At 31.8% G+C, this 72,089-nt stretch overlaps 3 protein-coding genes across 3 annotated transcripts; 1 reads left to right on the top strand and 2 right to left on the bottom strand.

The window, feature by feature from the left end:
- Positions 1–1,158: 1,158 nt before the first annotated feature.
- LOC146531742 (spermine oxidase-like) lies at positions 1,159–15,004 on the bottom strand. Its single transcript, XM_085198623.1, has 8 exons — positions 14,848–15,004; positions 8,698–8,880; positions 8,302–8,511; positions 5,698–5,914; positions 2,637–2,815; positions 2,128–2,389; positions 1,671–1,774; positions 1,159–1,415 (listed from the first exon to the last, which is right to left on the bottom strand). The coding sequence occupies exons 1-8, from the start codon at positions 14,931–14,933 to the stop codon at positions 1,178–1,180; spliced, it is 1,479 nt and encodes a 492-aa protein (XP_085054749.1). The 5' UTR covers positions 14,934–15,004; the 3' UTR covers positions 1,159–1,177.
- An 11,776-nt stretch (positions 15,005–26,780) lies between these two features.
- Positions 26,781–29,896, top strand: LOC146531741 (uncharacterized). Its single transcript, XM_085198446.1, has 4 exons — positions 26,781–27,509; positions 27,619–27,969; positions 28,566–29,046; positions 29,157–29,896. Exons 2-4 carry the CDS (start codon positions 27,721–27,723, stop codon positions 29,522–29,524), a joined length of 1,098 nt encoding a protein of 365 aa, XP_085054572.1. The 5' UTR covers positions 26,781–27,509; positions 27,619–27,720; the 3' UTR covers positions 29,525–29,896.
- Positions 29,897–38,488: 8,592 nt separating this feature from the next.
- On the bottom strand, positions 38,489–60,228 carry LOC146531740 (uncharacterized). The gene is made up of 6 exons (XM_085198624.1): positions 59,892–60,228; positions 47,670–47,836; positions 44,849–45,032; positions 42,424–42,563; positions 39,804–40,023; positions 38,489–39,130 (listed from the first exon to the last, which is right to left on the bottom strand). Exons 1-6 carry the CDS (start codon positions 59,947–59,949, stop codon positions 39,051–39,053), a joined length of 849 nt encoding a protein of 282 aa, XP_085054750.1. The 5' UTR covers positions 59,950–60,228; the 3' UTR covers positions 38,489–39,050.
- Between the last annotated feature and the right edge of the window lie 11,861 nt (positions 60,229–72,089).

Below are 72,089 nucleotides of genomic sequence, written 5' to 3'. Positions count from 1 at the left end.
GGTATGAGTTGATAGTTTAGATTTAAAAGAAAAATTCTATTTTCTCCTTTTTAGAGAATTTAATTAAAAGCTTTTTCCAAAAAAGATTGTTTTGCTTTTAATTTATTTGAAAATATCTCGCAGAGAATCACTCATATTCTTCGGATATTTTATCAAAATGGTTTCCACATACATAACGTCTTCATCGTTGGTATTTGATTTGATTTTAGTCAGGGTGTAGGGAACATTACTTATTCTAAATTAATATTAATATATTTACTAGAATCATCCGCACGCAGCGCATTGGAACAACTCAAACCTGTTCCGAGTTTTTTGTTATGCGTGCCGTAGACTGCTAGCCAGCATCGCCACGTTTAAGGAGTCGGCTAGAATCGCTTGCGACAATCACTTGTGTATCCATTGCTCTCTTAGCTTGCATTCAATTTTCAACCTTAACTTCTTGCTATTACGTGCTAGTTTAGCTTGTATTTTCTATTGGTATTTATTAAAATTTCTTTATTTCCTTCTGTGATCATTTTCTCTTCACGTATCTGTGAGTTAAATAAATTTGGACAATTTCTCCACAAAATTTGGATTTTTAATTTTACTCATTTAGTGTGATATAAATAAGATCATATTAAATAGTGTAGTTAAATAGTATCACATCTTCAACCGCTATAAGGGTATAATCTATATATATAAAAGGACTTGTCCTCACTGACTGAGGTAAGACGCACGCACAGCCGTAACTGCTGATGGTAGAAATTTGAAATTTGGACAAATGTTTACTTTCGTAATCTGGACATCCACTAAGAAGGGATTTTGAAAAATTTTAACCCTAAAGGGGTCAAATAGGGGTTCAAAGTTTGTATGGAAAAAAAATTAAATCTTCACCGATTTTTATAAAATTTGAAATTTAGATTTTTAAAAAGTATTTAATTGAACACGTGTTTCATCGTTTTCTAGAATTCTCCCCCTAAGGGTGCAAATAAGGGGTTGAAAGTTTGTATGGCAAAATTCTTAAATCGCCACCGATTTTTATAAAATTTGAAATTTAGACTTTTAAAAATATTTCATTGAACACACGTTTCATGGGTTATTAGAATTCACCCCTAAATACGCAAGCGAAGCTGCGCGCGTCCGCTAGTAGATTAATAAAATTAAAAAAAAAAATTTTACAACTCAATATTTATATTTTCTAAGCTTTACTCGAATTTAATATTCTCATAGCTTCTCTGTAGCCCGTGTCACTTGCTCCGTGAACTGTTGCAAAGTGTATCACATCCGTCGCTTCTCCAGCAAATAGAACTTTGGGATTCCCCTTAGCGTCTACAAGGGGTTTTCCGAGTACAGCTCTCGCGTCCGGATACTCGTGTACAATTAAACCATCAAAAGTATACGTTCCACGAGTAAATGGATTCGAGTACCATGTGGATCTGAAAATGTTATATTACAATTTAAAAACAAAAATAAAAAAGTCCGTCGTGGCGCAGCGGCACAAGGGTGTGACTGCAACGCGACGGTTGTGGGTTCGATCCCCACTCGAGGAAGTGAAATATTTATTTACGTTTATATTTCCATTGCTTCGCTTTAGTGTCGAGGCAAAGCTTTTCACGACTAAAAATTAACAAAGATACCAAATAGTGTACTTATTTCATGAGCACAGTTTAATAATAGTAATATTTGCCTACCGTATCATCCCAGTTGGCTCTGGTATGATCATATCTTTGCCCAAAAATTGATGCAAAAGTTCCATAGATTTATTCTTAACAACGTCTTCTGGTAATGATTCTACCTGTAATGGATATGCCATTTCTTATGTAGGATTAATTTTTGTTTTGTTTTTATACAGAACAGTCTTATTTTGTCTATATCCTTATCTTTTATAGTATTTTTTGTGATTTAAATTTTACTGTAACAATATAATATTAATTTTATATAAAAATATAAGATTTGGGATAATAAAATATTTAAAATTTGCATTTTCCCCTTCTGGTAATGGAAGTGTTTTAATATGATTATGTACCATAGTACAGTCATAACTGTCACACAATTCTTATTCTATCTTAGGAATATATATATATATATATATTGAAATAGTGCTTAAGCACTATACGCGGTCTATAGTGCTCAAAGAATAAAACTAACGAATTTAGTATTTTCCCCACAAGTCCACAGCGTCACCGTATTGGAGGAACCGGCTGGAGTTGTTATATCTCGTATTTTCGTCACCCAGGTGTCATTGCCAAATTTTTCCTTATCACCAGGTAAATAGAACAACTTGTAACTCTCTTCACGCACCCATCTTTCTGGGAATGACAATATAATTTTTCCTATAAGTCCAAAATTCACTTTGTCTATGGCTTGTATTTTTTCCTGTGGCAGCGATGGTGAAAACAGTGAAGCGTATCTGAAAATGTTATTATTATAATCAATTTAATGTTTATTAATATATTTATTATTTTTTGTTATCTCGCTCCTATTTTTACATGTACAGATACGTCGATCGATCGATCGTCGTATTATGAATATTTTATGAATAAAAAAGTACCATACAAATTTATTTTCTGATTTAATTTTATTTATTCACTGATTTTAATTAACAAGTAGGTTCTTATAAAGAAATATAGAAAAAGGTATATTACCAAGTCACCAACCTTTCTTTCAATAATCCAAGAGAAACGGTAACAATAACGTTATCAGCTGTATACACGTCGCCATCTTTACATATAACCTCTACACTTCCGGTAGAGTTCCGCGGCCATTTTATCTCAATTACCTCTTTGTGTAGTTTTATATCTAAATTTGGGTAACCAGGGCCGTTGTTGAATGTATTCTGTGTGAGGGGAAATAAAATTATTTATTACAATAAATAGGTAACGTATTTTTCGTTTTTCTAGAATAAAGACTACTACTAGTAGCAAAGGCTAGTCTTCACAAGTATCCTTGTTTTATATATATATTGTATTTCATAAAATAATCAGCAAAATATATATCTTTTTGCTTCCCAATTTTCTATGCAATAAAAATAAAAATAAAATTAGTGTCCCACACGCGGCTTCGCCTGTTTAACCCATTTAGACCCATACTCAAACTAACAGTAAATAAAAGGTTTTATAGGTATTAATTGATAGATATCGATGTAAGAAAATAAAAAACGTAAAAAAAATAATATATTTTTTATATTATTTTTTATTTAAATATAAAAAAGGCCGTCCTTAAATGGGGCCAATGGGCACATGTAGTATGTAAATTTTTAAAACTATTTTTGCGACACGAAATGTTTTATAACACTTTTTACACTATCAACGCGTTTTTTTTATGGCAGATTGCACGTCTCAGTTGCTAGCAAAATTTTTTGGAGTAGTGGTCTACCCCGTGGTGCTGCAGACTTGGTACTGCAGAAGCTGCTGGTCACATAAATACGTTAAAGTTTTCGTCTCTTAAATCGTGACGAGCGATGTAACGAAAAAATCAAGCTAATCTATCCTGTTTATATTGGTTAGCAAGTGCAGGTGCCGCGAATTTGCAACATCAAGATCCTATATATGTGTGGATAAAACCCACCACCATTTTTTGCCACGTACATCATTGCTATATAGGTAAAAAGATTGATCAGCCTGATCAACCCCGCCCATACCACACTGTAAAACCTTCGCACCAATAAAATTTGGTTAACCTGGTAAAAGCAGTAATCAAAATCGGCTCGCTTTTCTTTTCGTATTCTTTACTGCTGAGTTTCATCTTTTAACAATTCTTAAATTTCTCAAGACAGCCTTGTATATTAGTCGTAGTTGGATCAATTTTCCACCAACGGAGTTGCTCAAGATTACGGTTCCTCTACGTCTCTTAGCAAAAGGCTGATAATTGCTTCTATTAGTAAGCAGGCAGATTAGCAGTACTTTGTATATCTACATCTTCTTCTTCGTCGATTACCACACCTGGTTCTAGAGGCAACGCAACTAAATATACCTCTCCGAAGTCTTTTTCTTCAATAATTACAACTGCAATTGCTTCTTGAAGACCCTTATATTTATTGCGACCGCTAAATATCCTAAGAGTCATTATGAATTTTGGATGGACATGACATGGACATGCGTATAAAAACATAAAAATTTACCTCTGATGTGCCCATTGGCCCCAATTGGGGACAGCATCGTAAAAGTTGAATTTGTCCTATTACGACTCTTCTTTTCTAATCAAATGTAATTATATTACATAGAATACTAAGTACTTAAGTATGTTTTGTACCAAAACAAATGTATTTAGAAGAAAAAGTTAAAAATAAAAATACTTACATTTTGCCTTCACAGATTTCGTGAAACAGCTTTACAAAAGGCACGAAATGAACGATTGTAAAAAAATTTTTAATTGGATTTTACGGCTACAACATAAGGATATACTACTTATCTTTATTCTATTAATTCTATTATCTACTAATTCTAGACATAAACTGCATAAAAATAAAAATATAAAAAATCAAGGGTACTATTGTAGGTGTACCCATTTGGGCACGGCGGGTCTATATGGGTTAATTTTATCGTTATAAACAAATTATACAAAATTGTTGCAATTAGATGACAGTTGTGGCACAGAGGCACAAAATTCGGCGGAAAGTGGGGAACGGAATATCTTAACACTAGGTTCCCTTTGTTTACCCTGCTCTGTGCGTGAAGCTGATTTTATTGTAATTATTGTAAAGTTTTTAAGTAATCTAAATCGATTCAGTAGATTTTGCATCATAATGGAACAAAATCGGAAATTGAAATTTGAGGAGTCCGGGAAAAGATATTTCTAAATAAAGCAGTAAATAACATGTTCGATTTTAGATGCTAAAGTGTACGCAACTGGGAGCACAATAGAAAGTTGAACCCACACCTTGTAGCGTTTACAGTCACACTCTTGTGCTTGCGCTACAACTGACTTCAAATATATTATATTTCCAACGGAATAGATTTAACACACCTTTCACTTTTTAACAAACAATCACCTCTCTCACATTTAATTTTACAGTGTCAGACCATTTAGTGCTTCCCTAGCTGATATTTGAGAGCGAGTCCAATAGTGAATGCTGCGTCACCTTGCTGCTACAAACTACATAATAAGTAGCTTTTATGCTGTTTTTACGTATTGCTTCCTTTGATAGGATCGCTTCCTTTTTACTATTTCTGCTATTGAGACTATTTTCGTGAGATTAAATTATTAAGCTAATAAAAAAAATATTTTAAGCAGGGTCTGATAATAAAACTGGAAAGTAATATAATTTAATCGAATTTGTGCTTTTATGATTCATCTTAGCAAATACTTTGGCGCTAGATCATAACCAAGGTCTGGTGACGGAGCTGGAAAATGTCCTGAAGAATTCGGTAACTAACCGACATAATTCCTTTGAATTTCGGCTTGTATCAATCATCTTAACTTTGGTACTAGATGGGAGAGTGGTAAAAAAACTTAAAGGAAAATACCAGATAGGTTTGATTACGGGGTAAGTTTTATACAAAATTCAGCAAAATCGATGCATTATTATTACATATTGACTCAGAAGCTTGATTTATTGTATCCCCTTAGACCTGATATGTTATAACTGTGTGTTATAACTGTGTAACTTGTACAAGCGTTTTTCAGGTAATATTTCATTTGTCTCTATACTTACCTTCTTTTACCAAATAAAGATTATTATTATTATATAAATAATCGATAATTCAATACTAAACTCACCAATAAAATATCAAAGAAGGTCTTGTAACCATTTCGATGCCATGTTGTGGCTAGATTCCCATCAATTTCTCTAAAATGCGATTGTGCACTTATATCATTCCAATCGTTGGACGCGATATCATTACTTATAAACTTATTTAACAGTTCCAACGTTTCATTCAGAAACGCCTCATCGTTCTGTACTTCCGCATGATTGTCTTTAATATGGTTGAGTAGGCTAAAATATACATAAAAAAAAACAAATGAATTAAAAACAAAACAAACGATTCTATAAAAAGTAGCAATGATGCCATGAAGACAAATTCAATAACATATTTTTCATCATAATCAGTTCACTGGCTTAAGGAGGTACAAGGGAACGAAGAAACGGATATAAAAACATACGCGCTTAAAACATAGCATTATAAATATGAACGTAGCTTAAGAAAACAATAATGGGTCATAATCAGAAAAGTGGACATTTTCGAATTCGTAACGTAACTGATAAGTAACAACACTGATAATGTTTGTTACGAAACTGATGTCATAAGGCATTATACACAACAAAATAAGGATATTATATGAATAAAATATTGTTTTTTTTATTTAATGAGACACAGATTAAAATTTTAAAGATTCAATCGTTGAATTAACAGATTATAAATGTAAGAAGAAAACATAACAAACTGACAATATGAACAATATAATAATGCTAGTTAGTAACGTAATAAACTTATATTTCTAGTTAGACATCACAAAGTTAATGATAAAATTAAATCCACTTTAAAATATATCAAAATTTGAGTCGTTATCACTGGAATTAAGTTTAATTCTTTGTAAGTGTTTATTCCGCATATCTTCATATTTAATAGGATTGGTCTTTTTAAGACGTTCTCTATATCTTTTATGTATTTCAGCACTTGACATAGGAGCCATGACGCTTACTGAAAATACAAAAATATTTATCAAAAAATAATAATCACAAAATCACAACTAATTTCAGGCAGAATAAAAAATATTTTTAACTAAATCGGTTCAGCTGTTTCTGAGATCTTTCAGAGAGCAAAAAACTTAAAAATCATTATTTTTGGTTACTTTACTTTATAAAAAGTCACTAATAGTTTTTTTCATATGCCAGCAATTTTTTTTTTATATACATATCTTCCATATACAAGCACCGGTTCGATACAATTTTATTATAAACATATATAAGAAAACATTGGTACCGTAATTGTGAACTAGGCTTCATATTTTCTCAATTTCGTTACGTAACGAAATATAACGAAATTGAGAATGAAATCTGAGAAATTCTAACCCTTTTAAATATTTGCTCATAAGCCACGTGTTGCATCTGCAAGCACTGAAGTTCTTTTTTGAGATTTTGCAAAAAGAAGCAAATAACATAAACAAGAAAACGAAATTATAGAATACTTACCAAAATAAAAGCCGTTTATAACCCTGAGATGTAATTTCACGCATTCCCTCTAAAACATTTGAACCCCTCAACTGCTGCGAGTACATTACTGGTTGTAGCTACGACAGCATTGACTTTTAGAATTATGGTGCCACAATAAAAAACAATATTAAACACCATCCAAAATAATTGCGTTCATAATTTAATTGTACGTTACTAGCCCTGAGTAACAAAAAGACAATATTTTGGGACAAATTTACTTAACTAATATATATTGTTTATTAAATAATGTATCAATAAAAGTAGTTCTATTTAATATTATGCATAAAGTAAAGTAATATAAACATATCTGAAATCAAATAAAACCATAAACATTCGTAACAAATCAATTCTTAAAAAGTAAAGTGGTGAATGGGACACGAAAAATTGTATAGAAGCATTTTGAAAGGTTTTTTGCAACTAACAACAAATACTATTATTTGCTATAATACATTTAAAATATTACAGAATTTCTTTAAGTTAATAAATAAATTTATCGTAAATGGCAAAATATTTAAATTATCTTTAAAATTGTATTTTTAAAACGCATTCAAAGTAGCGGGACAAGAAAAGACACAAAAAGGACACTTTTTCTGATTATGACCCTAATATAACATTTAACATGTGATAAATATAACAAACAATAATGCCATTTTAATTTTTTTTGTTTGGTGATTGATACCTTAGGGTCCGATTTTCAGTATAATTTCGTAAAAAATTAAACAATCGAAAATTACTTAAAATTACGACAACTATTGGATGGAAATGAATAAATTTTGATATAGTTATAGTCCAAAGCCAAAATAGAAACTTATAGGACAGTTTTCATCATGGAGTATAAAGAAATTTGGTAAGGAAAAATAAAAATCTGACACAATCAAATTACGCCGATTACTCGGAAGTGAAGCTAAATCATAAAATTTCTAATAAATCACTTATCTTACTATTTTATTTAACCATAATTACAAGGGAACGAGGGAACCTAGTGTTAAGACACTCCGTTGCCCATTTCCTAGTTAGTTAGTTCCTAGTAAATATTTTATTGATTGAAGAATTCCTTGCAGGTCCCGACTGTTAATCCTAATAAACTATTTACTATTACACCCGCATGCTTGTGCACCTGACCTCTTTCTATCAAATCTTAAATCTGTAAATAATCTGTTAAAACTTACCTTCTAGTTATATAATTCCCCAAGGCTTCAGGTTTTTCCGCTGGAACATTTTCAATAGAACCGGAATATTCAAACAAGTCAGATATCAAACTGGTGTTCCCTGGAGTGCCGTCGGAGTTGTACACTACGAACCTCTGAGTCTGTGATGATAGTGATATATTGTGAGTAACCGCACTCTCGTATATTCTGCTGTAGTTCGTGCCGTGGATCCTAAAATTGGTTGCGTTTATTAACTTTGGTGGATACGATTCCCACTTGAAGGAAGTAATTATATTAATTTTCTCGCCATCATAATGGGCACAGAGTTAAATTCTGCAATACGCCCAAAAAAAGTGCCTTTACACTAGGCACCCTCTACCTCCTTAAGGCAAAAAAAAAAAAAACAAGTCAACTTACCATTCCGCGCCTTCTTCTACTACACCATCTCCAAATGGAACAGTTTTCACTCGACCACCGATTCTGTCCTGAGCTTCTAAAACCAAGACTCTCTTCCCAGTTTTAGCTAGAGTGGACGCCGCAGTCGCACCTGCTGCCCCAAGACCCACTACTATCGTATCATACGATGTAGGTACGGGCGACCTGTTGGAAAAATTAGAAAAAATATTTTCATTTTCTTTCTGTTTTGGTAAAAAAAACACAGAAATAAAATAGGCAATGTATGGTAAATGGGTTGGTTCGTGGGAAATGGAATATCTTATCACTGGGTTAGCTGCTTACCTTGTAATATATGGGGAAGGGTGTAAAACTAAACTGGCAAAAAGTGTATAAACTGTCACAACACTTGATAATAATGTTTAACATTATTAAAGTGTTATTCTTAATAAGTACTTGACAATTACATACGAGTAAAGCTTATGCGAAGTCAGTCAAGTGCGGGTCGAATTCACGCACGAAACGTAATATTCGGCAGCGGGCTCATGGTAGCGTCCTTAAATATTTATTGTATTGTAATTTAATTATTTATTTTTAATATAAATAACTAAATATTCTGTGAATATTTCAAGCGTTTCGGTTATTGATATTGAGCGAAAAAAGCAAAAAAATCATGTTTGTTATAATAGAAGCACCCTTAAATATTAATCTGTTTATGTTGTTTAGTATTTCTTGTTATATCATCTATGAAAATTTCAACTAACTGTCTAACTAATATGATTCAAGATCAAGAGATATAGTCTAGTGACAGACAAACATATAGCGGAATCTTAATAAAAGGCGGGACCTTTTCCACCTTTTTGTCCACAAAAACAAAAAACAACTAGATAAACAATTTATTGGCATTGAATTCAATGTATCTGTTATCATATTACATAATATTAGAGACCTTTTAATGCTTATCAGTCACCTATGAACTGCAGATTTGTATATATTAGTGAGTATCATTTGAAGATAAAAAATAATAAATAATATTTTATAACTGATCCAGAACCTTTGGCATTGATAATTACCAAAACAATTATAGTTGTTTTGCCTAACAAATATTTTTATAACTTTAAAAATACAGATTTATGCTTTTCCCCACAGCGTAGGCAAACTGTATATGATATAAATAAAAATAAAATAAATAAATAAGTCTTTTATTCGGATATAACAGAATATACAATTAACTAGTCGTTTCACTACTACAATATAAATACTAATACAATATAATATTTATTAAAACTATTCGTATATTTGATCCTTTTTCATTTTCTGTAAGTCCGTTTGCCAGTTAGCAAAGGCCTCCTCCAACCTACTCCATTCTATTCTATCTTTAGCTACTCTGCTCCATATTGTGCCTGCGACCTGCCTAATATCATCGTCCCATCTTTTATGTTGTTTACCTCTCTTTCTTTTGCCGTCCCTTGGGTACCATTGTGTTACTGTTTTAGTCCACTTTTCGTTTCCTCTAATTATATGTCCCGACCACTTCCATTTTAATCTTTTTATTTTTAATGTTACGTCTTGTACCTTTGACTTACTCCTAATGTTTATGTTCCTTATTCTGTCTTTCCTCTTTACTCCAAGCATGCTTCTTTCCATTGCTCTTTGGCAATTAGCAACTTTGTTGATTACGTTTCTTGTTATAGCCCACGTTTGGCTTCCATATGTCAATATTGGCAAGATACAGACATTGAATAATTTGCTTTTTGTTGCTATATGAAAATTTTTGTCCTTCATTACTTCCTTTAGGCCCCAGTACCTTCGCCAACTGTTTGCTATCCTTCTTTCGATTTCTTTATTTATGTTTTCTGTGGGTGATATCAGCTGTTCAAGGTATATATATTCCTCAACATAACTAATTTGTGACTCTTCTACATTTATGCTGCTTTTGTATCCATTAGTCATTGCTTTTGTTTTTTCAGAATTCAATTTTAATCCTACTTTCTCACTCTCAGATGCTTAATCATTTAACATTCTGTTTAGTTCTTCTGGTGTTTTCGCGAATAACACAATATCATCGGCAAATCTTAAGTGTGTTAGATTGCGGCCATCTATGTTTAGGCCTAGATTGTCCCACTCAAGTTTCCTAAAGATCATTTCCAAAACAGCGGAGAAAAGCTTTGGAGAGAGAGGATCTCCTTGCCTTACTCCTTTTTGTATCTGAAACAAATCTCCTTTCTTTTCTATTAAAATACACGCAGAGCTATTTTTGTATACATTTCTGATCAATCTTATATATTTTTGTTCAATCCCCTGTTCTTTCAACGCCTCCCAAATGTTGGAGTGTATTAATGAGTCGAATGCCTTACTATAATCAATAAATGCTAAATAATATATAAGTTGATATTCCGCATACTTCTCGATGATTTGCCTAACAACTTGGATATGATCGAGTACTGAGAAGTCTCTTCTAAAACCTGCCTGTCCTTTTGGCTGTTGTTCGTCAAGTTTTTTTTCTATTCGTTTGAGTATTACCTTTGCAAATATTTTATAAAGGTTTGACATCAAACTTATGGGCCGATAGTTACCAATATCGAACTGGTCTCCCTTTTTGTACAGTAGGATTATATTGGATTTTGACCATTGATATGGAGTCGATTCTGTGTTCATAATGTCGTTAAAGATTTCTTTAAGAATAGGCGTTATCGTTCCTTTCACTTGTTTAAGTATTTCGTTGCTTATTCCATCGGGACCTGGAGCTTTATTATCTTTTTGGGATTCTATTGCGAATTCTATTTCTTCAAGCATGATACTGGGTACGGGTGAGATTTCTAATAATTCTATTTCTTTTTTGGTTGTGGTGCTTTCGTATAATTCTTTATAATATGATGTGGCAATTTCTAAAATTCCTTGTGTTCTATTCTCTTTCGATGTGTATTTGCCTTTCATCTGTACTATCCAGTCCCTTGTGTTAGTTAGCTCCTTGTATGCCTTTTTTAATCCTCCTGTCTGTAAAATGTGTCTTTGTATTGTTTCTGTTCTTCTTTGAGTTCTGTCTTTTCTGATACTTTCCTCAATATACCGTTCCTCAATTTCCGCCCAATTTTCAAAACATTATCGTGTTGTATTGCGAAGTTCAACGACGCGTTTTGTCTACTAAAACGGGAAAATGAAAATATTTCTATAGAATAGCTAAGCTAGCTATAATTACCGCGTTTAATGACATACATAACTGTTATGTAAGTGATATCAAGAAAGAAATATGTGCCCAAAAGGTCCTTCTGCATATAAAAAATAATCATTTCTGTTAAGATAATTATAAAAATACTAGCGACCCTCTTGCGGCTTCGCCCGCTTTTACTACTGGATTATTCATATAATGTATGTTTGCAAAGCACTTAAGATAATGTGAAAATTAATTAAACTCTAATGCAACCCGCATTTTCGTAGTTTCAATAAGGATTTTCCAATTGTTTTACACAGCAAGGATTTTTTAGTAGGTACCGTAATTTTAAATCTGTGCTACAAATCTTTTCAAGTACTTATTAAAATATATTTAAATGACTATATTTAGATAGTTAAATGACTATTTTTTAAGAGAAGAAATTAAAAAAAAACCTACCTACTAATAACTACTACAAAAAATATGAAACCAAATATATCGCGCTGAAATAATACATTCAACTCCAATTATCCAATACGTGCAAACGCATCTAAATCTTCGTTGCTATAGAGGCAGGCGGGTTTTTTTTGCTTGTGGTTAATGCTGAAGAAGGTATTCTGTCCCTGATGAAAAATTCTACCACTGAACCACCGATGCGGGTAAGGCAGGCGGGCGCGGCGGACGCATGGCGAATGGCGAGCCGTTTCGCAGTAAGGATTTTTTTAATATTGTAACAACTTCTAAAGTACTTATTAAAATGAAAAACAGTAAAAGACAGTTTTGAACTACATTAAATGGCCAACGTAACTAATGTACTTACTTATATGCTGAGAGTAAGGGATAAGTGAAACTTGAGTCGGCACAGCTGATGAGTCAACGGCGGGATGTGTTTGTGAATTAAGTGTGTTTTTCTGTAAAATTATTCGCAATTTCGAAATATTGTAAAAAGCAAATTTTATCTTCGCTTAACGTAGAAAATTAATAAAGTATTTTAAAGGATAAGGATTAATACCATTATGGAAAAATATCCCTCACAATAAAAAATATATTGAAATTATTATTTTTAGACAGAAAAATAATCACTACACGTTATTCTTAAGAGATACGAATATGCTGTCGCGTACTTTTTTGTAGATCTTATTAAGAGGAACAATACTCCAGTATATTTTTTCATGTAGTACTTACCATTAAAGCAGCGCATGCGCGAAAGTGTCTCAACGGGTAGGACTTTATACACATTTATCGTATTTATGTTAATTTACATAAGAATGTACAAATAATAAACTATATATAAACCTTCTATGAAAAATACTCGACTTAATGGTAAAAGTCGCATCAAAATTCGTTGGGTGGTTTAGAAGAAGAAGAGTTAGAAACAACAGACAGACACGAAAAGCGACTTTGTTTTATAAGATATAGGATAGGATAGGATTGGTCACAAGTTTGAATATTTATGTATTATTTCAAAAAATCTGTCTTTATCCTCTTTGACTAATAATATAATTATTTAACACGAAGAATACGGCCAAATTGTGTAATGAAAATAACTAAATACAGTTCTTAAAGAGAAATAACAAAAAAAAACTAGAAAAATACGCATAATCCTAAACAAAATATATGATTTTTGATAATTAATGTACTACTAAACTTTATTTATCGCAATACAAATTAAAAATATATTATTAACCCTACGAGCGTAAAGATGGGTGTGGTACACTCAGATCCGTAAGAATGGACGAATATTTTAATAGTAAATTATGATTACGCATTCCGCGTCTGAGTAGCTGCGCGGGAAGAGGTACAGAAGCGTCACCTGCCTACTTTAGGCAACTACCGCTCAGTGAGCAGTATGGACGATGTTGAAGCTGTCAACGGGTCTATGAAACCCACCTTACCCTACTTGTAACGAATTTGAACAAACACATTTTATTTTCTTTTTATTATTTTATGCATTATGTTGCTTTATTTTTAGAGTAAAAATATATAATGTCATACAAAGATAACCAACACATATTATTACGTCGTTTTGAGGAAGCAGAAGACATTTCTTCTGGCGATCTGGTAGTGATATCGATAATGTTAATCAAAGAAGCTTTGAAAGTAACACAGAGCAGGAGTTGGATAACGGAAATTAGCCTATATAATCAGAAAAGTAATCTAACAAAGGTGTACTGTAAACCAATTCGTTCCATTTTTTCCCACAACAAAGAGCTGGGAAAATTTGAAACGGTTTATAGTAAGTGTAAGATGTTTGTGTAAGAGTAAGGCAATTCGTCAGGTCTATTGGCCGACTGCTAAAACAGCTGATGTATGTTGGAACTTATTTTTTACTAATGATAATTTACAAGAAATAATGATTCACACAAACTTTGAAATAAGAATTATCATCTTTGAAATGTATAACATCAGAATATTTTCAAAACAGGAAATAAATCTACATTTGCCCACAGAACTTCGTAAAAGAATCCGAGATCATGTAGGTGAATCCTCGAAAGAACTACCACAAAAGGTAGCCAAATCTATATAGTGGTGTGGAATATGTCACACCAACAAATATAGCAAGATTAAATACGTTTGCTACCAATGCAATATTAGTGATAGGTATAGAACATGCCATTTTCGTCCGTAAAAATTGCACAAAATATTAAGCTAAATATTTCTTTTTTTATTATTTTTTTGATGCAGTATAAGTATTATTTTGTTTTTATGTTTAATCTATTAGAAGAAAAAATATTTTATATTGTTTTTGTTGTAATTTTTTAATTTTAATTGCATAAATAAAAATTGATAACAAATTATTTTTATTACTTCCCCCTTAAATTATTTCATAATAAAAGTATATATCCATTTACTATTCAAGAAATTAAGAATAAAAAAGTGTATTAAAACGATTTTTTTCGATTTGTGGCCCTATTGTATTTAAGAAGCTAAAAAAATATTAGATAATGGTCACATATAGCATAAGCAGAAGAAAAACGTAATTAATATTAATCAAAAATTAAATAGTAAAAAAAATTACATACGCATATATAGAGGCGAGAAGACACAGCAAAGAAATCTGTAGTATCGCTCCCATGGTCACCAGTGTACTGAATGATCTATGATACATACAATAAAAAATATGACAAAATTAGACATATCACATGATAGAGTAGGTGCCTGATGTTGAGGCCGGGCGTAGCACAAAGTGTGACTGTAAGACAAACTGGTTGTGGGTTCAATCCCCGCTCGAAAAAATGAAGTATTTATTTAAATTAATATTCTCATGTCTTTGCTCTGATATCCAGGCAAAGCGTGGCGTCGAGTTCCGCCACTCAACATGTAATGCCTCCAGCGGAACCTAGTGTGAAGACACTGCGTGCCCCACTTTCTACCGAACTTTTCAAGGCATAACGTATTGATTGGCGGCCTTGGTGCCAGAGGAGAGAAATGAAGCTATTATTAAATAACAATTCATTCCTCCGAGTGGGGACCAAACTCATAACGTCGCGTTATAGTCACACCTTTTTTTTATTTATACTCGTAGATACCAATAGTTATTACAACACATGTGAAGAAAGTATATATTAGGTAATATACAGGGTGGAAGAGGCAGCGCTTCTTTTATTGAAACTGCATATAGGGTAATATATTTCAAACCCACACCTAAGAAATTAATCAAGGTACCTCAACAGTTTGGACGTAGGATTTTTTTTATTTCACGATTTTTAGCCATACCTGTATTTCGTGTGACGCACACATACGTGTGCGACGTTTCCGATTTGACAGGTAAGTGTGTGCGTGCCTATGTTTTACTATACAAATGGTGTTTTATTTTAAAACGATAATTTTATTATTTATTTTGTTTGAAAAAATAACTTTTTCATTTTTGGGAATTATTTTTTTTCTCGAATTATATTAGGCTTTTATAGAGTAGTTAAAACTGTGGTTTCATTTAAAGTGGTGCTGACAATTCCACCCTGTATATTACAATTATTATACCTTTTGAAAAACTACCAACATTCTTATAGGGCGGTGGGCGGCCACTTGAACTATGCGTACATTTATTAAATACTAGCGGACGCGCGCAGCTTCGCTTGCGTATTTAAGGGTGAATTTTAGAATTATTAAGGAATTATTAAGGGTTATTAGTAACCCATGAAACATGTGTTCAATGAAATATTTTTAAGAGTCTAAATTTCAAATTTTATAAAAATCGGTGGCGATTTAAAAAAAATTCCATACAAACTTTCAACCCCTTATTTGCACCCTTAGGGAGTGATTTCTAGAAAACCATGAAACATATGTTCAATTAAATCTTTTTAAGAGTCTAAATATCAAATTTTATAAAATTTGGTGGCCATTTAAAGATTTTTCCATACAAACTTTCAACCCCGTATTTGCACCCTTAGGGGGAGAATTCTAGAAAACGATGAAATATGTATTCAATTAAATACTTTTAAAAATCTAAATTTCAAATTTAATAAAAATCGGTGGCGATTTAAATTTATTTCCATACAAACTTTCAAACCCTATTTGAAATTTTTCAAAATCCCTTCTTAGTGGACGTCCAGATTACAAAAGTAAACATCTGTCCAAATTTCAAGTTTCTACGCACAGCGGCTACGGCTGTGCGTGCGTCTTACCTCAGCCAGTGAGGACAAATCCTTTTATATATATAGATGTTAAATGAATCTACGAAGGTATCGATATAAGTGAATATATTCTAAGATCGTGTGATATTGTACTCTTTGCAGATGATACCTCTTTACTAGTTAAGGTGGTCAGGAATAAAACAAATTATGACGAAGTGAATTATCGCCTATTCTTCACTGGTTTGAAATTTATAATCTGATGTTAAATGCCAAAAAAACTAAATGTATTGAATTTGCTTTACCATTTGGTAAAGCAAATATTATAAATAAATTAAAAAACATAATTTTAGTTTAGTAATTAAAGAAGAAACCCTCAGTATGTCAGAATCAGCTATTAAAAGTATTAAGTAGTATATATATAGATTAGTCTTAGGTATAACCTATAGATTCCAAACTCAAGTTTAACACTCATCTGGAACCACTTGCGGATAAACTCAGACATCCGACAAAATATAGTGTCATAGTAAAAATAGTGATAAATATACGATAGGGTCGAGAAATAAAGATAAGTTTTCGCCTCCAAATGTTTGAGTGTACCATACCATAATTTTTTGCCACTACCATAATTTTAAGTATATGTAAAAAAAATACTAACATGTATGGAAGATATGGAATGTCTATTAAATGTCAAGCAGAATAGCTGCCAGTTAACGTAATAATTAAATAAATTATTAGTAAAAAAATATTTTTAGAAAAAGCTTTTATTTAAACGCGACAAGCTTTTATAATAATATAAATTAGGTGCAATGAGGTTATGACTTGATAGTTAAAATTTAAAAGACAAATTTTATTTTCTTCTTTTTAGAGCGTTTAAATAAAAGCTTTTTCAAAAAATATTTTTTTACTTATAATTTATTTTTTACTTTTTAGTTACTACTGGCTAGGTTTCTCACACTAGAGACATGTACCACGATTCCGTTTCTATGGCTAGGAATGCTGTTGGCGATACTAGACCCTTCCCAATTACAGTGGGGGTTCACCAGGGCTCGACTCTTAGTCCGTTCTTATTCAATGTAGTGCAGCCTCCATGGCTGATGATGTATGCCGACGACATAGCACTCATTGACGAGAACCGACAGACGCTGGAGCGTAAAGTGAACCTCTGGAAGTGTACGCTTGAGAACGGCGGTCTTAAACTAAATGTGTCGAAGACCGAGTGCATGGCCTGCGGGAGCCCGGACTCGAGCACGATCCTTATAGGTCCTGAGCCAGCCGTTAAGTCAGAAAAGTTCAGGTACCTTAGATCCATTATGCATGAGTCTGGAGGCATCAATCACGATGTCCATGTCGGATAAGTGCTGCCTGGGCCAAATGGCGGGAGGTCACTGATGTGGTCTGTGACCGAAGAAAACCGCCAAGCTCAAGGGACTGATATACAAGAGCATCATACGACCGGTTCTTTTATACGGCAGCGAATGTTGGCCAGCACTATCTCGACACACTCAGGAGCTTCACGTCACGAAAATGAAGATGCTGAGGTGGATGTGCGGCGTAACGCGGTCTGAGCGGTCAGAACCTCGAACGAATGTGTTGCGTATGCGGATACGCAACACATTCGTTCGAGGTAGTCTTGGGGTTCGTGACGTAGCGGATAAGCTCCAAGAACGCCGCCTGAGATGGTTTGGCTACGTTACGCGCCGGTCTAAGAACTACTATACATACTTGTCGGATGCAAGTGCCTTGCTATATCAGTTCCTGGAGTGAGACCTCCTGGACGCCCAAGAAAGCGCTGGTTGGATGTCGTGATGCCGGATATGAGAGCCAATGGTCTACCCACCGAGGACGCAAAAGACCACGCAAAGTGGAGTAGGTTGAGTAAGAAGGCAGACCCTGGCGATAGCCGGGATTAATGCCAGGGGGAAGAAGGTTTCTCACACTAGATGTCATATTATTTTTCTAATTATTCTCGGCAAGCCCTTTCATTTGATACCCGTATTGCAGATGTATATAAATAATAACTATTCCGCCATCTTAGATGTTGCGCCATATTGGATTTAGAAAAAGTCACATTTTTCGAGTTACTCTCAACGAGCCCTTTCAATAGATATCCATATTGTAGAAGTAGACTAAAATTAACTATTCCGCTATCTTGGATGGTCCGCCATATTGGATTTAGAATGACGTTAGATTATTTTTCGAGTTGCTCTCAATGAGCCCTTTCAGTTGATATCCATATTGCAGAATTGCAAAAATAATAACTATTCGTTCATCTTGGATGGTCACCCATATTGGATTTAGAATGACGTCACATTATTTACCAAGTTGCTCTCAAGAAGCCCTTTCATTTGATACCCATATTATAGAATTGCATTAAATATAACTATTCCGCCATCTTGGATGGTCCACCTTATTAGATTTAGAATGACGTCACATTATTTCTCAAGTTGCTCTCAAGAAGCCCTTTCATTTGATACTCGTAATGTACAAGTGCATCAAAAATAACTATTCTGTTACTTTGGATGATTCGCCATATTGGATTTAGAATGACTTTACACTATTTTTCCAGTTACTCTGAACAAGCCCTTTCATTTGATACCCATATTATAGAAGTTCATGAAATATAACTATTCCGCCATCCTGGATGGTCCGCCATATTGTATTTAGTATAACGTCACATTATTTTTAGAGTTACGGTCAACGACCCATTTCATTTAATATCTATATTGTAGAAGTAGACCAAATAGATACTCGGCTATCTTCGATATCCTCCTTATGGGATTTAGAGTGACATCACATTATTTTTCGAGTTCCTCTCAACGAGTCCTTTCATTTGATACCCATATTGTAGAAGTACATTAAAAATAACTATTCCGCCATCTTGCATGATCCGCCATATTACATTTAGAATGACGTCACATATTTTATCGTGCATTGTCATCCAAAGTAAACGTGTATACAAAATTTCAGCTCAATCGGTTGAAGATATCTATTTCAAAATTGAGCTCTAAGATTTCACCCGAACCCACATACATACATTGCAAGTTAAATAAAAGCTTTTAATTATAAGTACCACAGGTGACTTTGAAAAAAGCAACTGTTGAGTTTCTTGCTGGCTCTTCCCAGCAGAACTGCCTTCCGAACCGGTGGTAGCGTTTTTGTTCATTCGACGATTCAAAAGTGCAGTGATGAAAAAGATATATAAAACAAAATAGATCATTTGCGAATATAGTATAGTATCTGTAACAAATATATATAATAATAAAACTATAGTATATTGACAAAAAAATATCGAATTTAACCCGAAAATGTATATGTATTGGTTGTTAATTACAGTTTCCTAAGCTACGCCACGACTATATTTGCTATTACAGGTTGATTAAAAAATAACACGTTTCTGTTACGTCAATAAGTTTCTTTACAAATACTCAATTTTTACCAATATTTATTCGTTGATAAAAGTCACTGGACTATTGAATGTTTACTTGAACTCCACGTGGAATATACCTACATGGTACATGCACAGCAGTAAGTATATGTAAAGGTGAGATGCAAACAGCTCCCGGCGCTTGCTACCATGTATTATAAAGTAGGGAGATAGAGAGGCGGTGGCCCCATACGAGTACGTGACTCGAATGTTCTGACTTTTATGCGAGAAAAGATTTTGTAACACTATTTGGCTACTAGCCACAGTGACACTAATAGCACTTTGAGTAAACATTATATATATTAGCCTACGCTGTATCATGTAATTTGCAGCATAGGAACCTGGGAACCTACCTTCCGTGAAATCTCGGAGGCATTGCGTGTTGACTGGCGAAACTCAACGCCACGCTTTGCGTCACCAGAGCGAATAACTAACTAACTAAGCGAATACATAAAAAACTTAAAATACAATTAATTAATTCTTGCATAAAATGCCGAACACAAGAAAATGGAAAAATGCCAAACACAATGATTTAACGATTTGTACTTGTGACACAGCCATAAGGAGAGACGGAACACTATTACATTTACGGTCAATATAAAGAAAAGATTATTTGATAATATGAAATTGCTATACCGATTCACAGTAGATACTGCTAGTCATGTAAAATTTTTTGCCTGCAACGTTTTCATAGTAGGTCCGTCGTCCAAATTGTAGGAATAAAAGTTTCGCTGCCAGACCTGTAACAAATGTTGAAGGGATTCTGTTTTGGCTCATCAGTTAAGGAATTTTCGCGATTTATTTATATTTTAAATTGGGTTCCTTAATAATTTAAGATTTTTACTTTATAAATTACTGAAGTTTACTTCTATGTTTGATAAATAAAACCGAGTATCTAATTAGTTTCAAGTGAGCTATTATTACGAGTTTAATAACTCTTATTAGATAACTGTGAATCAAATATAGAAAATAAACTACAATATTTTAGTTTGATTTTCGATAATAATCAGAAAAAATGTACAGGACCAATATAAAAGTATCAAGTATTTCTTTTGCGATGTAATCAGTTAACTCAGTTCTCGCCGCAGCGATCAATTTACTAGGGGTTTTATAAGGGCGTCCCACTTCCATTCCGGTTGATTACAATTGTCTCGCTGACCATCAATCCTATTTGTCCGAATATAGCTACTTTCCTGCCGAATTGATGTGTTTCTAGCTCAATTTCATGTTCATTTTACTATCCTAAAATGAACAAAACAATTTCTATTACAATCCCCCAACTTAGAATTATATCTTCATGAAAGGGAAAAGCAAATTAAGTTAATCTAACATATCTTGCTGATTAGGAAATAATTTCTGTAGACATGATGACATCGCCTTCCGACTTTTATATCTTTTCGTTTGTTTTATGTATATTGTATAAAAATTTACTTTCGTTTTAAAATATTCACATTTTGCAACTCACTAATAACTGAGTGTCAGTAAGAATGCAATTAATACTAGTAAATTGATGGAAGCGAAAAAAAATTAAAGATATCAAGTACAAAGTATTTTATGAAAAGAACATCCTTGTAAACGAGTAGGTACGAATATGTATGTGGTATGGGGACCGAACTTTAATAAGTATGTGTGCGATCCATTATTTCATGGATTAATCTCCATACCTCCACACTCTTATCAGAATTTCAATTCAATCGTGAATACAAGTGAAATGTAGACACTATCAGCCTGCTTCAATCCTATAGACGGATACTACTGTGGATTGATTTACCCATGACTGGGCTCATTCAGGTAGTCTATGTATCTTAACACTATATTGTAATAGAAGAGCATTTATTATGAGCATTACTCGAGATAGCGATTAACTTAACATATAAATGCTTATTCCATATAAGTATTATAATGGATAAATTTTATTATAAATGTTATACGCATTTCGACACATAACATATAAGAAGTGAAATAATACTTTTGTTTTATATTTCTAATTTACCAAAAACATCAGAAAAGCGTACCTTAAAAACTTGCAATATAATTCCACTCCAGCTTTAGCACATGATGCTGAATAAGTCTACAGTTGCACACAATATAAGACTCGTAAAGCTTTTTCTTGTAGGTGCGTATGACTTAATCGCTTTTAGTTAATAATACCTCTACAATAATCTAGTAACATTTTTACAACATCATACATTAATTATACTGATTAGATAATTCGCAAGTATTATGTTGAAAATAATGTTTTTCGTTTTGCAAATAATTTTCACCTCATGGTCCTACTCATTTTTCTCATTATAAAATGATCGTATTCGTTATTCACAATGGCCACGAAAATAATATTCACTATCATATTTTTCATTCGTTGAGTTGCCTCGTTTAATTTAAATGTTTTACTTAAAAACCAATGCCACCGTATAATTAAACATAACTAAATAAAGGCCAAGCTTTTCAACCATTTCCAGCTCTGAAGGTACCTTAACCATCAAAAGCACATTCCTGGTAAATATATATTTATAAATAAAAAAAATTGTTGAAAAAAGTTTAAAATTTAATTAAAAATTCCTTCTTAACGTCATGATAATTATATAAAATATTTTAAAAGAGCACTTTATATTTTACAGTCATATAATGCGAATGTAGGTCAAATAGGAATCACTGCGCGCCATTTTTGCAACTTTCTCTTTAACGAGTCGAATGTGTTAGTTCTTTCAGACCAATTTTTTTTTACCTATGTTCTCAATTACTTACATATATTGGGTATAAGCGATTTACTTGAAAACTATGTTCTCGTATGTTTTCGTCAAATGCCTTATATTGATTGCGTAGACGGCACACACTGACATGGTATAGCTAAAATGTTAGCTTGACTTTAGCTAGTACAGCAAGTTTTATAAATGTAAATTTCTTGTATATTCTTTCAATATAATTTTAAATGTAATTCATATATTTTGAACTCAAACTAGATTACGTAGGAGTAAAAAAATATAAAGGGTATTTCAGACCGGGTTCATAGACCCCACATATAAACATGTTAATCTCGAGAAAGAATGGAACAACTTACGAAAGACATTTGTGAACAATTCTATTATCTTTGTTTCGGTGAACGTTTTGAGTCCTGTAATACACAAATACTTTTAGCTTACATACAGAATAGTCCAACTTATTGTATTGGCAGAGATGTTATTTGTACTTATACTTTAAGTAAAAGAAAGTCCACTTGCCACGGACAGACGCTGTACTCTACGTCACGACGGCCTCAATGTACATGTGTCGATTGTACTGAAGTATGAACCAGGCTCATTGCTGAAAAATTATAACATTAAAAAAATGATAGAAACCATGAAAACGATAGAAACCACCATTAGGTGCTACCATTTTTACGCAGTTTTACGCAATATACGTAATGTGTGTGATATATTCAATTAAATAAGTAAAGCAAGCGAGCACATTCTCCGTCAATGAGTCTCTCCGACCAAGTTTAAGTAAGTTCGCAGTTAATTTCACAGCAATATAGGGTTGTGTATGAGAAACATTCACATAATTAGTTTTTCATAAGTTTAAGATAATTAATAACTTTCTGACTATAAATAATTATTATAATTAAAATATGTATTTTTTGTAATGCAATATACCTATTACATATTCAAAATGATTTATACATTTAGGTCAAAAACTAGACCCTCTAAACTTAGCAATTTAAAAAACAACTGTAGTTTTAGCGTAGCGATTCATATAAACAGTATATAAGTAATAATTATAGTATTAAATTTGCAAAATTTATGAATAAAAAAAAATACTAAAACATAGATTATTTATTGAAAGAGCACCAACCCTACAACGGACTCGCTCGTTAATTAGCAAGGAAATGACGCTGGAGCCAACTCGCTCCTCCGAAGTGGAAACTTTAGTTCTAAGTAAGCGAAAAGTGATAGACCGGAAGAGGTACGAGCGTTATTGTTTGTGGGGAATGAGCGTGGAAGTAGATCGCGACGTTATAGTGTAAAGAAATCAAACACCTCGAGGCTTTTACAGAACTTATATTTCTTCCAGGGCTAAATAACATTAGGCTTCTACAATTTATATCTCAGGACTTTTACAGAACTTATACTTCTTCCAGGGCTAGATACCATTAGGCTTGTACAATGTATATCTTAAATTATAATACAATATTTTATTCTAGAGGACCACTTTCCTCTTCAGCTCCAAATCTAATAATGCGCATCAGAATTTTCAACACATCAAGCGTCGCGCTAGTTCTATGTATAAATTTTCAAATATATCTTTTTATTAAACAAAGAGGTTGATTTACAATTTTCTATAACAAATTATCGTAAATATAAAAACTATTTATATAAAATCATTACAATAGTATGTTTCGATAGTTTTGGGTTTTCAACTATTTTGATTCCATTATAATAACATTTTATTATTATGTAATATTCATGAAACACTATTCAACTTCAAAGGACTAAAATTAGTTTGAAGTTGAAAACTTTCTTTTGCATCTGCAACACAGTACACCACTGTTGAAGTTCTTTAATATTTAATACTAGCGGAAGCGCGCAGCTTCGCCTGCTTATTTGTACCCTTAGAGGTGAATTACAATAAACCATAAAACATGTGTTCAATTAAATATTTTTAAGAGTCTAATTTTTTTAATTTTACAAAAATCGGTGGCGATTTAAAGATTGTCCCATAGAATCTTTCAACCCCTTATTTACATCCTCAGGGGAAGAATTCTAGAAAACTATGAAACTTGTGTTCAATTAAAAACTTTTAAACATTTAAATTTCATTTTTTTTAAAAATCGGTGCCGATTTCATTTTTTTTCCATACAAACTTTCAACCCTTATTTCACCCTTTTAGGGTTAAAATTTTTTGAAAATCCCTTCTTAGTGGATGTCCAGATTACAAAAGTAAACATCTGTCTAAATTTCACGTTTCTACGCACTGCGGTTACGGCTGTGCGTGCGTCTTATCTCAGTCAGTGAGGACAACTCCTTTTATATACGAGTATATAGACTATGTGATCCAACATCGTATAATATTCCATTTTAATATAAAAAATACAGTCAATGAAAATATAATACAAAGTAAATCATTCGATTTTATTTAAATATCGACATGTACAAGGTATACAAGTCAAAATAACGTACCATATGAGTCATGAAGGCGCACCAAGTGAAATATGCGTAAAAACACGTGCCGTTGAATTCTCTCCCATATAAATTTTCTAAAATGTCAAGACGAGGCATGAATGTATTCACGAGTGTCGTATTTTATCGGCAAATATATAATTCTTTGGAAGTATTTGATTTATGAATACTTCGATTACCGATTCTATTCAACGCAGGTCTATCATACGGTAGGGTTTATCAGAGTATATCTTTTTTTAACGTGTTGTTCCCAGTATATATTTTTTTGACTAATTGATTACTGTAAAATAATATGCATTATTATATAAGGAGTTTTGTCATATCTACTTCGATCGTGTATAGTTGATCACGTGTGTGTGTGTTACTGTTGCACTTACTATTTTGGTTTAGTGCAGGAATATAAAGGTACAGTAAACTTAGAGCTCACGTGTTATGAGAATACAACCGTTCATACGAGTACCTACTAGATGCAGTCGAGAATGTTTAGCAACATACATAACAACTAACAAAATACCTTAGTTTCGTACGTTTTATTGTATACGGTATTCGTATGCTACATTTACTGTCGAGAGTCTCCTTCGGGGCAATCTATTGCTAAGCGTCACCGAAGACGACGAATTGAATATGTATGGGCGATGAATGAAAATTCGATTTCTGCACATTATTCAACTGGGAGACTTATTAGACTGTAGATTAGGTAATTAACTATTTATAATTTAGACATGTTCCCAGTATACGAGGTCACCGTGGCTCAGTAGTACAGCAACATGCACGACGTGATCGTAGGTTTGATCATCGCTGTGAACAATAGTAACTTGTCATAAATTGTCATAATTGTGATTGTCTTGACATAAATTATATTATGTGTATTTGATACATTTTGTTTCTTATCGCAACAAATAAATTATTTTACATTGTAACAATCTGCAACGATATTTTGCCATTAAATTTTGGTTTTGAAACAGGAATTAATTTCACCCCAGTTGCTACTTTAAAAATTTTATATTTTTTTATCGCTGCTATTGTAGAGCTGTAAGATGGAAGTACACTTCTTTTTTTTTAAACATTGAAATTACAATTTTAAATGAAACTGGTTATTTGAATAGTTCTTCCATGGAAATACAGTAAGTTTTCAAATTATGAATATTGATTGAAGTATTTTTTCGTTCCGTACCTCTTAAGGTAAAAAGGAACCCTTATAAGATCACTTTGTTGTCGGACGTGACAACAAATTGATCTTATAAGGGTTCTAAAAAATATTAATTCTAAAAGAGTGGCAAAATTTAATATTAAAGCCACTAGTTCTAGTGAGGTATTAAATGAAAAGGCGCTGACTAAGCTAAGCTTGAATTTCAGAAAAAAATTGTACGGAATCCTCAGTGGGTGAGCCCGACTCGCGCTTGTCCGGTTTTCTTACTTTTAGGATTACCAGTATTATATCTATATATATAAAAATGAAGCCCGTTTTCCTTGGTCACGGCAACACGCGTGAATGACTGGACCGATTTCACTAATTATTTTTTTGTTGTATTTGTTATTATTAGGAGAATGTAGTTACGGAAAAAAATATTAAGAAAATCTCTCAGAAATATTGAAAAATGTACATTTAATTTTGCATATTTTAAAAAACCCGCGAGTAACAAATGTCAATGTCGTTCACAGCCATAGATTATATTGGCGTATCGCCATCTATATATATATAAAAATGAAACCCGTTTTCCTTGGTCACGGCATCACCTTTGCTCTTAAATAATTATTGATAAAAAAGAAATTATTATTTATGTTTTTTTAATAGTTAAAATCATTTTAAAATTTTAATGTTTCTGTTTCTTTTATAGTATAAGTTTTTTATTTTTATTTTTTTCTGAAGTGTAAGTAATGTTAGTGTAGAAGGATTTGTATTGTGTTTGTTTTCATTTATTTTTAATTTATGCATGTCAAGTTAGCCTGTAAGTGCGGTATACAATTAGTGTCGTTCTCACTTAAGATTGTTTTTTTTAGCGTTTTGAATTATTATTGTATACAACGTTGGCTTCCTATTAAATAAATAAATTAATTAAATAAATAAATCACGCGTGAATGACTGGACCGATTTCACTAATTCTTTTTTTGTTGTATTTGTTATTATTAGAAGGTTCTTACAGAAAAAAATATTAAGAAAATCTCTCAGAAATATTGAAAAATGTAAATTTAATTTAGCATATTTTAAAAAACGCGAGTAACAAATGTCAATGTAATTCACAGCCATAGATTATATTGATGAAAGAGCATCGTTTGCTTTACTGTGATCGTTTGTTTGGCCAACAACGTTTGTTTTGATTATTGTTTGCTATTTTTTTATTCTGGTTGCCATCTTTAATACACGTTTTTGAGGACAGCCAGAAGAATTATCCAGTTTAAAGTTATCTCTACTTGATATTGGCGTATCGCCATTCGTTTATAATTGTTAAATTATATTACTTGATATTGGCATAGAATCCTAATGGGAAAGCCATTGAATAAAAAGAAGTGAAGTGAAGTGTTTGTTAATCACGGTAAGTTCACAGCTTCATATTGATTTTTAGTAACTTTTGCTGATTACACAATAATACAATTTGGTATACATGGTTATACAGAAAATGTATGAGAGCTTTTCATTTTCAGTTGGGTTTTCGTTTTTAACAATGCCACCAACCAGACGTACAAGCTTAGGCCGCATAACTCGAAATACGGCAAGTCAAAGAAATATAAGAGCAAATCAAACTGATGATTGTGTGTCCAAATTGCAAGGCATTGAAATTCAAAAATGAAGCCCCTGGATTGTGTTGTGCCAGCGGCCAAGTCAAATTGACGCCATTGGTACCGCCACCAGAGCCACTACATTCATTGGTATCTGGAATTGGTCCAGATTCTTATCATTTTTTGACTCATATCCAGCAGTACAATAATTGCTTTCAAATGACATCATTTGGGGCAACAAAGGTTATTCGAGACAATTTTATGCCTACTTTCAAAGTAAGTAATTATTTGTTTATTTATTAATTAATTAATTTATTTATTTATAAGGCCCACCAACAATTGATACAATTATTATATGCCATTAAAGAAAAAACAAAGTAAATTATTTGTATTTGCTTAATTATTTACAGGTGGGCTCCACATGCAAAAATAAATTTAACGATAACAACAAACAACAACTTAAAAATAATAAATTACACGTGCTACACACAAGTTATACATTATTAAGATAAAAAACAGTTTCATATATGCATTAATAAATTATTCACTTATTCTATTTTGTTATACAAGTACGAAAAAAAAACAATTAATATTAATAATTTAAGGTAAAAGACACTAAATAATAAATATTTTTTTAAATTAAAATTAAATTAATGGCATTATAATGGTAAACATTTTTTTTAGTTTTACTGCCTATGGCAAATAAGTTTTTTAGGTCTACTACCTATAGCTGTCATGGAAGGCTGTTCAATGTCGAGGTTTAAAGTAGTTATAATTTGAAATGATGTAAAGTATTGTGGCAGTATTGAGCGAGCCACATGGTGGTAAAATTTGCTATATAATTACCTGTATATATATTTATATTCTTGCAGATTCAGGGTCAAATATATCATCGAACAGGTTCCTTATTGCCAGTGCCTGATCAAGACTATAAATTTTTGCAAATATATTTTATGGGTAATTCAGCAAGAGAAGTCGATCAGCGTTGCGCACACAACAACTCAGTGAAAAGATACATTGTGGAACAACTTCAAACATTTTTCCATCAACATAATGAATTAGTTGCATTATTCACAACTGCATTAGACCGCATGCCGTCTGATAATCACAAAATTGTCATCAGAGCCGATAAGGCGCCTGCAGGACAACATGCTGGACGTTTTAATGTGCCAACAATTGATGAAGTGGCTATTGTCGTTGTGTGTGTTGTGATTGTTTTACATCGGCGGAACGATCAGCTTCAGCGTGTGTCTGAAACACATCGATCATATGATGCCTTACAATATCCTATCTTATTTTGGCAAGGTGAAGACGGCTATCATTTTTCAATGAAGATGATAAGTCCAGTTACAGGTAAATTATTAACAATATGTTTACGACATTAAAATATATGTTTACTAACATAAAATTTATATTATTATAAACAAAAATTATATTATTATAACACAAAAAATTGTTTACAGGTGCTGACACGAACAAAAAAATTACTTCAATGAATTATTATTCATACAGACTGATGGTTCGGGAAAATGAGGACAATCACATCTTAAAATGTCGGCGTCTATTTCACCAGTATGCTGTGGATATGTATGTGAAAGTTGAAACTGAACGATTGACATTTATGAGGTTGAACCAGGCAAAACACCGTTCCGAGGAATACATTCATCTTCGGGATGCCATTAATGCTGATGGAAATGCACAGAATGTTGGCAGAACAACTATTCTCCCAGCAACATACGTTGGAAGTCCGCGTCCTTCGCGTCCGCGAAGTCATATGCATGAATATGCTCAAGATGCTATGTGCTATGTAAGACATGCCATTCAGCTTTAAGCGTTTACAGTTTCCAGTGCGGCTTGCATTTGCAATGTCAATAAATAAATCACAAGGGCAGTCGCTAAGTGCATCAACCTAGAAAATCCATGTTTTTCACATGGCCAATTATATGTCGCCTGTTCCCGTGTCGGAAAACCAACAACATTATTTATTTACGCGCCAGAACATAAAACTAAAAATATAGTTTATCAAAAAGCATTAGAGTAGAGAGAAGCAGTGAAGAGTACAGAGACTATTAGTTGCTTTCTAGAGCGCGCGTGGTATTGAGCTTAGTGTTTAAATAAAAATGCAAAGTTGTTCAATAGCGATTTGTAAAAATATTAGTGAAATTATTGAATCCTAAGAAATAAACACTATTATGAAAATATATATTTTGTTTTTTATTTAATTAAAAATTTGTAAAGTCATTTTCAGGTATAGCGAGACCAGGGAATTATGGATTCATTTTTATATGGAGGATTCAGTTCAAATTGAATAGATACTCATACCTAAGATAGGTCAGCTATACAAAATAAAGTAGTGCATCATTGCAACGCTAAGGCGGTACGAAGTTCGCCGGGTCAGCTAGTAACGTTATAAAAGTATTTTATAACGGATAAAATGGCGGCAATTTGGACTTGATGAAAAATCCATGATAGTTAAAATACATTCGAGATATAGTTTAACAATATTGAGAAGTGGGCTGGAATGAAAAAAGTGCGGCGATGGATATTGAATGGAATGGGTAGAGCGGTACAACGATTATTTGTATATTAACTTAAATACCTAATCATTTAGAAATGTAGCCTGTTTTATACAATTTCTTAATTACATAATTTTGTTGTAGTAATTTTTATTTTTCAATATGTATTTTTATAAAATTTTCTTAGCATATAAAATTTCAACTTACGGTTAACAGACGGTACATTGTACCTCGACATTATATTATCATCTACATATATAAAAGGAGTTGTCCTCACTGACTGAGGTAAGACGCACGCACAGCCGTAACCGCTGTGCGTAGAAACGTAAAATTTGGACAGATGTTTACTTTCGTAATCTGGACATCCACTAAGAAGGGATTTTGGAAAATTTTAACCCTAAAGGGGTGAAATAGGGGTTGAAAGTTTGTATGGAAAAAAAATTAAATCGGCACCGATTTTTATAAAATTTGAAATTTAGATTTTTAAAAGTATTTAATTGGACACATGTTTCATCGTTTTCTAGAATTCTCCCCCTAAGGGTGCAAATAAGAGGTTGAAAGTTTGTATAGAAAAATCTTTAAATCGCCACCGATTTTTATAAAATTTGAAATTTAGACTTAAAAATATTTCATTGAAAACATGTTTCGTGGTTTATTAAAATTCACCCCTAATTAAGCAAGCGAAGCTGCGTGCGTCCGCTAGTAATAATATATGTACGTTTAGTGTGTACTCTTGTTATGATATTAGCTAAAGGTGCACCTGAGTCGTTTAGCAATATCATATTTTGTACACTGAAAATTATGAAAATAGAATTTTGAAACTAAGCAATTCTTTATTTATTTTGTAGAAATATTTTTAATATACACTGTTATTAGTGTTTTAATATCCTATGGGATAGATTTTTAATTTAAATGAGTTTTAAAGTTGCCTGCTTAATTATTTTCAAATTCACTTTTAAGCTACGGTCCCTGCATACATACCTTTTTCGCCTCGTCCACTGTTGTCTTATGTGAAAATACATGCCCTCTGGGGGTCTTTATGTTTATTACCTGACATTCCTCCCGTATCATTGATACTGAGTTCTAGAAGATCAACCGGGGCTTCCCCTTAGTTCACTAATATCGTCGGCTGTGGACTTTTTGCAAATATGAAAAGTTAATCCAGATTTTTTTGTGTGTGTTACAAGATTCATGTATCGAAATAAATGGAACACTAATTTATGATATTAATATTCAACTACACTCTCATATCATGCAGTAAACACTTAAACAATCCACCTAAAAGTGATGTGGTTTTTACTATTACAAAATGTTTACTTGAGTGCATCATTCATACAAAAGCATTATAATGTCATTGAATAAAAATGAAATCTAGTGCGCTTTTAAACAGGACTGAAAGCTGAATGCCAACTTGTAACCCTCTCGTCAAATCCTCTCTCGTGAAATCTCTTTTCATTCATGAATAAAAAGGCCGTGTTGGATCGTTCTTAGTTTCCAGTCCAGTCCATATTTATTTTCAAATAAAAAGCTTTATAAAAGCAAAATTACGAGAAGACAAATATATGATGTGATTTAGAGCTCGATTAACATATAATGAAAATGTGAAAATATATAAATATTCAGAGACAAAGCAAGCCAGACTTTCATTATTTTATAAACCCTGAAAGTTTCTGTGCACACCCAACACCGGTAAGTACTATTAAGAAATATGGATCTTGGGTGGTGGTTACTTTGGTAGTTATTAAGTAACTAAAGTTCAAAAACTGTATCTAACTTCCGTTAAATTATAATGCGCACAACCGATCGTAGATATTAAATAGCATGACAAGCGTAATAAACATTTTTAGATTAAAATTGTTTTTTCTTAAGGAAAGGTTTACTTTTCCCAATTAGTAACGAAATAAAGATTACGGAACAATTCTTGTTAACTATATGTTAATATTTTGTGACTTATACTTTTTTGATGAGGAATTTATAAATTCATAAATAATAAAATATGTAATTTGGCAGACCAATAGCCGCCGGAATGTGCCGCGGTCCTCTGGCGTCACGAGCTGGTATTATAAAAGTTCTTGCACGATATTTACATAAAAAATGAGACGAGCGTCCATAGTGACCCGCTTAAATTAAGGCTTTTGAACTTTAATTTTGCATAATATATACTAACTCACATAAAAAATATGTAATATTTAATATTTAGAACATTATTTTTTTTGGCTAATGTTTAGTAGAGAGAGTAGTCACTCAGTCTCGCAGATCGCTAGGTTTAGTTTCAAATTTTAGAAGAATAAAATAAGATAATTATCAATATTTACTCCACATTGGAATATATGAAATTTATTTCGAAATATTATATTCATGTGCAAAATTATTAAAAGCTGCCTGAAATGAATCAAACCAATAGCTCTTAAACTAGGAGCAACAATGTACAACAGAACTACGAGTATACCGCGACGCCGTTACTTGCGAGGACCGCGCCGTGCTTCACTGAAACTGAAACTTATAATTAACCGTCACGCGCAGGTCGCGACAATTATATATTATTAACTATGTTTGTGTCGAAATTGCTTCGAATAACTTGTCTCATTTAGTCTCTACTAGGCGTCATTTACTGAGTATGCTTTTATATTTTATCTGTGTAATATGTTACCTGTTGTACCAAATAAAATCGTTAACGATACTTTTCAAATATGGAATATTAGATAATATTAGAGTTAAAACAAAAGAAAACAGAAACTCCCTAAGAGCTAATATAAATTACTTAATTTTGACATTTCTCTTTTAAGTTTATCATAAGATCATCGTTCATGTAATTTTATATCACGCTCAGACACTACGATCCCAATGGAATTTTTAAAATTAGAATAGCTTAAAGAAAAATACAACCAAATTTAATATAGAGAAGGCTCTCGGGGGACGGTCTACGGCCCTCTGGTGTCACACACTGATATTATGAAACTTTCTTCAATCTACATAAACAATGAGCGCAGGGTTCGCCCGCTATTAAATAGAAACCCTTTAGAATGTTACTTTTGAATATCCGTATTAATGATATAATCTATTGTAGAGATACACAATGTCGATACCATTACCTGTACCGATTGTTGTGTTCAAATCACGTCCAAAGGAATAATTATGTTTATTGCTATCTGATTAGATGACGTGGGACTATTAGGTAAAGTACTATAATACTACTAACAAATAATATTTTAGCCCATTTTTTTTCATCAGCCTATCGCCGTCCACTGCTGAATGTAGGCCGAAGGTAGTTCCTCATCAAACGCCAACCATCTCGGTCTTGGCTTTCTCGCATTCATCCGGTGCCTTCTTTAAATCGTGCTGCAGGGCGTCCTACACTACGCTTGCCTAAGCGCGGTCTCCACTCTAGCACGTATCGGCTCCATCGACCGTCGGTACGTCTTTTAGAACATACAACGAGTAAATTAGTAAAGCTGAAAGTGTTTTAATTTATTCCAGTAAAAGATTTTTTTAATCTGACGCTGGAAACTTTTACAATTTCTTCTGTACCAGATCGGTTAATGTTGTTGGTACATGAATATGCTTTGTTGTAAAAAAGACATTAAAACTTTTTTCTTAATTACATCTTGGATTATTAATTAAGCAACCTATGAATATCTACGGGTAAAGTAAAAAGAAGCTATCTTTATTTATTTAAGCATTCATATTTTTATTAAGCATAAAAAATAAACACAGTAATTCATTATACAAAAGCAATGTTCATTTTATGCCTATTATCGTATAAAAGTGAATTTTAATTACGCTTCAAGAAAGAGAATTAGAGAATACAAAAGTAACGACGTAGTACTAAATTTATAATGGTTTGTAAATACGGTATTAAATAAATTAATGTAGACTTAACAAGACAATATTAATAAAAATTATGAAAGTCCGTAATTTTAGCCAATTATATTTTTTCTTTTCAGCGATTTTGCGAACACATTTCCAATCATTACAGCGCTTGAGAGGCTTTTTGACGAATTTCCTTTGTAATCGTATAAGTAATATGTTTGTGCTTTTCCTACTCAAATAACGTTCACATATAAAATCATATTTTTAATATTTAGTATAGATTATTTAAGTAATTAAGCCATTGTATAATACATGTAGTGTTCTTACTATTTACAAAACAAACAGAAATAAACCGGAAGGTGAAAAATAAAAGTTTCAAATGATCCTTAATAGAAATTAAACGAAAAAAAATAGTTGACAATCCGCCAGCCTGGAGGCACGTCAGGCGCACCGTGTTGCGGCTTCTCATAAAGGTAGCAAATCCAATGTCCACAATGTATTCAGTTTTAAATTAGCCATCTTGGCACGTCCCGAGGGAAGTGCGGGTCATTTGTATCAGATATATATGTACAAATAATATGATCCTAGGCGATGGACGACCAAATTACTCGTATTTTCAGAAAGAGTATTTTTACCTTTTCTCAACTTTACAGCACTCAGTAATGAAATTATCAACACAATTGTAAACCACATAATATATTTTAATTAAGAATGTAGTCTAAGTTTAATCTGCCATTTTACTTGTCTCGAGGGACAATCTCGCAGCAATCTATTACCGAACTTCACCGAAGGCGACAGAGCCCGCCTGAATATGTATATAGTATAGGCGATGAATGAAAAATCGATGTCTACAGATTATTCAACAGGGAGACTCATTACACTATAGGATACATCTAATATATATATGCATAGCGCCTGTATTAACTTACCTTGCAGTCACATTTAGATAGTTTCCTTGAGCAAGGAGTTTAATATAACACTAAATAAAAGCAACAATTTAAATGGACCACAACACTTTCAACATTCAATCTTACACTCTAAAGATTTACGTATACTCTGAATCAGGCTGTCCTGATTTTATCCTCTCAACGTGAGTCGAGTTAATCTGTATATCGAGGTCATCGTGGCTTTTTGAATCTTTGTTAAATATTTATATTTTATTGTTTTACACCAATTATTACGTGATTTTAAATATTTTGCAGCTTTTTTAATATTAAGCTGTAATGTCAATATTTTCCTTTGATATTAAGCAGTTACTTAACTAATTATTTAATGTGAGGTATAAAGGCTTTAAATAAAATACAACACGTTCATATCATAATTTATTTACGCATCACATTTAATTTAGTGAATGAAATAAAAAAAAAGTCGATTTACTTTACGTCAAAGATAAAACGATTATTTTGTGCAAAAAATTGACATTATTTTAAGTGAAACACAGCCAGAGATTAACGCCTATATTTATACACATGTTAAAGTAACTAAGTGAACTTTTACTTAATATAATGCATAATTCTTTACAAACCTACAGCATATCTGTATGTTTCATTACTAGTTATGGTAAGTATTAAACAATGTTTAAAAATAAATGCTTAATCACTCAAGTAAAATTGCGAACTATACAAAACTCTCCTAAAAACTGCAATTCTAAAATGATTGCTCACTATCCACATCTGTTTACATTTAGCATTAAAGAAATATGAATTCAATTAACCCATATAGACCCGCCGTGCCCAAATGAGAACATTTATAAAAGTACCCTCGTTATTTTTATATTTTTGCGTTTATGCAGTTCATGTCTACAATTGTATTGATAAACAGTGTATCTTTATGTTGCGGCCGTAAAAGTCATTAAAAAATCATTTATAATTGTTCATTTTGTGCATTTTGTGGAGCTGTTGCATAAATTAGTGAAGGCAAAAAGTAAGTATTTTTTATTTCAAACTTTTTCTTATAGATGCATTTGTTTTGGTACAAAATATGTTGAAATACTTTGTATACTATATAATTTAATTACTTTTAATTAGAAAAGAAGAGTTATAATAAGATAAATTTAGCTTTTACTATGCTGTCCCCAATTAGGGCCAATGGGCACATCAGTTGTCAAATATTAAGTAAAATATAAGTAAAATATTTTTTTTATTCATAGGTCCATCTCAAGTTCATAATGACACATCGGATATTTAGCGGTCACAATGAATACCAGGGTCTTGAAGAAGCAATTGAAGCTCTAATTATTGACGAAGAAGACGTCGGAGAGGTAGATTTAGTTGCGCTGCCTCCAGAACTAAGTGTAGTTACCGACGAAGAAGAAGGAGATGATGACAACATACAAACCACTACTATTCCGCGAGACATACCAGGTAGGGTGGAAGTGTTTACTAAAAGAGACCATGACGATTGTGACGGCAGCGACGATGAAACTTTAGCTGAAAAAAAGAAACGTAGAGGAAAATATCGTAATCTTGAGGAACCCCGTTGGCGTAAAACTGACCCAACTTACGAAGCTATAACTCACAATACAGATAACATACAAGTTCGTCTTGATAAATTAAAGGAAGACTTAAAAGGTGGAACTCCATTATATATTTTCGAGAAATTATTTGATGAAGAGGTCTTGACCATGATAGTTCAATACACGCGTATTTATGCTGCCCAAAAAAATAATCATGACTTTCAAATTTCGATAAATGAATTAAAGACTTTCCTTGGGATTCTTTTATTAACGGGCTATCATTCATTGCCCCGAGAGCGCTTATATTGGTTGCTAGATGAGGACTGTAACGTCAGCATTATATCAAAAGCTATGTCACGAAATAGATTTCAAGAAATAAAGAAATATATTCATTTATGTGATAATGCTGTCGCAGCGGAAACAACAGACAAGATGTTCAAGGTGCGACCTCTAGCAGATATTCTAATAAAGAAATTTTTACAATGGGGAGTGTTTCACAGAGATTTATCTATAGATGAATTTATGGTGAAATATTTTGGACGCCACCCTTCCAAACAATTTATAAGAGGCAAACCAGTACGATTTGGGTATAAAAACTGGATGATTACGAGCTCAGATGGATACTGTTATGCCTACGACTTATACTGTGGAAAAACTCTAGGAGCCAATCCTAAAGAGCCTTTGGGTACAAGAGTAGTCAAACTACTACTCAACAAACTGGATACCGATGCTAATGACCATGTCATATATTTTGATAATTTTTTTACTAGTTACGCATTGCTTCGAGACTTACGACAGGCTGATTATCGAGCAACTGGTACTATTAGCGAAAGTAGAACTACCAAGTGTCCTATCACAGCAGTGAAGGATATGAAAAAGAAAAACCGTGCCTATTTTGATTACCGCTTTGATAAAGTCAATCAAATTTTATTTGTGCGATGGTTGGACAACAGCGTCTGCACAATGGGGTCAAACTTTGACAGCGTTTTCCCTCTGGGTAAAGTAAGGAGATGGAGTGCTGTAGAAAAGAAAAAAGTGGACGTTGGCATTCCGCATGTTTTTCAAAACTATAACAAGGGTATGGGCGGGGTTGATCAGGCAGATCAATCTATTTCTCTGTATCGTGCCGCTGTTCGTGGTAAAAAATGGTGGTGGGTGTTATTCACATATATGCTGGATCTCGCTGTTGCAAATGCATGGCGCCTACACCTACTAACCAATACAAATAAAATAGATCAGCTTGAGTTTCGTCGTTACATCGCTCGTCACTATTTGAGAGACGGAAACACCAGTGTGTCTATGCGCCCAGCACCTTCTGTAGTGCCAAGTCTGCAGCATGATGGGATGGGCCATTACCCCCAAAAACTTTCCCAGCAGTTAAGATGTGCAGTTTGCCATAAAAAGGCACGTTGGCAATGTAAAAAGTGTTGTAAAACACTTTGCGTCGGAAAAAATTGTTTCGAAAGTTTTCATACCACTTGATCCCATTGGCCCCATTTGAGGACTGCTTTTTTTTTTATATTAAAATAAAATAAAATATTTTTTTTTTTACGTTTTTTATTTTATTACATCGATATCTACCAAGTATTACTTAAAAAACTTTTAATTTACTGCTAGTTTAGGTATGGGTCTAAATGGGTTAAAAAAGTTTAATAAATTCAATTGTGATTTTGGCACTTTTTAGTAAATCTAGTAATTTTGGAATATTCGTATGCTTTTAGATAAAATATGACCTATTTTTTGTGATCTGTGCCATATCGTGTGATAGACTGTTATGGCGGCAGCTGGCAACAGATTTGAACAAAGAAATATATGAAGTAGTGCACGTATTTTAGTAATTTTTTTGATTGTTTCTCCTATAGTGTGTTTCTTTTAGTTAGAAGCCACTGATCACCTTTTTAAGTCCTTTGTGACTATATGAATGTAACAGAATATACTATCTTATTTTTGATTAATTTAAAGACATTGAAAATAATACAGCGTTATTTTACGAATTTTTAATATTAATATTAATTTTATTCATGTTGTGTGAAATTATCAAGGAATAAAGAAAAAAAATAGAATTTAATGAATTCAAAAAAATTAAAATTTAACTAGGTGTTAAAACTTAAAAGCTTAAAGTTCTTTCAGTTATACCTACGCACGTCAGTACGTATACATTCTTTGAATACTTTGCTCAGCGAAATCTTTAGTTAATTAAAATGCAGGACAAATCTTAGAATTTGGGAGTAAGTTTAATTGTATTATGTTAATCAGTATATAATTTATTTAATAAATTATTTATTAAACACATACATTTTGACAATATTTTAATAAACAACATTTAATACCTACGAAACGTACCAAAAATAATAACTTTATACAATATTTTTAATCTATTCATGTATCTATATTGAATGAAATTCACTTTGATTGTAAGTTTCATAGTAACGATTTCTAATCGTATGTTTCCACTAAGGTGTTTTATGCATCGACTTAAATATCGATTATTTTTATGGCTCTTAACTATTTAAAATTGAGGCCGTTGAATTATCTACACTTATTCTAATATCACTTGAAATATATTTAACCAAGCCTCATAAGCTCACTAACTTTAATATTTCCTTAAAAGTCCAAATCAAAACGACGATCAAGCCTTTGCTCCCAACGAATGTACCTGCAACAATATAATAAGAAATATTAAGTTATTCATGAGAACAGTCGTGTCGCAGAGGGACACCGTCAGGCTGTAAATTTCACGCTAATGGGTTCAACACCTACTTGGCGGAATTATTTTCATTTTCTTGTATTACACTCACCACGGTACGTTTCGAAAATTGGAAAGTAGAAGTGGAAGAGAATGAAGTGGGAGAAATTCAAAATTTTAAATGTAGAGAAGAAGCAATAAACTGTGTAAACTTTATAAAATACATAAGCTGATTTCTTATTTTTAGAATCGCGTCCTGAGCGATTACCTTTCTATCAAACAAATTTAACTCAATAAAATATTAATCAAGTTTCAAATTTAGTTTGGGAGCTTAAAGCAACATTCTATTTTATTAAAATGTAAGAAGAATTTAATATAACGTAATATAATATTTGGCGTTACAAATAGATAAAAAAAATAAATAGTTTTTGTTAAAAAAACATAATTATTATATACCTAATACATTATGTATCACAATACGAATATATCTGCTTAAGCGCCATGGCGGTACATTTAAATCGCAACCACTGGATTTTTATGTCTTAAATATACATATTTTTGGTTTTCCCCGTTTGGCTGGAATGTTTCTGATGGTCTTTAAACAATCTATTATAACTAACAATATTCAAACAGCAATACATACCTCCATTAGACACATACTTGGACAGCAGCGTCCGCGAGTACACCGTGATGGTGGCGGCCGCGTCCCTCACCACAGGCGGCTCCACGGGCAGGGTCGCCTCGCAGCGCACGCGCAGCGCCCCGCTCGCGGCCGCCGGCACTGCCACGCGCAACACGCGCCAGGACGCGCGCAGCCCGCCTGCCTGTGGGGCACTTAGCTCGAGACGTTGCCAGGGCTCCGTCTGTAACATTATATAGTATAAGTACAAAATATGAACGGTCGGTCATTAACCTCCTCACACATGCTCACCGGGAGATCTTCCTCTGGTATCATCGATACTGCGTTCTCGAAGTTTAACAGAGGTCTCCCCCTGTCTCTCTTCCACTTTTATTACACGTTGTATTATATTTATTATAGACTAGCGGCCCCCACGCGGCTTTGCCTGCGTGAACTATAAGTGACGTCCATGCAAAATTTGAGACTTAAGCATTTGTAGTAACGAATTTTCATACAAACTTTCAACCCCAAAAACAACCCCTTAAAAGTCGAAAATTACAAATTCCCGTCTTAGCGAGCACCTACGTCCTATAAGTAACTCTTATGCAAAATTTGAGATTCCTAGCACATGTGGTTTCTGAGATTTCGTGATGAGTGAGTGACCTTTCGATTTTATATATATATAGATAAAAAAAAATGACTTTTTATCTCTCTAAAAGTACTTATTAAAGAAGCTCCAACTATAGTTGGACATATACATCGCGTCGTTGTAATGTAACCTTTTTAATAAACACATAGTCTACGTAGAATTAACGCTCAGTCACGTTCCGTTATGGAATTTAATATGTTGTTTACATTGCTCGATTACAGCGGACGAGACAAATTTGTGTAACGGAAGTACGTTCATAAAGCTTTTTTGCCCCTATTTATATAAAGTGATTTTAAAATTAGTTATATGTATATGCATAATAAATATTCGAGCAAATTGAGGCCTTTCCCTTTTTTGAAGTCGCTTGAAAATGAGAACATCCCCTATCCTATCTATCTATGCTATCATTGACCGTAAAGGTCAAACACTATTCCACTCCGCTACTATAGCCTCGGCCAAAAAATGATCACAATCAACTGTAACTAAATATAAAATTTAAATACAGCGAAGATCGTTGAATGTGCAATTGTTTAATTTGTGGATTCAATCGCCGACTAAGTTCAATTACAATAATTGATAGTACCTGCACTAATCGGATTGGATTTGTGTCTCCATTAGGAGAACGAGAGGACAAACAGCTAAATCGATTTGGCCCACCTCTTGAGCCGCTTCACCGCCTATCTTATGGCTTAGCTTCTACTTTAACGTTTTATCGCAGAAAGCCCAATAGCGTGACCTACTTATCCTATTTGCCTACTGTAAGCTTACAAATCAAGTCGTTTAACTGGAAAAATTAAAATAGAAAACTACATAAATATAACGAGTTCAAATTTTCATTTCGTAATTTAAGTAATAATATCATTGACACAAAAACTGCTATATTAAATTATGTTTGTTTTCGGAATCATAAATATTTTAAATATTTCTTATAGTTTAAAATTCGTAATGAACACCATTCGTAAGTATATTTAATTACAGTTACTCCAAAATACGAATAATTTGTACCTATTTAAAACAAAACAATTAAAAAATAAAATAAGAAACAGTTATTATATTAATTATTTATTAAATTAATAAATGTTATGGATAATATTTATCATATATATTTTAATTTTAGATTTAAAATGTACGTCAATATGCACACTTTCCCATATCACCGTTTCCTAACGAGAGGGCAAAAAAAAGGTCACATACAAGTTCTCCTCTCATATAAAAATGAAATATCCACCTCCGTATATTCTAATGAGCACATTTTGTTATTAGCTCATTTCCAGGTAGTTACAAAGTGAAACCACGAACATATGTATGTACTGGCATTATTTCTATTCTTTGGTCTTGTTTTATAGTGAATGTTAGTTTTTGTAGCGAATAAAAGTATTATAGTTGTACGGTTACATATTACCACCAATTATGTTTTAATTGGAAAATAATATCATAAATAATTTCATATTAATTTTACTAATTTGGAAGTGGTAAGTCTATGGTGTCGAATTTAGTGCACAATAGTGAATGTTTAAATATTTTTGTCAATTTCATATTGTATTCCGCTTGTAGCTGAGGGCGAATACCCTAGGGAACTAAATGTTAGGACATTTTTTTCCATTTTTCGAGCACGCCAAGGTATGTGTTGTCACTAAAGCGAGAAAATGAAAATTATTCAAATAAGCTTGTATATTTATAATTAAGTTTAATCCCACTGGAACATTTGTAACAAAATATCAATTTTTAAGGCATAAAATTTCTGAATTCTTTGAGTTGTATTAAGAAAATTCTTGTGGAAAATTCTTAAAAAGAGGCTAAGATTTTGTTCAACGACAAGGCAAAAAATATATTATCACAATAGGGCGATGAGAATATTTAAATTAGGTATAATCATTTATCCGAACGAGGATCGAATCCACTACCATCTTGTTTTCAGCCAGAGTCAGATAACTAAAGCAAGTGTTACTGCTTCACAGTATAACTTAAGTACTATAAATATAACGACACACATACCTTTGCAATCTCATCGTCTATGTACCAATTAATATCAGAGGGCGGCAGGGAGTAGTCAGAGGAGCAGTTGAGCAGTACCTGCTCGCCGGGCCTCACTAGTTTAGGAGCGCCAAGTATTGTGGGGTCCTTGTCCGGCATAGCTGCGAGGGAAATGGACTTTAGTACGAAGATTAATACAAATGAAACTTTGAAGCTTCTAACGAGATTTGATAACGAGTTAGATTGCCTTCGGGTATCTCATCTCAAATTTTATTTTCCATACACCGAGTCTATAAAAATCCTTGTCAATTGTCTTTTCAAGCCAAATTAATTAGAATAGTAACAAGGAATCAACTAAGATAATGTACAGACTTTATTGCGCACTTGGAAATATTCATTACATTTCAATTTTAGAACATAAAATGCACAAAGGCAGACAAAACTGATGAGCAGGTAACCAAATTCCGATTGTTAAAAGTAAAAGTGTGCATCTATTATTCAGAAAGATTTCATTCAAATCCACAGCAAAGGACAACACAAACATGGCCCCACATTAACTTTGCCTTTGCCGACGTGCTCCAACCTCAGCTCGTGACGGAGCTGTTATGAACATAGTATATGAGTATACAAGAAAAAATTAAGGTACAAACTGTTATAGAGTTCATTACGGTATATAAGTCAAACTGTAGAAAGCGCTGTTTTTTAATATTTGTATATTTAAAAGATTTAATCAAGTCAATTATAATAAAAAAATCTACATTACCTTTTTCAAGGTTATTTAGTTTAAACGCTAAGTGGTGAGACTAATAAAACTTCATTATATCCATGCAATTGGAAACTAACTAATAAAGAGAATTTTATATTAATTTTACACGTTTACCAAAAAAGAACGATAATTATATTGTATTATATTTTCTCTTGCTACCTCTTATTCACAAATAATCTTAAGAAAAACAAAACATCCTAAAGCTCCAATAAAGTTGTACAAATTAGCTGAAGTACGGGACGCTAACTAAACTGTTATAGTAATCTTGTAAAGGAACTCCAGTTACATACACTACTTTATAGCATAGTTCTTAATAGTGGGAATGTAAACGTAATTAAAGTGTTAGGTAGGTACGAGCCGTTCTAGTTGAAGTCAAAAGCTTCACATAACTAATTTACGTTAAAATAGAAGGATTAAGTAAAGCTAAATAAAGTTGTAGTTGTTCTGTGTAAGTGATTTTCGCTGAACTAGATGCAGTTAAATATTGATTTCTCGAACACATCCGATTTTTTAATTAAATTATATAAGTGCATGTACTCGACTGATGGTACATAAATAAATTCTGAAATGAGATAGATTTACCAATCATTACCTCCAAAACTTGTAAATTTAGATAAAATAATGGCAAGGCTTTAAAAAGTTTAAAAGACAAATGTTCTCTTTTATACGAGCTTAAAGAATTGGACTTAAAAGTTTAGTATATGTAAACATTTTCAGGTAACCTGTAGCCCGTATTGCTATATGTGACCTTCAATTGTTTAGAGAGTAGAGTTACATTTATGTATGAAAGTCGCGAATAACAATTGTAAGTAAGAATGTTATACAGGCCATAATTAAATTAATACAAAATAATCAAGATAATTATGTTTTTCTAAAAAAATGTGGAGATTTTTTTTTAATTTTTAATTCATAGTTATTCGCTCTTTCTTCAGCATTGACTGTTAATATTATATTATTATGTATTTAATTCCATTTTCATGTAAACAACTTCATTGAAAATTTAAAATGATTGGTAAAGATTGATAGACAGGTTTAGTGATATCATATAATATCACAATATTATATCATGCTGTTTTTAACTTTCTACTTTTTTGTTAATGTTATTATTTTTATATTCAAAAATCATCTTCTCTATCTCTTCTATATTCTTCATTCTTAATGAACGTTAATAAATGAATCTATTTAAAAAATAAATAAATGTAAATTAAACAAAATATTGAAAGTTATTTATTCTGTTCGATATCAGGCTTGTACTAGTAACAACAAACTATTACAAATCCAGAGCGTACTCATTCAATATTCCCCTAAATTCTAGTTTCTATTGAAGCTTCTCTAAAATCCGCAATATTTAATAATTTAAACATTTACATATTCATGAAGCGAAATCTAACATTGTACTATTAGAGATTTAACGTTCGCTACCGCATATGTACAAATGCACGGTGTGAATGTTGCAATACGTACAATGACATGAATAGACAATACACAAAGACGAAACTAAACTTAGAAAATTGATATTTGGTAGGTATGGAATAAAAGTACTAAGAGATTTCTAAAAATTCCTACGACAACGGAAAATAATACTTTTTTATTTTATTTCTTAAAGTTTACGCAAAAATTTTACGGGTGCCAATTTACACAGTTATAATCTCTTAGTAAAATCATGTGTAGTCGTCTCACCAACTACAGTCATGTGTTTCGTCTGCCTCGCTATCTGGAACTTGGGCCCCTCTGTGGACACCTCGCACGTGTAGGCAGCTCTCGCGGCGACGGGCGGCGGCATGACGCGCACCGTGCACGAGTCCTCTTGGCAGTCGCCGCCTTGCACCATTATGCCGGTCACATTGAACAGCCGGATTGGAACCTGCGGAGATATTCATTGCTTAGTTCAACAACTCCCATGCATATAATAATATTATATCACAATAAAATGTATATTATCAATTTTATTAACCGACTTCTGTAAGATAATGAAAAATGAAATTCGGTAGCTAGCATCTACAATTAGTACTAGGAGTTACTTAGGAATAAATCTGAAAACTACATATTTGTTATAAATCCTATATAATAATCGCCTCAGAAGTTCCAAAACATATTTTATTCATTTTTTATGACGCACTATTTATACGGAACCATCAGTGGGCGAGGCTGACTCGCGCTTGTCCAGTTTTTTTTATATCGTGTAAATGACTATAAAATTTGAATAAACACAGTTACGTTGTAATCCTAAATAAGCACTTTATATTTATATGTTTATTTGCATGCGATGAAAAGAACGTTGGTGTTTTTCAAAGAAACCTTTTCATTATATAAACTATCTTCTTATGTATATAAATACTAGTGGACCCGGACGCGGCTACGCCTGCTTCAACTATAAGAATATTTATTAAATATATTCATGAAATTATTTTCAATTCTCAATAGAATTAGTAAGAAAATATAAGCTCAAATAATCAAAAAGAATAATAAGTAGATACACATTATTAGAAAAAATTATCTGAGTTATTGAAATGAACTAACAAAAGGATTAAAAGTAACTAAAGGATAGGTATTCTTAATATTAGAAAAAGTACCTAAAGTTTTCCGTACGTGCGTACATAGATATCGACTCTACGAAATAACTAAACATTTCTCTCTATTAAGTAGGATAATTTTAGCGGGCAATATCAAATAAAATAAGAAGAGAATCAAAGTGTATTTTAAATTAATTATAAACAACAAATAAAGTTCGAAAATGTATGAAAATTTATAAAACCGTCAACGTCATCTGCCCGTTCGCGTCGGTCATACTATGCCGCCCGCTAGGTGGCTAGGTCATTTGGAATCAGTGACATCTCCTTAATTACTTATTAGTATGTTATACAGTAAACTATAATTTCAATCTAGATAAAATGCTAAAAGTGACTATTATATTTATTTTCATAAGGATATAAGGATGAATATCAAAACGTCGCGGTAGCGGTCGCGTAGCAACGACGGTTGTTATTAACATGGCAGAATAAATTGCATGTCAAATTAGAATGTACTTTAAAATATATTAGTATATATGTGTAATGTAATGTTATATAGCCTATAGCACTTCTGAAGAATGCAGCTTTCATACAAAACAAAAACAATGAAAATCGGACCAGTAGATCCAGAGATCTTAGCGTTCAAACAAACAAACAAACAAACAAACTCTTCCGCTTTATTATATTAGTACTAGTGGACCCGGACGCGGCTACGCCTGCTTGAACTATAAGAATATTTTCGCGTCGGTCATACGCATACTATTGACATCTCCTTAATTATTTATTAGAATGTTATACAGTAAACTATAATTTCAATCTAGATAAAATGGTAAAAGTGACTTTTATATTTATTTTCATAAGGATGAATATCAAAATGTCGCGGTAACGGTTGCGTAGCGACGCGACGGTTGTTATTAACATGGCAGAATAAATTGCACGTCAAATTAGAAAGTACTTTAAAATATATTAGTATATATGTGTAATGTAATGTTATACAGCCTATAGCACTTCTGAAGAATGCAGCTTTCATACAAAACAAAAACAAAGTAAATCGGACCAGTAGATCCAGAGATCTTAGCGTTCAAACAAACAAACAAACAAACAAACAAACAAACAAACAAACTCTTCCGCTTTATTATATTAGTACTAGCGGACCCGGACGCGGCTACGCCTGCTTAAAATATAAGAATATAATTTCTATACAAATATAATTTCAATCTAGATGAAATGCTAAAAGTGACTATTATGTTTATTTTCATAAGGATGAATATCAAAATGACGCGGTAACGAACGCGGTCGCGTAGCGACGACGGTTGTTATTAACATGGCAGAATAAATTGCATGTCAAATTAGAAAGTATTTTAATTTATTAGTACATATTTGTAATGTAATTTTATATAGCCTATAGCACTTCTGAAGAATGCAGCTTTCATACAAATCAAAAACAAAGTAAATCGATCCAGTAGATCCAGAGATCTTAGCGTTCAAACAAACAAACAAACAAACAAACAAACTCTTCCGCTTTATTATATTAGTATAGATAAATCAAGTGCTGCTACGGGACTTACTAGTACGTAAAAGTTACAAGCATAATAATACTTTTGAAGTGATTTTGTTTTATATTTATACTCCATGTATGCTCGTGTAACAGCTTTAAGCTATTAAACAAATAATTTTGGTAATTTAAAAAAACTATATAAAGTACTTACTTAATTTAATATTTACTCAAAATATAAAAACAATAAGTCAAAAAGCGAAAATAAGTTCCGTAACCATAATACTAACGTATTTTATATGGCTACAAATTATCTGATAAGATGTTTTTAGCTTACATATATGAGAACATTTATTAATATATGTTAATAGGTATATCAACATTAATGTTGCTTTAAAACAAAAATGTCTATCAACGTCTTCAGTCTCATCATATCAAAAGTCGGATTAATTTAATATTACAGGGAAACAAGCCATTAAATAGAGATCGAAGCTACCTGCTGTGAGGGTCTGTATCTGAATATCTCGTGCATGTCTCTGTACCACTTGACGGAGTGTAGTCTCTGGTCGTCCATCTGGAAGTGACAGCTGAGCTCAGCCGCGCGCCGAGGGTCCGCGTACAGCGGGACCTTCAGCTGAGTTATTTCATGAGCTGATGTTAATGCTGAAACAAATTATATTAGATATTTTATTTAAATAATGTTTGTGTATTCGAATTCAGCACAAAATTTATTTATATGAAAAATATAGTTTTTTATGGATATAAATTAAAAAAAAAAAATAAACATTTGTGTTATTAAATAATGTAGGTATATCATGTGGGATATTAAGCACAAACTAAATTATAAATACTCTGCCAAAAAAACTACAGAGTAAATTGGTTATTTTATCAGGATACGTTCAAAGACAAAATACATTATGAAATAAATCATCAGCTTGGAACACTGTTTTTATGATTCACAATTTTATTTAGACCGTTTTTAATTAAAACGTAAAAATGACTTATTTCGTGTTGTCGTTTAAAATTGTAAGACACAAAATTATATTTATTCAATGGCTCTCGTTTCGGTAGATCCAATGTAGAATTATTATATGATGTCTCTTTGTTCTCCCGAGATATTAAAGAAATGTTAATTCAATTATTTTTGGTAGCTTAATATGTTTTATAGAACTTCGTTATTAATATACTAACTATAAATTTTGTTTATGAAAATATATTTTTTTTCATTCAACATAATATAATGTTGAATAATATAACTTAATTCAACATAGTTATAGTAAATGTGTTATGAAGTAAATGTTTACTTTATCAGAAGAGACATCTTCACGCATTTACAGCGCACAGGCAAAGAGCTTCAGATATTAAACAACATAAAACAGAAAAATAATAAGACACGCTACACTGCTAACAAAACATTATTATTATTTTAGGAAAGCTAACATTAGCAAGCGAATCGGAAAATATTTAAAATAGTATAGCAATGCGACGTACTACGTTGTTCTCAGAGGAGCATCCCGCGTGGAAAGTGCCTCTAACATTTACACAAACGGTGGCGTCTGAGCGTATTTTAGAAACTGCAGCTTAAAGGTGTTCTCATATAGAAACGTTGACTTTTAATTACGGTTTGAGTTAATAATATCTTTGTATATTTATCAATGGGTTCCAGAGACTTACTTTGTAAAATTAAAATAAGTTGATATGATATGGTTGGTATGGTTGGTAGAATTCTGAGTATAATATATCATAATATAAAGTCATAAATTGATATCTCACTCAGGATAACATATGATTAGTTAATTAAGAAGCTTATTATATACATGTCAATTAAATTCCCCTGAAGATTGTCCAATAATTTTATGCTAACAATAATAAAAAAATATATTTATATTTTTGTTTTAAACATAATCTATTGTTTCAAAAATAAAGTAAACATAGAGTACGCTAATATTACACACAAATATGTACCTAGCATATACAATAAGCGAGTAAAACAAATGTTTGTAAAGGTCAGTCGGACTCGGACTCGGTAAATATACAGTTAATTTGGTAAGCTTAGTTCATCATTAAATAATATTATTTATATTTTTTTTTGTATGATAAAACCAAAATTATGGCATTATCTTAATTACGAGATTATTTTGCTATACAAAATTGACGATTTTTTAAATTAGCTTATAATAGTAAAAATTATATTAGAAAGAAAAAAATAATAGATTTTTTATATAAGAATGTAATGAATTCCATCGTTCAATTTCCTTTCCGAGAATACGATCTCCAACCACAAAATGTCATTATGATAACGAAAGAATCTGTCAAATGTCCTAAGATTAGCCGACTGATATAAATCAATCCACTAAAGATATTGACGGGAAATGGACTTTCCGCTCTATTGGGGACTTTTGATGGGCGGTTAATGAAATCTATTTATTTCTATTTTATGGTAAGAAATGGTTTGTACAGGATTTAAAACTGTTTACATAAAAAAAACAATAATTCTTAGTCATGTAACAATATTTTATTTAAATGTATCTGTGGCTGCTTTGTTTTGAACAAAGATATACAATATATCTGGCGAGCTTAAATTATAGATAGATAGAAAAACTTTATTGCTCTCAAAGCTTTACAGAGGAATATAAAGGACAGTCTTAAAATAAATCCAGAGCGTGCAAAGGCGGTCTTATGGCTGATAGCAATCTCTTACAGACAACCTTTGAAGAGAGTAATTTAGTCTTAAGAGATACGGGCTAGCGCAAATTTAAAATGTTTAAAAAAATATATAAAAATCAAATAATTCCTTATAAATATACAAAATATATATAATATAGTTCCATATAGGTACATTAGCAATGAAGATATAGTCAATGTAATGTTTGTTGAACTAACTGTCTCGACTACAGAACGCGGCACTTAGTCTTGAAAGAAGTAGTCCCAGTCTTTATATATGTAGGTCATCATATATATATTTATTAGCTATTTCATAGCACTAAAAGGAGTTTCGATTTATGGTTAGCTTCTATGAATAATAAAATATAGCTCAAATAGGAAGATGAATTGTGTACTGGTATATAGGTTACGACGGCGAGGATTTATAGTAGTTATATCCCTTATCAAGTATGAAAATAATTTATCAATTCACTTTACAGTGCGTAGTAAATTAATTTTATTTGTTTTGAATATACGTAAAGTAAACAGCTCATTTTGATAATAACATATCGATCGACATATTTAAGCGATTGAGGTTTTAACGATACTGTATATAACTCTGCAAACTGCAATGGATGTAAAATTTTAAATCTGAAACGTCAAAGTTTATAACTTTTTGATTAGATCTGGCTTTTTTTTAGGTAAAAAATAATTCTCGTTTTATATGGACTGCCCCTCTCTATATGTTGATACAATGAATATATAAGAAACGACAAGACAATCGTTATCAACCTCAACGAACGTTATCTGTCTCAATTCGTTCTGAGCGAAAAAGCAAGACAAAAAATAGTTATATAATAAATTTGACAATGACAATAATATTATTTGCATATAGTTTTCTTTTTTATGGAGGTATTTACAATAATACTGCTTTATAATAATATATTCCTCAAATGGAAATTCCAGTCCATTTACTCTACTTTAGCACTTTTGTTCTACGGATGGAAAGAAATGCTTATAATAAAAGTAATTTCGGAACAAATTTACTCGATTTACCCATAATAAAGGTTGAATAATAATTACGGAGGGTTGCCAGTGTAATTTGTTTAAGTTCCTTTCTGAGGATAAACGGCGCGCGGAACAGTTATTGTTCAAAATATCGATAGTTTATTTTGTTGCTTTGAGTATGTATTTTTAGTTCATAATTATTTATTATCTTTTGCGTATAAATTACAATTAGTTAAAATAGGCTATAGATATGAATTAAAGATCGTGAATAGGCTAACTCGTAGTTAGCCTACATTTTCTATGAATTAATAGAAAATTAATTGGTATTATTAGGTAGGTACATATCGATAAAAGCATTGTCCTAAACATCATTACAAATTATGAAAATTACATTATAAATTAATGAAGTTATATTTTAAAAACGGTACAACCTCATCATTATTATGCAAGAGGCTACCTGAAACGTTAATTATATTTCAAGTTCATTACTGACGATTGAGAGAAAAAAAAGGAAATAAAAAAACAGAGTAATTTTATCTATATAAAGAATGAAATTTTATGCTGATTACAAATTGGGGATAGGAATACATTATAAAAATTGTTTGTAAAGTTTAATAAGTATATTTTATTAATCACAATAATATGTAGTAATAGTGATGTTACTTCTTTAAACTAAAGTTACTTTGACGGTTAATAATTTTTAAGCGCTTTGCTAATTTCATCTCTTAATTATTTTTTTTTCTCTTTTTAAATAGCCTAATTAAATTAGAATAAATAAAAGCAAAATCCGTACCGTAAGAAACCGTAGCATTTGGCACTCCGTTCTCTTTAACTACTCCGCTAGGGACACAGCGTGACTTAATTTAAGTTAAAAGCAAGATCGAGTATCATCACAACAAGGGTCGGTCGTGGTACTATACGAGTATAATGTATCCACACCGTTGTGGATAGATCTAAGATTAATAGGTAAAGCTTAATGATAGATTCCCTTTAGAATTAAAACTCTAATATTTTCCTAATGTTCCTTCATTACACTTTAATTTAAATGAGCAATTGCATTTCGTAATTACTACAAACTTAAAGCAATTAGGGTCAGAACTAGCACGTTAGCTAGTACAATAAATAAAATCGACCCTACAGTGACGCACGGTATGTAAAAGGGTGTGTGAGCTCCCTAAAGACTGAGCCTTATTATTGATTACTACTTAAGTGAAATTATACTTGTACAAGCTTTACCGTGCCTTTTCCTGGTAAAGAGTACTATTTTCTATACACTATATACTTTTTAGGGTTCCGTACTTTTTTAGGAAAAAGGAACCCTTATAAGATCACTCTGTTGTCCGTCCGTCTATCTGTTTGTCTGTGAAGGCCCTTTATCTCAGGAACGCTTGGAGATATCCAGTTGAAATTCAAACTATATACTCAAATCTACGGCGCTATAATTTCCTGATAAAAAATATTTCTATATTTTAGTAGAATAGAGCGGGTATGTCTTTTTGATTTTAACATCTAATGCAATATACATGGTTTCCCTGATGCCATAGATACTTAAAAGTAAAAAAAAAACAGTAAAATGTTACAAAAATTGTTTATTTTTCCATGAATTTTTCCATAATGCTCTTAACCTAATTGTATACATTAAGTTGTTAAATGAAGACTTGCTTGTTGTAATATAAAATATTTTTCTTTGAGAAATGTTGTCAACAGCAAAAAGGTGGAATTGTCACCAATGCTGGCTACACGCCAACGTTTCTTACTATCGTTAGCTTTCCGAGACTTTTTCACTTTCCATTCTTTAAGCCAGTCTTAAATGTATGATGAATTACTTTCTGTAAGTAATTATAATTTCTTTCATGAATTATTTAGTAAAATATAATTAGCAAAAATTAATTTTAAATAAATAATTTTGTAAAATTTAATAAATATTTACAACAATTTACTATTTATTATAGCTTGGTTGTCTAAGCCTGATGTATGGTTGTAAAATTAAATAAATAGAATTAAGATTCCATTTCGTATACTAACGCATATAAAATCAGTACAAGTTGCAGTAGTAAAAGACAGTGGTTTCTCTCTTTTTAGCGCAGGCTTGACATAGCTAACACACTGGAGTAAGTCACATACAAACACATATGAACAATGTACACTCATCCATCGGTCTAGTTTCTGTGAAACTGAAATGACAGTTCTGCCCCATATAGTTGAAGCTACCCCCTGTGATGAAAACGAAGAGATTTTTCTTTAGCTACTATAATACTACGGTTTCTTCATATTTTAATAACGACCAGTTGTTATCATGAACGTGCATGAACGAGCCACAAATCTTGTAATATGAATTAATTAATTAAAATATCATTATTGCAACAACATGATAAAATACCATACAAACATAGTGAAAACTGTTCATTCGCAATAACTAAACTTTTTAATATAATAGTTATTTCTGCCATTCATATATAAAAACATATGTACATACATATACTTTATCCATATAATATACCGAGAAATAATACTAACAGCCAAAAACAACATATAAGTAAAGCACACGTCCATAGCTGCATGCAGTTAATTACAACAGCGTGTAGTCTAACGGAACACTATATAAACTACCCAAAGTTAATTGGGCGCAGTTAAATTACTTGAGCATTTATAATCAACAGTAGTTCCTAAGCAAATAAAATTTATTAAAATATGCAAAGTATTTCGATTTTCATACTCAAAATTGTCTGCTTTGTTGATTTCAAAATACATTCATAGAGCAGAGGGTCTGTCAGTAAATGCAATGATTTGAGTTCGATTCTCCGCTCGGGGGAACAATTCAGCCGAAAAGGAGAGAATGGAGTATAATTGATATGAAGGTCTCTGACGAAAAAGAGTGAAGCTGAAAGAAATAATTACTATTTATAGAGCGATAGATATAGCGTCTAAATTAGATATTTTTACAAATAATATTTACGCGAATTCAAATTAAAAATATTAATGTACTAGTTAGATTTTTTCTTTTCATTACTTTAGAAGAAATAGCTACCATATAAGAGCATTTATCGTGCCATTACGAGAAATAGTCAATTCCTATGCGACTTGGTGACCTCGATAGACGTTACATATGTTCAAGCACGCTCACTGGAAAGCGACCGATAACGAGAAACACGTATTTTACAATTTGTGAACATTGCTATTTTAACCTGAAAATGCTTGTTATTATGGCATATTTTAACTTTTAACATTTTAACTAAACATGCAATGCCTCCAGAATTCGGTGGCAAATGGAGAGTGGAGTGTCTTAACACTAGGTTCCCTCTGCCTACCCTGTTACATACGGGCTATGCCGTGCGTGCGGGATGAAGCTAGAAAAAATTATAGAAAGATTAATATCTCAATAAATAAAGAAAATTGCGAAACATCGTTGTGTAGTGGTACAACGCCGGCCTGTAAACGCGACGATTGTCGGCTTGATCCCAACTTGCCCTTGTAAGACAAAATGTCGTCGTTGAGTTCCGTAAATCAATATGCAATGTCTCGATTTCAGGTGAAAAGCGGAGAACCAAGTGTCCTGACACTGTTCTCTCTGTCCACCTCTGCCCTGTTATGAGGAAAACAATGAATGTATTTATATAAAAATATTCTCATCTCACTAGTACTTAATATTACCACCATTGTCACGCGTGTTACTAGCACTGTAGTGATGGTCGCACAGGGCCTTGTCGTTCGTACCAGCGTATTCCCTGGATAAGTAACCCAATTTGAAAAAGGTCATTTATAATAGGAAATTCGCTGCTTAAACACTTATATATATTGATACACTCAATTATTATAATAATTTAGTAAGCACGAAATTAATTGAATTGATAAAGACTTTATAAAGTTTTACCATATCTAATTGTAAGCGATACACACAAGTAATTATTTTACAAATTAAAAGGTTAATTTTCTTTTAACTCATATAGTGGCACATGAAAGAGAATATCTTAAAAAGCTTGACTATCTCACAAGAAAGCTCGCAGGTCAAAGACGTAAGCTCAAATATTAGCGAATGTTTGTCTAGATGTACTAGACGTAGCGATACCTTACGAACACAGCGCGGTTATGACGTGACATTACGACGCAGAGAGGGTTAATTGTGAGTGTGAAACTGTGAAACGAATGTAGGTGTCGTGTGTTGTTGTAAGTTGTGAGCGAGTGTCATTGTAACTTTACAGCTTAGATAACTTAGTTTTGTATTAAAAGCTCCCAAACTCGGGTTCAACGGTAATATAATTTGTTTGTAAGATAAATAATGGGGATGATGAAATTAATAATTAATTTCACTCGTTATGTTTGAGTTATGATTTAGAGATTTCAATAGTGGCTTTTACTACACCTAGTAAGTTGTGCCTTATTGTAAGATACATAATTTACAACATGTTTTTGATTGCAAATAACTTTGTGTTTTTTAAATTTGTGTCAAATTATTTCTTGTAAAGGAATTAAAGGAAAAAAATGTGAGCTTTGTTCTTTATCAATTAGGAAGCTAAACTTATGTAACATATAAGGAAAATAAGTTAAGTCAGTCAATTTTTAAATATAATTAAAAAATGTTGAAGAATAGTTTCCTACAAAAAATACTTTCCATTAGTATCGTTGAATCCAATCTACATACACTTTTATAGTTTGTAGAGTTGAAACGAAACTATAAACAAATTAGTTACAAATCCTTTCTTTTATATCCACTAACAATAAAAAAAATTCAACAAAATTCAACAAAATTGAAATTAGTATAGCAAAATAAAAAGTACCAATTATAGCAGTCATACTTACTTCAAAAGATTAAATCTAATTTTTAGCTGTCTGTCTTTTTTTTTTTTTGTTTGTATTTTTAATTATTTATTATAGGTTTCCCTACCTCTGTCTACCCTATTATAAATGGGATCCAGCGTGACGCTAAAAAAAATTATCATAGTTATCATAATTATGCTTTTTAATTGTTCAGTTCGGTACAGACACTAGCCACGCAAGCTGGAACATAACCAAACATTTCTAGCAGTATTTAAACGCATTTTCCTAAAGCCACATAACCCTATCTTAATTTTCCAAAAAGTAAACGGCCATTACAGTCGCCTTACACACAAATCTTTCATCTCTATCTCGACGTTGAATTCTAGAGCAGTTTGAACTGCACAGTGAAAACAATCGCAGAAGTAAAGTACAATGGTCGCCTGGCCGAGAGCCAGAAACACAAACACGGCGTGGTGGGTTACATCGCGATAGAATTAACAATTTAACCTTTCATCGATAGTTCGTACGTCACAGACAAGCAAATAGAATATAATCGACAGGTATTGTTTAACTTTAATATTATCTGGCCATACTTTTAATGACACACATGTAAGTAATTGTCGTTAGTTTTCAGGTTATATTTTACAATTGGAATTTTATTTATCCAGTCATATTAAGCTTTAATAGTTTTCATTACATGAAGAGTAGATATGCTATACTCGTATATACTGAGAACTAAGTTCTGTTTTATATTATAATTCAAATGTAAGACATATCATTTTAATATTGACAATAGCATAAAACTACGTCGAGCTAGTAAAAAGTGAGCAAACACCGACCGCCATCATTCAAATGGCCTCATTTCCATGATGCACCCCAGTCCTCAACCGCTCTTAAGAGAAATTGCAATTTAGTTTGTTGTTGACAATGTAATATGAAATATGTCGTAGAAATATTACTTAGACTAAGGAAATAGCTTTTTAGATTTGACAACGATGTTGCTATCATGTAACGGTAAATATTGAAATACATTATTAAGATAACTAAACTGTTTTATTAGTACAATAGAATATATAGAATATTATTTACTTATTTTATTTCATAAACTTTAATATATTTCAATAAAAACATAAACGATTAAGAGGTAATCTAAATGTGTGTTCAATGTAATATAACAAGAGTATTGATTAAATTATAAGTAATTTTGTTGAACACATAGATACTGATCAATAGACACGGACACAAGCTAAATATGCTATGTATATAATAATTATATTAACAAATATAATAACCGCTCAAATGAATGGACGGACCATGAATTTTGAGACAATCAAGAAAAATGATCATTTTTGTTCCTTTTGCCTCACTTCGTTAAATAGTAAATTGCTATGAAAAAAACATAAACGCAATCACATCTGGCCTTCTGCCAACCACAGGAAAGAAAGACATTATTCAATTTCACCAATCAAAAAATTTTCGTAAAAAAACATATTCAAATTAATTTCAAGATGATAACGAACTCCTTGGAAATAGATCGCCTTTATAATCACATTTACAGTAATCCTCTTACATAAATATTGAATGCTTGCCTTACAAGTTGAAAGTGAATTTTAAATGTAGTACTCTGTAAATGATTTATACTCCAGATTGTAAGTTCAAAGATGAAGTATGTATTAGATATTATATTGTATTAGACCTTTAAACTTTTGGACGTCGTAATTTTTTTTGCGAAATAACACGTTAAGTTGAGTTTATATCGCTTAACTTTCGTAGTTCGCAGTTTGTTTTTGTAGTTTGTAGTTTTTACTTAAAATAGTAAGCCAATTTTTTGAAAATTCTAACATATATATTAATATAATATATTCTTGGCTTGTGTTGATGATTTTAAGGGAAAAACAACCCTTATAAGATCACTCTGTTGTCCGTCCGTATGTCTGTCTATCGTCTGTCAAGAGCACTTATCAAAGGAAAGCTGAGTTGAAATTCAAACATGGCCACATGATTACCTTCATTTTTTTTCTAATTTTGCTTTAAAAAAAAGATAAGACCGTTTATATCGCAAAGAACACGTATTTTGACTCGAGACCGACAATTTTTGTACGGAACATCGGTCCGAGCCCGAGTCTCGCTTGTCCGTTTTTGATATACAAACAAAAAAGAATATATAATAGAACGTGTGTTTCTTAATTTTAAAAAATACTACACTAAAATACTACTATTAAACAAGTACATTGCTTACGAGATAAAACTAAACTAAAAGTTATCATTAGCAACACCGAAAGGTAAATATAATGTATAGTTATTAATATTAACTCCTCGTGTATATTTTCATAACCTAAGTGCACTTGCTATCCATAGCCCATAGATCAGCATGTTAAAACAGAGGATCTATTCGTTAACTATGCATTATGCAACCTAACAATTTTCATGTTTGCTCTGCAACTAAGCCAACTAACGCAAACTTCTTGAATATAATCACTGAATATTAATATACTACTGGCTCCGCGATTTTGCTTAAATTATTTGAGACGCGCTCAATCCAACAAATTTGAATATCTGTTATGTATTACTAGGAGTTGTAGGATAGCTAGTCCACAAGGACAGTGGTGTTTTGGTAGATTTCTAGAAATGAGCATAATATAATACAATATTTGTACTTATTTCTAGTTTTAACCTATTTTATAAGGTTAAATTTTATTAATTATATACAAGGACGCAATAATGATGCTATTTTTTTGCGTAGATTTTCTGAAAAAAATATTTCATATTATTTTTCAATGTAAATTTCAAACTTAACATAACTTAATATGGCTAATTATTTGTATTCAAAAGATCACAAAGGAATTTCATTCAAAATGAACAAACCTCACCCTGTACTAACAATGCTGTTTCAAAGTAATTCGTAAGTTAGTTTTCGCCCATCAGTTGTTTTTGATGTCTCTATTTAGTCAACCGAAGTCATATTAAATTTTTACATACTTGAAATGACTAACAATAAAGAAATAATAACATTATACGACGCGACGTATAGTTGTAACTACCGTAGTACAACAATTTAAGAGGTATTTTCTTCTAACTTTTAACTAATGGATTAGTCGCAAACTTATATTTTATTATAACATGACAAGTTTCAAGTTTTAAATGGATGCGGTCTACTTCTTAGAGTTCTGGCACGAGAGTAAGGGGTCTTATTTTATTACGTCTATATTTGACTACATTTGCTCTGTCCTTTGGCTCAAATATAACAAAAGTTGACAAAACTCATAGACAAATATAACATTGTATCGCGACTTCAAGATTTTAATCTTAGAAATGGTTTTTTCTATTTTAAGAACAGGTTAACCTTCAGGTTTAGCTTATATGACATTGTAAATTTACGACATATACAGTTACTTTAAAAATTAATATGTAATAGTATATATATTTTTATATGTTAAGTTAATTATTTAAGAATTATTAAGGATTTAATAAAAGTTATAAATGTTAATGAAATTATAATTATGAAAATGATTACTAAAATATGAAAGCTATAAAAAGCAGCCTTAATATAAATAATTGTACGATGAGATTTTCATCTAAAAATTTCAATACCTATTAGTTAGTGTCATGAAAAATGTGTCATAAACAAAATAATATAGATAAGTTTGTCATTTTGAAGAAATTTAATTTATTATAAAACGGATTACCATTTTCGTGGAAAAAACCTAAAATTCTTGTCACGAAAACACGTTTCATAAACATTCGTTAATATTTTCCCCAAAAATATTTAAATAAATCAAATAGAGGAAGCGTACCATTGTTTTGATAGCTATAGCAATGATTGTTTTTTACATTTATGCATGTCTGAGGTTGTGTTTATGATGATTGTAAATGCTCAAGTATTATTTAAAGGAGATTCTATTATTGAGTATAATATAAAACTTAAATTAAACAATATTTAATAGTACCATGGTTTATTTATTTCTCTCTAATTATCAAAAATTTAACTGTCATAATGACTTCACTTTGTCGTCTCTAATATAGAAAAAATATATTATACAGTTCTTATATTACACTTAACGTTAACAGTGATACTTAAAAAAAATATATATTATTTTTTAAAATATAAAAATTATTACTATGAAACATTTGTTCAAATTTATTTCAGTTTTATAAACTTTGCCTAAAACATCAACATTATTACTGATTAATTTAGTTATAGGTTTCTTTATTAATTAAAAGTTATATCCGAAAATAGTTTTCCGTAAAATGTAGGTTTAAACAAAATATAAAACTTTTTGAACTCTTATTATTATAAGTACCAACTACTTACCGCAAAGCGCTACCAGAGTTAAAACTTTCATTATCACGTTTTGGAGAACTGTTCTCATTATATAATATCTATGGTAGCACCTCAAAAGCACATCTGTCAAACTAATGACATATTAACATAAATAAAATAAACACAATAAATAATTTTCTTCTCTTCATTTTAAACAGTACATACATATTAAAAAAATTAACGTAAGTTTAATAAAAAAACTAGGTTCAAAATAAGTATTTGTATACAATAAATATATATTGTTGACAATCGCGTTGTTTACGAGTTACCGGACCCGTCCGTATTAAATAATAGAACTGCGAGGAGCGAGTCGTGCTTCCCGCTCTGGGCCCGTCCGCCGTGTGTCCTTCGTTTTACGTCTACGTCTACGTCATGCACGGTGCGATCTCTTCCAAAGGATGCTTAACATTTTAAACTTTGTCAATTAATGAAATGGGAACCTTAAGGAGGGAAATATATAAGTGAAAAGTTTTAAATAAAAACATGTTTGTTTGTAGTAAGCTATGTGAACTTTATACAACATAGAATGCTATTACTCTACGAGTATGTCGGTTTATATAGAGAACATTAACTAGTTCGCGGAGTAGCATCCGGTGACTGATAAAGCGACCCAACAAACAGACGTCTCGCAGTGGCGAGGAGGCTGGCAGTGACGCGGTCAGTAAGTACATTATAAACTAACGATAAAGTTAAGTGGCTGGAAGCTATTTCACGAGCCCTTGCCTCATTGCTCCTATGGTAATAGCTTACGTAATATAACGTAATATTTAATTACGAACATATTGGTCTAAACTTTAAATCGTTTTAACTATTAAATAAATAAGGAAATTACTCAATTTTGTTACGAAATTGCAATTTGGTAGCAAAATTTTATATTATTGATCACGATTTCGTACGTACCTGTAAAAATATTTCGAAGAGTTAATGGTTAAATGTGTAAAATTCCATTAAAAAATCCATCAAAAGTTACAATTAAGTAAATAATAATGTATCTTGTACAATGAAATAAGAAAAAATGCGTCATTTTACCAATAATTATAATGATAATTTTTCAAACAACGATATTTTAAGATACTCTAAAACGACAATCTAGTTGTTATAATCAGGAGTATTGCCCTTTGACGAGGGCGACAAACATCGGGCCAAAATAATTTATTCCTCACGCGTTACACTAGCTAACCTCTAGTAAACGTCGTGAGTATTACCAAAAAGCTAAACAAAATAAGCAAATATTTTTTTACATTTTGAAGAGTAAATCATTAAATTATAATTTAACTATATATGTTACATTTATATTTATAATTATAAACCAATTTCCTTTTCCAGGAAATCTAATTCTGAAACTTTTACGAGGACAAACGAAGCCTCAAAATGTTTATGACAGTGCCGTCTGAGCTCGAACAAAATTCAAAACTAAATTAAGCCTTTGAGAAATTAGACATGTAAAGAGTAAATCCTTTGAATCTTAGCGCTTTACGTGAACTGATATTTAATTACGAGAATGAAGCGTCGTCTTCATTATATATCTACCACAGCTCATTTGGTGAAAATTTGACTTATGTAATTTATATATATTTAAACATACCTGCGACAGAACAAAATAAATGCGAAAGTTTTGGGTTCGATTTCCGGGTAATATGATAAATCAACAAACAACAACTTCAACTCTCTATAACTACTTAAATTATTAACTTAGTAAAGTAGTATTTTTATTTACAATTAGACTCTATTCCCACTACTATTTTCTACTCTTATAAAATATTTAACATTATTCAACGGAGTGCCAACCTAATGCTAACTGACAACTTCTTTTGAACTAGACTTAAGTAGCTGGCAAACAATTTACTCGCAGCATAAATATTCTCAAGTGTTTTCCGCGAGTCTCCGCGTTCACATTCAATTCCACAACTTAACTTTAAATAACTTCTAAACCTCTTGGCATGCTCGCTTACAGTCGACGTATAACTAATTAAAGAAACTAATTAGACTGTACGTCTGGGGTATGAAAAACTGTCATAAACTTAAAACTTAGCGTTAGTTTAACAAATAATGTGAAAAACACTTGAAATTGATTGAATAAAATATCAATATTTATATTTTTATTTTCAGTATACACGGTCACTGTAAAACTGAACTTACAAACATATTTAAATCATATGACATAAAAATAGCATCAGCAAAAAAAGTTAAAACAAATAATAAATAAATAATACAATTTATAATATTTTTTTTTTTGTAGGACCAAAAATACCATCTGTCCATTTATTCTGGGAAACCAATAAATTGGGGAATAGGTGAGCGTAACGTAGGTATAATAGAAAATCCGATCGACTATCGAATTTATCTTTACGTCACTGTAGCTACTCGATATCGCCCCAAATTTTTCCTTTGAGAATTTTTCACTCCAATGAAAAATAGTACGCGCGTCTTTTGTCTTACTTTCGTGTAAATACAGTCACGTATTTCATACATAGGAGCTAAACATACAGTGAAGGGAGTTAATAACATTTGTAGAGACTCGAGTAGTCTTGATTTAGCTATACTCTGCTAAGAATATACCTGTAATAATTTATATTTCCCATAAGAAATATTCTTTGTTTAATCTTACCTGAAATACGGTAATGGAAAAGAAATGTACCTAACTGAAACGTAAAATATTTATATTCGTATAAGAATCTTTTTATAGTCAATTATCAGTATTTCACTATGCTGATATAAGGAGGGTTCATAAAACATATAATTAAAAATTTACATCATTTTTAAACGTTTACATTTAATTTCATTGTGCGACTTATTTCCTAAAAGCCTTATAAGATTTTCTGAAGTAATATATATAATCACATAATGTACTTCATTTAAAAAAAAGGTTAACGTTTTCCCCATATCAGCATAGCGTTGACACTCCTTTCCCCATTTTCTGCCACATTTACATGTTGGAACCTAACTAAAAATAATTTAAAAAATAAAGTATTTCTATTTCGTTTGAACTTTAAGTCATCCGACACATACATAGAATATTACATATTAAATCCCCTTCTTTCGTACTAAATATTTGATTTCCCATCAGTGATCATCGAACATGAAGGCAGTGTTCGATCGTGTCTGTACATCTGTTAGCCACAGTTCATAAACTATTCCATTCAATGAAGTAAATTTCTTTCAAAGGTTCGTTCGTGTGGAAACACGGAGGCGTACGTATCTATTGGCGAGGGTTAGTGGATGTGGGCCCGTATTAATAATTCCTAGCATTGCTATTACAAATACATTGACCGTGTTAAATCAGTTCGCTAGGTTTGAATACAATTTGTGTTTTACAATTTCTCGCTTAATGAATTTAACAGAATTGTATATATATTATTTTTTTGGTATATTACGATTCCATAAATATTAAAAAAATTAAATGTGTGCATTACATATAATGAATCCATTCAGCTTATGTTGCTTATTGCTTAAACATGGGAAGTCACCCAATATCGCTCCTAAAACCTCAAGTCAACCTAAAACACATTATCAAAATTCTCTTGTAGAATCACAATTATTTCAATTTCCACAGGATTCCATCATCAAATCCTGATTTGGTAGTAATAGAATTAATGGAATAGTACACTCGTACTAATAAAAAACTATTTTTAAAATTCATCCACTCGTGACAATGACACATCGACGGACAACCAAAAAATAGATAGATAGATAGATAGAAAAACTTTATTGCTCACAAAGCTTTACAGAGGAATATAAAGGACAGTCTTAAAATAAATCCAGAGCGTGCAAAGGCGGTCTTATGGCTGATAGCAATCTCTTACAGACAACCTTTGAAGAGAGTAATTTAGTCTTAAGAGATACGGGCTAGCGCAAATTTAAAATGTTTTAAAATATATATATAAAAATATATAATTGACGACTATAGAACTTCCTTTTTTTGAAAAAAGAAGAGAAAAGAACCGGTTAAGAACTGACAATATCACCGTAAATTAGTTATACAATATTCTTATTGACTTAGAGTTACCGAATAATAAAATATACAATTTTCTTTAGTTCTTATAATACAAAAGATAAAATAATATTCAAACTCTTAAGTGAAAAATTATGTACACATTTTTTATGAACAATTCACAAGATCCGCAATTAATTAGCATATTAACACTAGAAGCGCCGCCGTCCCATTTTTGACCCAAACGCAAGGTTGATTGTATATAACTTTTTTATTTGTTAATTTATGTAGATGATTTTTTTTTACTATTACCAATTTTACACCTTTATTTAATTAAAAATATAAATAATTTTATAGCAGTCATACCTTTTGAAAAAAAATTAGATTTACTTAGAACTGCCGCTGGGTCATTTTTGTCCCGCCATTATTATTTTATTATTTGAGGATATAGTTTGACATATTTTCATGGAAAATGGAGGGGAAAGGGCAATGCGGGGGCGGAAAAAAATTTAATAGTAGGTTTAGCAGTCAATGCCTAAGTTTTTTGGGTTCTGTAGCTTTTAAGGAAAAAAAACCCTTATAAGATCATTTTTGTGTCCATCCGTCTGTCTGTGCCTTTATCTCAGGAATGCTTGGAGAAATCGAGTTGATATTCATATGAGTATATGAATATGAACTATATGACGAACTACAGTCCCTTGATTTCCTGAAAAAGCGCCCTTAAAAAAAGATATGACTATTTATATAGTAAAAAACATGTATTTCGACACTATAAAAGGAATCAAATTAATAAGGTACTTTCAGTTAACTTAGAATTATGAAATTTGGCAGCTAGCATCTACATGTAGTACTAGTACAGGAAAAAATCTGAAAACTATAAATTTATGTATAAATCTTTAAAAATAATAGCCTGAAAAGTGGGGTAAAATTGGTGTCAATACTAAATTTTGCCGCTAGTCCAAGTGAGGTATCAGATGAAAGGATGACTAAGCTAGGCTTGAATTTCAGAAAAACACTTGATACCAAATGTGGGCAATTGTAGGGTAGGTAGAGGGAACCTGGGAACCTAGTGCTATGCACTCCGATGGCATTTTCCGCCGAATTCTGGAGGCATTACCACGCAATGTTATAAATCATCTGTGATGTATCACTGATGAAGAATATATTAATGCATTACTTGGCCTAATAATAATATTAACTAATTTCAATAACTTATAATTTTGTAAGAGTTATTCAGTTAGTTGTCACGCCCTTAGAACGTATTTGAAATATTTGATTCTTTTTTTGTGTTTTATTTTTTGGTACTTTTATGTTTGTAGAAGAATAAGAATTGATTATTAAATATGGTCTACATATTTTACGGATTATTTTAATAATATTTTTTTTGTATTATACCAACAATCAACGTAATAAGTAGAATGGGACAAATTTGTCACGACGGCGGTTCAAGGGGGGTATCAATCTTCGGCACTTCTAGTGTTAATAGATTATACGAAATACGAAATACGGTTATACGAAAGCAGAAACTCACAGCGGCCACGCACAATAAACTGTCATTATTACTTTATACAATGACAAAACGTTTGTGGTAGAATATTATTACAGAAATACAAACAAATAACTTGAAAATAATAACGTCTCGTAAAACTAAATAGATTTTCTGGATTTATAGTATTTTTTGTACATTTCATGTTGAGTGGCGGAACTCAACGCCACGTTTTGGAGAGCGCCACCAGAGCGAAGAAATGGAAATATAAATAAATATTTCACTTCCTCGAGTGGGGATCGAACCCACAACCAGTCGCGTTTACAGCCAGCCGTGGCGCAGAGGCTTCGTGTTTTTAGCTTGTAGTTGTTTAAGCAAATTTAAGTTTCATTTATACAATAGACTTTCAAGAAGAGTCCTCCAATTAGTTTCTTTGATTACTTATTCGTTGCCTGTGAAAACAGCAAATGCTAAGAGATTAACCTAACCGCCTAACGTTGGAATCAATAATACGTATAGTTCTACGTAAATATAAAATAGGAACATAATTTTTTTTTATATAAACGTTTTTAATTACATTGTTAATACTAAATACTGAATTACTAAGACTGAATTGTAAAGTGGGGATGCGATTATAAACATAATTTAATATAGGGTGAAGTTAAATGAATATTATGTATATAAAATCCATACATATTGCATAAGTTGAATAGGCCATCATATTAAAGGCAGTACGGGAACAGTGTAATCAGTCCTTTGGTAACATACAATCAATATCGCTGTTCAGCTCTCTTTGTATTGTCAATGGGGCCTCAATGTAGATTATCTAGTCATGTGCCTTGTATTATAGTTAGTTGTATATAAGGTTTTGTTTTGGATTATAAACTTATCCAATACGATCTATTTTTATAGAATGTACAATTGCTTGTGTGAATAAGATATATTTAACAAACTATTCTTATAACTTTTCCGTAATATGTATGACTTTTACATTAATTAAAAATGTATTTTACATCTGTAAAGAAATAAAAGGTTGGTCTAGCCAATTTTTTTTTTATATTTTTTAATATTTATTTGACAATGAAGAGTAACGTATATTATATTTAGTTTATAGCGTCTCAATTAAGTCAAAAGATACGCAATCAAAGTTCAGGTGTAAATAAGTTCTCATAGTACTCGGAGCTTTGTAAAATATATTTGAACGTATCAAAGTTCTGTACGTAACGTACTTAGACGTACTTCCATAGAGTTGATTTAGTTGCTTTCAGAAGGAATTTGCGGTTTAATCTATATATATAAAAGGACTTGTCCTCACTGACTGAGGTAAGACGCACGCACAGCCGTAACCGCTGTGCGTAGAAACGTGGAATTTGGACAGATGTTTACTTTCGTAATCTGGACATCCACTAAGAAGGGATTTTGAAAAATTCTAACCCTAAAGGGGTGGAATGGGGGTTGAAAGTTTGTATGGAAAAAAATCTAAATCGGCACCGATTTTTATAAAATTTGTAATATAGATTTTTAAAAGTATTTAATTGAACATCTGTTTCATCGTTTTCTAGAATTCTCCCTCTAAGGGTGCAAATAAGGGGTTGAAAGTTTGTATGGAAAAATCTTTAAATCGCCACCGGCCTTTATAAAATTTGAAACTTAGACTCATAAAAATATATCATTGAACACATGTTTCGTGGTTTATTTTAATTCATCCCCTAGGGGTGTAAGTAAGGGGTTGAAAGTTTGTATGGAAAAATCTTTAAATCGCCACTGATTTTTATAAGATTTGAAATTGAGACTCTTAAAAATATTTCATTGAAGACGTGTTTCATGGTTTATTAAAGTAAAAGACATTTTTTTTCAGTAGATCCAATATACAATTTTATAGATGTGTATGTAAACAATAGACAAAGCAATTATAAAACTTATTTCTTAGTTATTTGTATAACATTTGAAATTGTAATAAAATAGTTGTATATTTGAGTCGAGTTTAAAACAATAATTTATGAAAGTCATTAGATGGAGGACCTTTGCGGAGGTTGTAGTAATGTGGTCGAGTACCGTCGGGTCATTAGTGCATTCCTCTTTAGGTGGCTTTGCCAATTCATTTGCAAAATTGCTGAAAACTGAAAGTGTTGATCATTTCATATAAATCTTGCAGACTACCTTCAGTGCGGCTTATATTCTAAAAATAACATGAGAATACGAGTATATTTAATACATTTTAAGTCAGAGTTATATAGTATTTAAGTCAGAATAAATTAGTTTAGATGTCTTATAAAAAATAACCATTTAATCATAATTATACTTACTTTTCAAAGATCATTACGTTCTATGAACAAAATCAAATATATTGAAAGGACAAAAACGTATTACTTACTATAAAGACTCCATGGACGTCCAGCTAAAAATGCCTTTCACAACATTATCGTAAAATTAATGAGAGTATTGAATGAGAGTATATTGTGTTATAATTTAAATAGTAAATACTTGTCGCGGTTTGTTGACGTCGGAGACAAATGATAAAGCATTCATTGTGGTCTCTGAGACTAGAGCTGTCGTTTACGGTCGTCTGAATCTCTCCCTTTTACACCAATTCTCTGACTGCTCGCTCACGACGACTGTTACATAATTGATACATATATAATGATACATATAAAAAAAATATTATATAGGTAAACTAGCTAAAATAAAAAAAAAACACGTATGTAGAAAGGATTTTCCCAAAATATAGATAGACTAGTGGACGCGCGCAGCTTCGCTAGCTTATTTAGGGGTGAATTCTAATAAACCTTGAAATATGTGTTCAATGAAATATTTTTAAGAGTCTAAATTTCAAATTTTATAAAAATCGGTGGCAATTTGAAGATTTTTCCATACAAACTTTCAACCCCTTATTTGCTCCCTTAGGGGAAGAATTCTAGAAAACCATGAAACATGTGTTCAATTAAATACTTTTAAGAGTCTGAATTTCAAATTTTATAAAAATTAGTGCCGATTTAAAAAAAAATTATACAAACTTTCAACCCCTTATTTGCACCCTTAGGGGGAGAATTCTAGAAAACGATGAAATATGTGTTCAATTAAATACTTTTAAAAATCTAAATTTCAAGTTTTATAAGAATCGGTGCCGATTTAATTTTTTTTCCATACAAACTTTCAACCCCTATCTCACTCCTTTAGGGTTAAAATTTTACAAAATCCTTTCTTAGTGAATGTCCAGATGACGAAAGTAAACATCTGTCCAAATTTCACGTTTCTACTACGCACAGCGGTTACGGCTGTGCGTGCGTCTTACCTCAGTCAGTGAGGACAAGTCTTTTTCCCAAAATATAGATAGATAGGTTTAGAAGGTTTTATTATAACTTATTTCATATTTGAGATAAAATTTTATAGCAATAATTCGTATCGTATTTGTAAATTCAAACGCCATAGTATTTTCTTCTTATTTTATGGGTTGAGGCAGGGCTCGATATTCCCGTTCAGTAAATATATTTCAAGGCTGATCCCCAGAGACGAGAGAAAATCATTCCGCGACGTGTCTTCGGTTTTTACAGTCCTAGTGGATTATGACGTAAAACATTTATACGTTTTTTTGGAATATTTACGTTTTCTACATTGATATTGTATCGTTATCATTCGATTACCCGTCGACTAGTAAAATCAGACCTTAGTACCAAGAATATTGAAGTATGAGCCATTCATACTCACGCTGTATCGTGCACATAGCAAGATAGGTAGAGGATACCTACTATTAAAACAAATCCAATGCTCACTTGAAATCGTTGCCGAATTTAACAGGCATTGTGTTGAGTGACGGAACTCAACGCCGCACTTTGCCTCATTACCAAAGCGAAAAAATGAAAATGTTAAATATTTAATTTTCTCGAGTGGGAATCGAACCCACAACCTTTTGTCTTTACAGTCGCACGCTTGTGTTCCCTCGCTACGATTGGCCTAACAAGATAGTGGTGCCTATTTGAAAATTATGTAAAAAACTGGGCTCATTAACAGCTGCTTGTAGTCAAGCAGAGATATTCATAATACTGAGTAAATGCCACCCAAATCTGTTGCGTGATGTATGAAATTGCAATGCAAACCAAACGTTAAAGTTCGCCCACAGTTGTCATCATAAATATCGTAGCTCGTGTGCTGTGATCTACTAAATCAAACTAACGGTGGCCGAGAGCCCTTATTTGGGCAAGCTGGAGCTAATGTAGGAAAATTGCTTAATCTAATGAATTTCTAAGAATTTCTATAGTAGGTAATACATTTATATTTATTATGTTATTAAGCTGCGGATACTGTTTCTATTACTCTAATATAAGTACTTAATAAAATATAAACATAAAAACTGTAAAACGTAAAAAAAAACAAATGTATTGAAATGAGTCAACTTAACTTCAAAATAAAGGAGCAATCATTGTAAATGTAAATCACTTCGTTTACATATTCAACGAGTGCGAGCGAATCAACGGCTAGGTATCGTGACGAAAATTTATTGAGCTCATTAGTCCTAAAACAACAAAACTTGTGGTTTATTTACCCAAGTCTTACCAACCAGTGCACGGTGTATTAAACTTGCGTGAAGTTAGAACGTGATGTTATGATGATAACAGGTGAGTTGGAAGGTCTAGTCTAGAAGTGTCTATGAAGTAGACATGTTTTCATAATGTTCATGTTTTCGTATACCAGAATAGAAATGTTGAATATTATTTTAATTATTGTAATTTCAGATTACTTTTAGAATAAATTTGATATTGGAAGAGTTTTGATAAATTCTGGATACGAATAATAGCAACTTTTTTGTTTATATTCGTAGAGAATAAAAAAGACTCCTTTCTCCACTTTTATTTCTTCCAAAATAATATAAGCTACTTCAAAATAAAAAAAATGTATTCATTTAATATAACATTCTAAGTATGTATTTACAATAATCATGAAAGATTTTTTTCCGATAAGATTAATCAATTTATAAACTATAGTATAAAGTATAGTACTATAGTATTATTAGTGAAAACATCAATATACTTTAATTTGATTAATTAAAACCGCTATTGAAGCATCGCAATGGCGATATACCGTACTAGTAGGTACATTGTTCGTGACACTCGAATAATTCTTTAACAGAATATAGTATAGTTAAATTTCAATGTGAAGCTTTATGTGCCCGAGTGATAAGAGGATTTTGATTTTCCATTTGTTTTTTGTCGTACGAACACGTACACGTGTGTTCACGGCAGCGTGAAAACGTTTCACGCACGTACGGATTACGACATCAATGTAAACAAGATCAGTGGATATATTTTTCACGCGACCTACGAGTACAAACGTAAATGACAGTCGCTCCATCATTTGCCTCATCTTCGCATCGCAAGCTAACGCTTATTTTCTTTCATTATTTTGTCGGTAGTTAAGAAGAAAAATCTTGATTACAATGCTTGTTAGCGTGCAACTTTCTTGTTAAAAGTTTGTTTGTTATACGTTTTTGAAAAAGTAATACATTTATCTCGATATTAATAGAAATATTTAGAATAGAATAGCCTTATATAGCAAATTTTAAAAAATAGATAATATGTGTTCTTCAGATAACTGCACTACGATAGCGCCATTTATATAATTATTGTATGAAAAGGTAACACTAGTTGAGCGTGTAATTAGTGGCTTCCCTTTCACACACCGCTTACTCTTCACTTTCTGTTTTGTTAAGGGAAACTCCTCCACGGTGGTCTCTCTAATTAGAACATAGCCAATTACCCAGCTAATGTAACATTGCGACGATGATCTCTTAATTGAAACGTAATTGATTACAGCTTCTAATTAACATAACGTCTCTGTACGCTCCTTGTTTTAATTACTTTGGATTTGTGTTATGCTTTCATCGTATAAAACAAGTTCGATTGTCGATTTCGTGTTTTCATTTGTGATAAGAAGAATTACTAAATAAGATATTCTTTATGTATCTAGAGTCTCTGAAACTTCTGTAGTGTACATATATTGACATAGGAATTCGTATATACACGTGTGTTTTTAAATATTTATTCCACTGAGAGATAGATGTTATTATATTTATTAAAAAGGTACATTTACAACTTAAAGTTATATAATTTAATAAATCGAAGTAGTAATGGTAAATCAAATATCTTATGAAAAATACGTGTCACATTATTCCATGAATGTCTTATATTATGTAGTAATTGCTTAAAGAATTCTGGAGGCATTGCGTGTTGAGTGGCAGAACTCAACGCCGCGCTTTGCCTCGGCACCAGAGCGAAAAAATGAAAATATAAACGTTAATAAATATTTCACTTCATCGAGTGGGGATCGAACCCACAACCGTCGCGTTGCAGTCACACCCTTGTGCCGCTGCGCTACGACGGCCTCAGATTAACAAAAGTGTTTCAAATAATTAACTCGTTTAATGGCTTAGATATAAAAAGGAAAAGGATAAAAAAATCTAATACCTATCGGTAGAAAGCTCAAAGCGCGTCCGAGTGTCCAGGTACACGATAGAGGAGGAGCCGCTGCCCATTACTTATCCACTATTCAGTTTGACCCATTTAAACTAAAAGTGCAATGTCAACAAGATGGAAAGTTACATTTTATTGGGATCGATCCTGAAGATAAAAGTACTGGTAACTACGAGTATTTCTCAAGGTTTTCAATCTTATTATTGTTTTCACATTTGATATCACTAAATGAATTGAACAACTAAAGTAAATAAATATTTATAGTTAGTTAATATATCTAAATGGATCTTATTATTCCTATAAGACTA

This window comes from Heliconius melpomene, chromosome 15, assembly GCF_056956725.1.
Source record: "Heliconius melpomene rosina isolate 202511_hmr_F chromosome 15, ASM5695672v1, whole genome shotgun sequence".
NCBI lineage: Eukaryota > Metazoa > Arthropoda > Insecta > Lepidoptera > Nymphalidae > Heliconius > Heliconius melpomene.
This window is presented reverse-complemented; position numbering and strand designations above follow the sequence as displayed.

Coding starts and splice junctions, on each gene's coding strand:
- LOC146531740 (XM_085198624.1), bottom strand. CDS start 59,949: ATGAGAACAGTTCTCCAAAACGTGATAATGAAAGTTTTAACTCTGGTA. Junction 45,033..47,669: donor GATACAGACCCTCACAGCAG/GTAGCTTCGATC, acceptor ATATCTCCGCAG/GTTCCAATCCGGCTGTTCAA. Junction 39,131..39,803: donor CAAGTATGTGTCTAATGGAG/GTATGTATTGCT, acceptor ATATTGTTGCAG/GTACATTCGTTGGGAGCAAA.
- LOC146531742 (XM_085198623.1), bottom strand. CDS start 14,933: ATGTATCATAGATCATTCAGTACACTGGTGACCATGGGAGCGATACTA. Junction 5,915..8,301: donor GGGAATTATATAACTAGAAG/GTAAGTTTTAAC, acceptor TGTATATTTTAG/CCTACTCAACCATATTAAAG. Junction 1,775..2,127: donor GTGGGGAAAATACTAAATTC/GTTAGTTTTATT, acceptor TATCCATTACAG/GTAGAATCATTACCAGAAGA.
- LOC146531741 (XM_085198446.1), top strand. CDS start 27,721: ATGATTGTGTGTCCAAATTGCAAGGCATTGAAATTCAAAAATGAAGCC. Junction 27,970..28,565: donor ATTTTATGCCTACTTTCAAA/GTAAGTAATTAT, acceptor ATATTCTTGCAG/ATTCAGGGTCAAATATATCA. Junction 29,047..29,156: donor GATGATAAGTCCAGTTACAG/GTAAATTATTAA, acceptor AATTGTTTACAG/GTGCTGACACGAACAAAAAA.